The sequence below is a fragment of the Panicum virgatum genome, chromosome 2N (assembly GCF_016808335.1).
Source record: "Panicum virgatum strain AP13 chromosome 2N, P.virgatum_v5, whole genome shotgun sequence".
Lineage (NCBI taxonomy): Eukaryota > Viridiplantae > Streptophyta > Magnoliopsida > Poales > Poaceae > Panicum > Panicum virgatum.
In genome coordinates this window covers 48,908,086-48,976,972 of record NC_053146.1, presented here as the reverse complement: position 1 = coordinate 48,976,972, position 68,887 = coordinate 48,908,086, and the positions used below count along the sequence as shown (strand labels likewise).

Below are 68,887 nucleotides of genomic sequence, written 5' to 3'. Positions count from 1 at the left end.
CCACCTGATCCCTCAGCGGCTCAACGCCAAAGACATGGGATGCAGTAGAATTTTCCACCAGTTCCTTTCCTTCAAACATAAGGATGCAGTCACTGCGCGGAGCTAGGTGTAGGCAAAAGTGGGCTATGGCCCCCTTGCCATGCAAAATTTCCATTAAATGAATAGTAAATTTGACACTAATTATTGATTTAGCACCTTAATTACCAAAAGCTCCCCCCCTAAGTTCTGGCTCTGCCACTGGATGCACTGGAATTGCCCCCTCAGCAAGGGCGCATGAAGGCAAACCATGGTGAGCACCCGCCATGACCGAGGGCTCCTCCTAAAATGGTTTCACAAATCACAAGTGAAGTCAAAACGGTGAAGTAAAACAAGTAGCTTCATCCATATTCTAGTTTATTTTTACCTCAGTTTACAAAACAGCTTCATGCTATAGTGCTTCAATTTGCGCGAAATAGTTGAAGCTGAATCCGATAAAAGCCCTCCTAAGGGCAAGTACAACATTGCAGACGGTTGTCGTCTTCTTGGCACAAACAGACAGCTTGTACAATGGATTGTCTGTTTGTCTGTCTGCAAGGTATTTAATTCACCCTTTGACACAGAAATTATGGTAATCTAGTGCATACTTGATCCTTGTAGCTATTTTTGTTGCATACATGAGAGAATGCATAATATATTGAAATAATTCGCGTGACTCTTAAAACAAGAATGTATAATACTTGAGAACAACAAGAAAATAATACCTGACAGTTCACACTTGACAGCAACAAGAAACACTTGACAGTTCACACTTGACAGCAACAAGAAACAGATCAGCCTCCATGGTCATGTCTCTAAAATGACAGATTTTATAACCTAAAAATGACATGAATTGCAGAAATGGTCATGTTTCAGAAGATGACATATCAGCAGTGCTACTTATTTTTTAGGAAACTAACCTCAATTGTTAGCAAATAATTTCTTTTTCAAACACCTCATAGTATCTGCATGATCTAACTTTTCTTCATTAGACATCAAAGAAACATCCATTAACAACAGGCGATTGTATGTGTCAAATATTCTAGTCTCCAATTCTTTTTTTTTTTTGCGTCCCTTTGTTTCTCTGCTGCCTCTTCTTGTTCTTTTGCTGCAAGATGGGCAAGCTTTGCTTGTTTGATCTTCTCAAATGATAACTTTTGCTGCACTTCCAATACTTTCAACCTGTTTGCATGCTCTTCACACTGTATTTTATCAAATTTATCCAGCTCCTCAAGATCAATATGGTCCACCTCCTTACTTTTGGCATATTTTAGCTTTTTAGCAGTTTTTTGCCCCATTGGTCTTGGTTGTTCGTAAAGTCGATCTTCATCTATACGGCTACTATCATCTCCTTCCTTCTCCCTGCATGAACCCTTTCTTTTTCTTGCTGCTTTGAGCCCATTGTTGTATGTAATTCACTTTGCTTCAGTTTTAATAGTGTCCCATACTTCCATCAACACAAAACGACCTAGATTAAGTTTCTCATTGTCTTTTATATAGAGTACATGGGCCTTCTCAATCCAGATTTGTTCATTATAGCTTGTATAAATCATTATAGCCTTCAACCAAGCATTATGAAAAAGGTCAGTCCTCTTATTTACATTATGGAAACGATCATTGATTTGCTTGGCATTTCTGCGCCTATAACATGGTGTAGTCTCATTGTACGTAGCCTCAACATCAGTCCAATATTGGTCATTCTTCCTATCAGCACCGATGGTACCGATGGTTGGGTCTGTTGAGTTGAGCTGCCCAGAGCTCATCTGTAAATGTAATAAGTAGTATGGTACGTAAAAAACTTCAAACACCATAAATTGCAATGAGACTCACCATCCTGACATCTTCATCTTGTGTCCAAAAGATTCGCTTCTCAGTCTTAGGTGCCTTATCACCGCTGTCAACATTAACATATGTATTGTCCCTTGATGAATTAGGAAAGTCGAGAATTCTTCTTTTGACTGAAAATTTTGGGGTACCCAAAATCTTGCGAACTTTGTGGCGGCTTGAATGGAGGCAAACTGAGAAGATTCTCCAACAAAATTAAATTGTTGAGACAAGTTAGGTTGGATAAAGTTTGTGAAGCTTCCAGGAGGTGTTGCATCCCCCCTGCAATAAGTAGGCAATATTAGGATGGATGGATCAACTCACTCATGTTTCAAAATATACTACCTGCTTACTCTAGAGGCTGGGTACTCATTAGCCATAACCTTGTTTTAACACACTACAACAGTCATGAGTATTCTTGTTTCATTAGACATAGCCATATTCTTGTTTCGTTAGACATGTATGGTTAGATATACATACAACACATGGGTAGATCCGCATGAACTTCATAAAACTTGAAATAATTCATGATAACAACTACCAGCAACATAACTGAGACAGAGTACCATTACTAAATCGATCAAGGGAAAAAAATCATGCTCAACCATTACTGCCAAATCATAGTTCTACACTCGTGTACACTGCTTCACATCAGCAACATAAACATTGAGCAAAACTGAGAGAGTACCATGTTGCAGGATCTGAAGATTGAGAATTCCATGGTTGAGCGACGGGGCTTTGTTTGGCACTGCTGAAGAAGCTGCCGGCGCTAGCGTTGAAGAAGCAGCTGCCGTCGGTGAAGGACTCTGGTGGAGTAGCCGCCTCGCCATATCCTGAACTCCTCTGCTTTGGCACACGCGCCACCCAGCCCGAACTACTCTGCTCCGGCACAAGCGGCACCCGAGCTCTTCCCTGGGCCTTCCGCATCATTCTGCGATTGCGTTGCAACTGCCTTGTGCATCCGAGCCGCATCCTCCTTCAGTAGATCTTGCGCCACCACCACTGCCGCCTCCTTCCGTGCGTACCGCGACATGGTGGCCGGAACATGAGCTAGGGTTGGATGGGGGGACGCAGAGGGAGTATTTCAGGGAGAGCGTGGAAGAGATTTTTGGAGATGTGGTAGGCGCGAACCTTGGATGCGAAACGATCTCACCACAACGCAGCGGATCTTTGCCTCCGTTGGCTCCCCGCAGCCCGTCGTACAATGGGCGGGTTCGTCGCCGATTCGCTTGGGAGCACGAGAACAAACCACAGACGGATGTAGCGACGGGTGGGTGGTAACTGCAGCTCCGGGGGGGTTGCAAAAAATCGTTGCATGTTTACGGTTCTCAATAGCGCGTGCGCATTGTACGTGCCCTAAACGGGGCCTATGCTGTGAACAATGTTGGCATCTCCATCCTCTCCGGCCTAGAAGATCGGGTGGAGTCGCCGTGCTTCGATAGCCACAGACAGCACGTGATCGCTGGAAGATTGTCTGCCGTAGGCACGCAACCTGCTGCTTTTTAACTTTGAGCTACCGATGGACACTGTTTCTTTGGGACTGAATTTAGCCAATAACTCATCTTTTGGTTCACTGCATTCACAACCCAAGACCTCCATCTCACATTTCGATCACTCGAATCATAAAACTAAAAATGGATCCATTTCTGTGGATGTTTCTTTCAAACTCTTGCCACATTTCGCGTACTGAAAATACAGAAAAATTTAAGGGTATGACACTGACATCCGTTCATTCCAACCCTTACTAGAACTTCTGATTACAACAGCTCTTACAAAAATCAGTAGAGTGCTTCGACTTATACACTTATAAGTAAAGGAACAGCTTTTATTACAGCGGCCGTACGATTACGACGTTTAGCTACTCGTACATCGCAACACAAAAGTTGAGTACTGAAATTGCAATACGCACCGGCCGCAATGATTCATTCAGTCTTGGCCAAGGAAGGCGACCAACCTGTCCATCAGTGCCAAGGACTCCTCGCACTCCGGCTTGTGGAGGAAGAACACATGCTCCTCGCCGACGGACTCCAACCACTCCACCGAACCGCACCAACCACTCTCCTTCACCGCCTGGTAGTACGCCGCGGCCCTTGCCCGCGCGTGGTAATCTCCCTCGGCCGAGCAAACAAGCAGCTTCCGGCATACCAGGTTCTGCAAGCTCGGCGCTCGTCGGCCATGGGGTTCAACCTCGGATCGTCCAGACCTTCCGTGCTCCCCGGACTAATAAGCAGCCAGAGCTTCTCCGTCATCTCCCTCGTCTCTCTCGACTCGCCGTCGATCGGCTCCTTTCCGGAAAACATAGGATGCAGCAGAATCGCCCCCGCCAAAGAGACCCCGGAAGGCAAACCACCGCGAGCACCTGCCATGATCGCTATGTTGTGAACGATGTTGGCGCCTCCGCTGTCGCCGGCCAAGAAGACACGGCTGGTGTCGCCGTGGCCGGACAGCCACGGATCGGCGGCCCCGCTGAGCGCTGCCCACGAGTCGTCGTAGGCCGCTGGAAGCGGGTGCTCCGGGGCGAGACGGTAGTTGACCGACACCGCTAGGACACCGGCCTTGGAGGCAACGGAGTTGAGGTACCTGTGGTACGCCGGAGAGACGGCCGAGTCGACCACGAAGCCGCCGCCGTGGAAGTACACGAGGATGGGCACCTTCTTATGCTCGGCGGTGAGGAGGTGGTCGGGGATGTAGAGGCGGGCAAAGACGCCGGTGGCGCCGTTGACGACGACGTCCTTGGAGGAGACCCTGGTGACGGCATCAAAGCCCGGCAGGGTGGTCTCCGTCCCGTAGAAGCGCTCGACACGGCCGTCGTGGTGAACGCGGAGGAGCGGCGAATCGAATACCAATTTTGTGGATGGATCCATGACTAGCTAGCTGGAGCCTGGAGCAGGGGAAAGGACTGTGTTTAGGAATTAAGATGAAGTGTCGGACCCTTGAGCTGATGCATGATTGGATTCGTTCCTTTCGCCGTCGACATTATACTTACCCTGCGTTCCAGGACGGGGTTGACGTTCCCTGGTCGAGAAACGCCGCCTCCGACCCTTTGAAATTGAAAGGGATGTGATTATGGTTGAAAACCAAATGGTACGAGTGGAGAAGAAGAAGAAGAAGACTGACTGCCACGAACTGAGACAAAAGCGATCGGCGATAGCACAACATATATTAGTCTTAGACTCCGAGAGCAATTTTTCAACAGAAAAATCTGATTATTGAATTCAGCAATCAGGTGCATCTTGGCTTGTTGTTCCATTGGTCTCGACCAATGGGGACCAATGTGGCCGTTGTCACGCAAGACGACGCATTCATTTCCCGGCGAAGAAAGCGACGAGCCGGTCCATGAGCACCACGGCCTCATCGCAACCGGGCTTGAAGAGGAAGAAGACATGCTCCTGGCCCAGGGACTCGAACCACTCCACCGCGCCGCTCCACCCGCTCGCCGCGAGGGCCTCGTAGTACGCCCTGTCCCTCGGCCGCAGCGAGTCCCGCTCCGCCGCGCAGACGAGGACCCTCTTGCACGGAAGGTTCCGCAGGCTCGGCGCCGCGGCGACCAAGGGGTTCATCCGCGGATCGTCCGCGCCGTCCGTCGCCTCGGGGCACGCGAACGACCACAGCTTCTCCGAGAACGCCGCCCACTCCGTCGTCTCCCCGTCGATGGGCTCCCTCCCGCCGAACCCCGCGTGGAGCAGGACCGCGCCCTCGATCCGCGCCCCCGCCGCCGAGCCCGCCTCGCCTTCGGCCGCGGCCATCATCGCGACGTTGTAGACGATGTTCCCGCCGTCGCTGTCGCCGGCCAGGAAGAGGACGCCGAGGTCGCCGTGCTGCGACAGCCAGGGGTCCCCGCTGCCAGAGACCGCCCACTTGAGCGCGCGGAGGGAGTCCTCGTAGCCGGCCGGCAGCGGGTGCTCGGGCGCGAGGCGGTAGTTCACGGAGACGAGGAGCAGGCCGGCCCTCGCGGCCAGGGAGTTGAGGAAGCGCTGGTACACCGGCGACGCCGCTGACTGGGTGACGAAACCGCCAACGTGGTAGTAGACGAGCACGGGGAGCTTCTTGCTGCCGACATCGGATCGGGAGGCCGTGTCCGGGAGGTAGAGGCGAATGGAGAGGTCGGTGTCGCCGTCGATGACGACCTCCTTCGACGTGACGCCGGTACTGGCGTCGAAGCTGGGCGGCACAGTGGTGGTGCCGATCAGGCGGTCGATGCGCCGGTCGCTGTAGATGCGGAAGAATGGACAATCCAGTATGACTTCCGAGCTCGGATCCATGGCGAGTGTGGGTGGGAAGGGAAGTGGGGGAGTAGTGACTGGTGACGAGCTGATTGTTTGACGTTTCTTGTCGCGGTCTACAGAGCTAGCTTTCACGCCACACCAGCCTATCTGTTAGTACTTATAGGAGGAGCGGAAATTTCAAAGAAGGTGGTGGCACACGTGGGCAAGGTATCACTCGTCTAATTGAGCTGTTTAGTTGTGAACTTTTGGAAATGGAATGTTTTCATGTTTAAAGTATTAAATATAGTCTAATTATAAAACTAATTACATAACTTATCTGTAAATTTCGAGATGAATTTATTAAGACTAGTTAGTTCATCAATAGCACACGGTTACTGTAGCAGTTAATGTATCAATTTAGTATCTAATTATGGTCTAATTAGACTCATTAGATTCCTCTTGTAATTTACAAGCTAACTATGCAATTAGTTTTTTGTCTAGATTTAATACTCCATGCATGTAAGATTCTCGTTCGATGTGATAGATTTGGAATTTTGAATTTTGTAACTAAACAAGGGGTGGGTTTAGGCTGTTCACACCGGCACCAGGTAAACGGTACTGGAGTATGATTATAGATGGTTACGGTTACAAAATATCCGCGTACCCGCGGATACCAAACCCGATGGGCGCGGATATGGATATGAGTTTGTGCCCGCGGGCACGGATGCGGGTACAACTTTAAACCCATTGGATATCATCTAACAGGTTTGTAAAATTGATACCCGAATCCGCAAACCCGTAAATAATGGTTCTTTTGATGTATTATGTATGAGACTAGTTTATTTATTTGCTCAAACTTATTTATTTTCTTAAATAAATAATGTTGATATGTTGTTTGTTGGGCTATAATTTATTAGTGCTAAGATATAGATGTGCATTCATTGATATATTAATATTTACATGCTATTAAAATATATTTGTGTGCTTGATTTTCTAAAACTTGCGGGTAAACGGGTGTGCCCGCGGGTATACGGGTATCCGCGAATAGCGGGTACGGGAATTGTTTTATACCCGTGGCGGGTAGCGGGCGCGGGTGCGGGCACGGGTTTAGATTTGCGGGTGTGGATTTGCAAAGTCAGTATCCGTGCGGATTTTATTCGTTGCCATCAATAAGTATGAGTATGCATATACAGAAAAATGGCCTGCAGCGGCGTCATAGTATGCATATATAGGAAAGTGGCCTGCAGCGGCGTCCGCTATAACGTTCGGTAAACAAGCAGAAGGGCTTGCCTCCGCTATTCCGAGTGGAGGTAGAGGAGGCCGCTATGTGCGGACGTGGCGCGGGGGTCGTGCGTCCGCATGCCATCCCAACCGCCCCGGCGCGGAGCAGGCGGACTGCAGACCTGCCTGCGGAGGCGGCCGACGAGCACCCGGACGGAGAGAGAGAACTCGAGCTTCCGCCCAAATCCGCTCCAGCACGAGCTCCCATCCAGATCCACCCGAGCTCAGCGCGGCGGAGCTCGAGGCGGCCGGAGCTTGCGGCGGAGGCGGAGGGAGGAAGGAGGAGGGAGGGGCTGCCGCTACGAGGAGCCGCCGCCGCCGCAGCGAGGAGCCTAAGCCGTCGGCGCGAGGAGCCGCCTCCTCCTTCTACTGCTTCGCCGCCGCCGCCGCAAGGAGCCACCGCAGAGCTCGAGGCCGGCCGAGCTTGAGCGCCGAGGAGGGAGGCCGAGCGAAGGAAGGCGCGATTGAGCTCAAGCGCCAAGGAGGCGTGGCGAAGCTTGAGCTCCCGATCCGCTGTCGTCCTCGCCAAATCCGCTCTAGGGATGAGCGGATCCGCGCTGTCGTGACCCATCCGGAGCAGGAGTCGCGGCTGGAGGAGAATGGCACGACCGAAGGAGGAGGCGCGGCCAGAGGGAGGAGGGTCGTGGATCCGCCCGCTGCCGCTGACGGAGCGGCGCAGGAGGAGGGCGGCGCGGTGGGGGAGGGAGTGGCGCTCAAGATCCACCGAGAGAGAGGAGGTAGGGAGGGAGGGCGCCGGGAGAGTAAAAAAAGAGAAAATTTTGCTGTGTGGGCTCTATTTGCTGGTAGTTGATATAGAGGAGAGATATGGAGGATGGATGAGTGCAGGAAAATTTGGTATAGAGGAGATAATCTCGATGACTAAGATGAAATATTTCTTTCGGAGGATAGAAATAGAGAAGGACGAGTATGAACAACCTTAGTACCTTATGTACATGTGGCAGGTAACCTTACGTGTCATTACGCCTGCTAATGGGGTTGAACCCACCCCAAATCTGCCCCTACCCATATTTCAAGAGCCCTAACTACCACCCGCCCCGACCCACCCCGTCGGCCCAATGCCCCAACCCGCCCCAACCCGAAGTCACTATGGAAGATGATATGCGACTTACGTGCCGATCTACTACCATAGCGCCCCAACCCGTCCCAACCCGTCTATGTCGTCAACCCAACCCGCCCCAACCCATTTCATAGTGTCACCCGTTTCCACCCATCTAATAGTACCCGTATTAAAACCCACCCAAAAAACTCATCAAGCCCCGCCCCATTAGCAGGAGTACGTGTCATAGTTCCACAAGCCAGTTTTTATCAGGATTAGCTAATTTTAGTTAGGGTAGATCCAAACATGATCCGCTAATCTGCAGCTAAACCTCCTCTAACAAGCTAAAGAACAATTATCCAATTAGCTGGTTACCTGATTCAACCCAGTTAATTCTAGCTAATCAGCTAATGAATTAGCTAGGTGGGACCAATATAAACAGGATCTAAGTAGTTGGAGCATATTGGTGCTAACTATTCTAGCTAATCAGCTAATGAATTAGCTAGGTGGGACCAATATAAACAGGATCTAAGTAGTTGGAGCATATTGGTGCTAACTATCCCACAATTAGTTTATATTTAGACCACATTTAGGGTTAATTTTTAGTTCCTGATCTACTTGAATAGACTAAAATTAAAAGCTAAACTTTAGCATTTATATCATTGCTCATACACGGCAGTGCGCGCACCTAGCTGCTATTGAAAATAATTCCTCGACATCTTTCAGCGCGGCAGCTATGGCTGCGTCGTGCACTAGATGGTTGCTGAAGGTTTGTTTATAATCAAATCACACCGTTCCTCTAGGACATACAAATCAGCATATGAATAGGTGTGCATGTGAAAGGACATTCAGTCGGTTACAAGAGCCTAAGTAGCAGTTCTGATCCTGAGTTCGACTCCTCGTTGGAACAAATATTTCAGGATTTAATAGCGCTGTACTTTTAGTGGTAGTCGATGTTCCAACTTCATCAATCTCGAGAACACATTAGTTTTCAAAAATGCTCATAGGAGTAGGATGCGTTCATAGAGGTAAGTATGCATGAGTTGTATTGTGTAATCAATAGAAAAATAGGTGTGTGTATTAAGTGGCGGAGAATGAACCAAAATTTAGGTGTGGCGGCGGGGCGGAGGCGGCGCTGGGCGGCGATGCAGAGGCGGGGGGGGGGGGGGATGCAGCGCGGAGGCGGGTGGAGGCCGGGCGGAGGCGGCGCGGGACGGCGGCGCGGGGGGGGGGGAGGCGGGTGAAGGCAGGGCGGAGGCGGCGATGCAGAGGGGGGGGTGTCAGCGCGGAGGCAGGTGGAGGCAGGGCGGAGGCGGTGCGGAGGCGGGTGGAGGTAGGGCGGAGGCGGCGTGGGGCGGCGCCGTGGAGGCGGCGCGAGCGTCGGGCGGAGGTGTCGCAGGGCGCGGCGCAGAGGCGAGCGGAGGTATGGCGCGGGCCATACAGCGCCATAACATGCGCTCGCCCTGTGTGTATTGTGGATTTCTTTTTTTTTTCACCTTGCCTCCTCTTCAGATTTTGTCTCGCCGCGGCCCAGCTCGTCATAATATTCGTGAATACTCCCCCACATCTTCCTCCAAATTTTTGGACACTAGCTTAGACGCGGAGTCCGTGTTAGTAAACCATTGCCCATGAATCAGAGATGTAGCACGCTATCGTCAGCGAGACAGCGACGATGACGCGGTGCGGCAGCGGCACCGTGGCGATGCGAGCATGTGACACAGTTCTTGATCCCAAGGCCCGTACAACGCTGGTGGGCGAATCGATAATCAACTAGAAAGGCACGCGGCAAAGCCGCGTAGGACTTGTATTTTATGTCGTAGTATTGTAGTTGGTAAAGATTTTAGATCATGCGTAGAGTAGCAATTATGGTATATAAGTAAATGTACAACATTTTGAAGTAACGTAGACAAATGCATCATTTCGCTATTTTCGTATAGATGTCATGATGTACAGTCCGTTGTTGCACTTGATATATATTTTGGGCACCCTAATGTGGTGCCAATATTATTTAAGTAATATATTATTTTAGGTATCAAAATGGAATTATGATATTTTTTACTATATTTATTGTGGTCAAAGAAGGAGTAAAGTTATTTATTAGGGAGGGCATGGGGTCTAAAAATGCGTATAATTCGACTTTGAATCATAAGATTTAGATGTGATGGCATTTTCTTTAAGGAAGTAGTGATTATTATATTAAAAAAATGATGTGTTGTTGTGGAGGTACCATAAGAAACCATAGAGAAATGGTGCTACGATATTATTGTTTTAGCGAAGTAGGATCTTTGCAATGTCCCGTTAGAAACTCTATATGTGCTCATATTTTCTCCCTATTAATTTTAAGCTTGCACTATATTTTATAATTTAGGTGTCTGAGTTTTTTAGTGTTATTCAGGCAATAGTTATTTTTTTCATTGTTTGGCTATATAAAAAATATAATTTGTCTCTTATGCGTGATTTATCCTCTTAATTGTATTTGTATTAGGCTGTTGTCGACATTAACTTTGAATTTAGGTAACTGAAGTACAGCGCAACTCAGCGGAACTCACTCCACTTGTTAGAGAAGAACCAAAAACTGAACTGGAAGTATATTTTCCATTTTTTAACAAACGTGAACCTAGGTAAATCAACAACTTAGTTGCGGAATGAAGCTGAAATTTTTAGCACAATCAAGCATCACGTGAATAGCCTATTATAAAACTTTCATAGTAATTGGAGCAAGATAACTGCAGATATGTGAGTAAAGATACGAATTTCACACTAAAAATTTAAAACATAGCCAAGCATCTACAACAAAAACTTTCTACTAAAGACATGTCATATGATGTGATTATTGCATAGATCTACATTTGTGGAGCTCAACAAGACTGAATTTATCATTTTTTTATTTATCTACGAACCCTGAACTTCTAAAAGAAAAAAAAATTATCAATTTTCAGCCCATTTAAGAATCAAAAGAAAAACAACACTAAAGATAGAGACTTTGCAACACTAAATACTATTTATCGAAGTCTAGATCTTTGCATTGGGAACCCTGGAGACTTCCCAAATCATTTTTTTTCTTTCCCTTTCTTCGGGGGCAGGCTTAGCCGAGCTGATACCGGGCGGCCGCCGGCCGCGTTGGCGGCGAGGGGTAGTGCTGGGGTTAGCCACGTTTAGCTTGCTCCCATGGAGGGGCGAATCGAGTGCCTAGGGGACTTGTAGGCCCTCAGCCATGAGCAATGGCAGTCTGGATGGAGAGCACGAGCAGGCTCCAATGGTGTCGATCTTGGCTGCGGAAGGCCACGGCGGCAGCGGCGGCTGGCCGGCCGACTGTCGAGCTGCTTCGGGCTTGCGCTATCCCGAGGCCGGGCATAGCTTGGGAGGCGGCACTGGCGGAGACAAGGGTATGCCTGGGTATTCCTTGGAATACCCAAGATTTCAGCACAAAAAATAAATACATATACCAAAATACATGTATATTCTATTTTTTAATTACCAAGATGCAAAAGCCCACCAAGTTGGAGTGAGCAGCCGAACAGCCCATCATTTGGCTAGGCCCAAGAGCAAAAGTGAAGAGGCCATCTCCCGTCAGCTCCCACTGGCCTTGCCCTTTCCTATTCTGAGCATCGTGCTCGTGGGCGGCTCCCAAGCGGAAGCAGCGGCGGCGCATCTCGCTGTGGCCTATGAGTCTGTGACTGTTCGAGCTGCGGAGGCCACATCTCAGCCGGCAAGCAGGTAGCCAGGTAGGCGATTTCTTTCCCCTTTCGTCCGTCCCCTTGCGTTGCTGGCGTCCAATCCCCAGACCCCAGATCTCGTCATTTCTATCTGCTTCTTCTGCAGTGCGGTGGCGACCGACGACGGGCGGCCGGTGACCAGCAACCAGCAGCCAGCAAGCACCGGCGCGTCATCGATCTCAATTGCAGCAGGCAACTAGGTAAAGATTTTATTTTTCTGTTCTAATTTATTTGTTTTTATACTGCTGTATGTGTGCTACTTTATTCAATAATTTTGTAACATTTATTTCTATGTAAATTGTAATCTAGATGAAGAAGAAGGCTACTAGCAGTATATTTACATTATGGGAGAAAGCAAAGGCAAAAAAGCAGATTTGGCATCTACACCAAATCCTCCTCCTGTTGAGATCGAGAACAATTTGCAGATAGCACTTGTGCAAGCACAGGATGATGATGAAGCACTGGCACAGTCCGCTGTTGAAGCAAATGATGAAGCTCCCCAATCGGACAGAGGCTCCCCAACTCCAATTGTACAAGATGATGCAGCAACTGATGAAGAGGGTGAAGATGGAGCAGATTTGGAAGCACTTGAGCATGATCCTGGGAAGCGAATAGCCATCTCAAGGTATGCTGTAAATGACCAAGATAGAGTTAGAAGGAGATATATTGAGTTGGGTCCATGTCAGCCAAAGAATCATGATTTTCCATATAGAGACATAAGTGGTCATCCACGCCGCTTTTGCCCAGTTTGGTTTAAGCAAAATAAGTGGCTTGAGTACAGTGTAGAAAGAGATGCCGCTTTCTGTTTCGTTTGCTATTTGTTCAAAGATAAAAGAAAATGCCCAGGTGGTGATACATTTGTGAAGGGTGGGTGGCGAAATTGGCACCTAAAATCAAGATTGAAAAAACACATGGGTACTGTCAGTAGTGCTCATGCTGAAGCTCAAGAGAAATATGATAGGTTCACTACACCAAGAACATCAATTCGAGAGTCTATTGCTTCAAACACCACGCAGTACAAAGCTTTATATAAGCTTCGTTTGACATGGACACTCAAGTGCTTAAGGTTTCTATTGCGCCAAGGCTTGGCATTTAGAGGGCATGATGAAAGTGAAGACTCGCTAAACAAAGGAAATTTCCTTGAGCTTTTAAATTGGCTTGCAGGAAATTTTGAAGAGGTTGACAGGGTGGTTCTAAAGAATGCTCCACAGAACTGTAAGATGACATGCCATCAAGTACAACATGAGCTCATCAAATGTTGTGCACAAGAGACTACTAAGCTAGTAATTGAGGAACTTGGTGGTCAAAACTTTGCAATACTTGCTGATGAGTCTGCTGATGTGTACCAGAATGAACAGCTAGCTGTTTGCTTGCGTTACGTTGATAAGAAAGGAAGGGCAGTTGAAAGATTTCTTGGTGTTGCCCATGTTGAAGATACTAGTGCTATGACACTTAAGGCTGCAGTGGAGCATATGCTTATGAAGTATAATTTGACCTTTGCAATGGTTCGTGGGCAAGGATACGATGGAGCTAGCAATATGAAAGGTAATGCTAATGGGCTGAAAAAACTTATTATGGATGAGTCTCCATATGCCTATTATGTTCATTGCTTTGCTCATCAGCTGCAATTAACTCTTGTTGCTGTTGCTAAGGAGAGTGGGGATTGCACATGGTTTTTTGGACAGCTTGTTATCTTGTTAAATGTTCTTGGCAATTCTTGCAAAAAGATGAGAATGCTTCGAATGGCTCAGGCTGAGGAACTAATTGATGCATTAGAGTTGGAGGAAGAAGAAACCGGAAAGGGTTTGAATCAAGAAATGGGTTTGGGAAGGCCGTGTGATACTTGTTGGGGCTCTCACTACAAAACTGTGATGCATGTTATCTCTATGTATCCTGCAATCAGGCGTGTTTTGGTGAAGATTGGAAAAGAGTATACTACAGCGGAGGCTCAATCAGCTATGACTATGTTGACATCATTTCGGTCATTCGAGTTTGTATTCATGGCACACTTGATGCAAGAAATATTTGGTTATACCGAGGACTTGAGTAGGGCCTTGCAAAAGAAAGACCAGGATATTGTGAATGCCATGGAGCTTGTTGATCTTACAAAGTTTCATTTGCAGTGCTTGCGGGAAGAGGAAGGATGGAATAATTTTCTTCAGAGGGTTACTTCTTTTTGTGTGAAGTACAAGATTAAAGTTGTTGACATGGAGGGTTCTTATTATCCTGTTGGGAGGCCTAAAAGAGGGTTCTATAATGGCGCAATGAACTATCATCGCTTCCATGTTGACATGTTTGTGAGCGTCATTGATAGGCAACTTCGAGAACTGAATGACAGATTCGATGAGGTAAACACAGAGCTACTTTCTTGCATGGCAGCATTTAGCCCACTTGATTCATTTGCTGCTTATGATCAAGCCAAGTTGGTTACACTTGCTACAAAGTTTTATCCTAAAGATTTCACAACTAAGGAATTAGGGAAACTTCCATGGCAGCTTAATATGTACATTTCTCATGTTCGTAGAGATGAAAGGTTTAAAAATTTGAAGAACCTGTGTGAGCTTTCAGTTAAGCTTGTGAACACACAAAAGGATGAACAATATTATGTCGTTTACAAGCTTCTTAAGCTGGTGCTAATTCTTCCTGTAGCCACTGCTAGTGTTGAAAGAGTATTTTCCACACTGAATTATGTGAAGAACAAGCAAAGGAACAAAATGGGTGATGAATATTTGAACAATTGCTTGGTTACATTTAATGAGAGGGAATTCTTTAGTCAAGTGAAAGACGAGGATATCATCAATCTCTTCCAACAAGGGGATCGTAGAGTTATATTGTAGTAATTGTTACTATTTTATAATATTTATGTTTCGAACTTGTACTTTGGTTATTATTATGGATTCGATAAATGTAATGGCTGTTATAACTTTTCATTCACTATATTATATACATTTTGCTTCAATTTTTTTTAGCATTTGGCATACCCAGGCACAGATTCCTGGCTCCGCCACTGGGAGGCGGGCCGTAGTCTGTTGGCCATGTGCGCTGGCCCTGCTACAGCAGCGCAGCATGGCCGTGACTGCGGCATGGCTGCGCGACGACCACGAGGATGGCGAGAGGGAGGCGGGACGGGGGAGGGCGCGCCGACGGCATGGCCGCGTGACGACGGCGAGGACCGGGTAGTGCAGGAGTTGTCCGCTATCGGGTTCGCGAGGATTCGCGATGGCTCGGATCGAAGATGAAGCGGGTGGGAGACCCGTGCCAAACCGCATTGGACGGACAAGATTGCCTGATCGCTTCATCCGATGGTTAATGGGTTATCGGGCGACATGGCTTGATGGTTTGCCCGCTTTTGATGCAGGATTCGTATATAGAGATATCTGATGGGCTTACTTGTCTCATTCTGGAGCAGAAGCCCATAACTACACCAGTCCAGTCCATCAGGCTATCGCCAGCCATCTCTTCCTTAAATGGGCCCATGAGGAGCCTGTACCTTGCGTTGGAGAACGTCGAACTATTTTCTAACACCACTACAGGTTCATCTTTCCTGTTTGCAATGAAATTCCGGTCACCACCAAAAACGGTATTCCGGCCGAAATTTCACAGTTTTTCGGATTTCAAATTCAAAAATTCGGAATTCCGGTCGGAATTTTGGTGGATTTCACCGGAAAATGATGGAAATGGTTAGAAAATTTAATTATGTATTTATAAAAATTGGAAATTTTGGTGGAGTTTGCCCTAATAGCTTTTGATGGGCCCTTTCTCCAGCTCTATCTTTGTTCCTATCCAACTGCTCAATAAAGTATGCCTTCACATCCGGTGGAACCGAATGCAGTCTATCACATCGCTTCCTCTATGTGCCAAATGTTGTTTGAACCTAAGAAGCTAAAATTCCCGGAACGGTAGGACCGAGGAACGGGTACGTGGAACGCGAAACGCTACTTTCGAAACCTATGGAACGAAAGGGGTATACCTATTTAGGTTGTTCCTTCGAGAGATGGAACACGTTCCATTTAAAGCTGGAATGATAGTCAGGAACGATGTCACAAGTTAGGAACAAGAACTATACAATATCAGTAGTCAAAAGGAAATAAAATAAAATAAAACAGAGAAGGAGATGGATTGCCCAGCATATTAATAAGCCCATCACTCGTTTTATATCATTTCTACCCTTTTCCATCTTAAATGCTTCTAAGTCCTTAGAAAAACTGCTCGAGGAACGATGGGACAATGAATGTGTTCCACCCTTCGATCGGAACATCGTTCCACACCGTTCCCGTTCCTCGTCCAAACGAGGAACGACGGAACGAGGAACGCCGCACCGTTCCATGAACCTTGTTGCCCCTCCGCGCACCCTTCTCCCTGCCACAATAATTGTATTTTAATCCACTCTTAATTTTTTGGACATGCTGCCACACAATGTCTGCCATTGTCCTACAACGATGCAAAAAGCTATAGTGTAAGTAAATACGCTATACGAGAAACATACTCATGCATATCACAGACTACCTACATAGTTGTTTCATTCAAATCATTCAAACTAATATATCTAAGATCATTCAAACTAACATCTCAAATCATTCATAAATATGGTCTAATAACGTGGATTGACGCAAACAACTTCAAAAACAAGTGATTCGTCAATATCTTTAATCGTTTCTCGCTTGGATCAGGAGGTTTACCATGCGAAACAACCGGAATTCCGGACCTACAGGCGGTTTTCCGACCGGTACACTGCCTGAACGAGCGTGTCAAGGACCGGTAGCGTGGGCGAAACGACGCCTCTTCTAGGCCAGAATACCGCCGCCCAGGGACAGTAAACCGCCTCCCAACGGCAGAAATCCGGCGGCTGCGGCCCGAGCGGAACGCCAGCGATGCCGGGCCGGAATCACCCGGGAGCAGAAAACCGGCGGCGGCGACGCGGCCGGAAATCCGCCGCTTGCCGGCCGGAATTCTAACACTCGGGCGTGGCAAACCGATGCCAAAGGGCGGAAGAGCGGCGGCGGCGCTATTCGCCTGGACACAGAGGGTGACTAGCGCGCGGAGGAGGGGTGAATGATTGGGAGTGGCTGTCGGCCACGACAAATGGATAAGGTCTTAACAGGGAGTGGATATGGTCTTAACGGATTAACGGGTCTGAACTCAAATCATCAATTTGATCTAACAAATCAATTTAGATTTGAATGATTTCAAGTGCTATTAGCTAATAAAAACCCCTAGTTTTTTATCATAATTTTTGCTGATTTTTTACGGTTGTTTATAATTTTTTTTGATTTTTTGAATTTCGGGACCGGAATCGAAAAATCCACCGGAATTTCACCGGTATCCCGCTGAAATTTTAAACCCTGCCGTGAGGTGAATCATCGAGCAACCTGCGCCAAGGACTGGAACTGAAGGCGTCGACCACGGGACGCTTTCAAGGGCGTCCAGGACGTCCTGTCAGATCTGATCTGAGCTAACGTCGTCGTTTCCGGGACGCAACAATCTGGCAAGCATTGCTGCTCGTACCACGTACGGGGCTACCGCCTACTGGCAGGTGAATGTCGAGAGCCCTCTGTCTTCGTAGTGGCCAGTGGCCACCGGCTGGTGAGTAGGTGACTGTCGAGACCCCATGGAAGCAGATGCGAGTAACACAGGGAAGCAGGAAGCTCAGAAGCTGAACCAGGCGCGGCCCGATCAGATTGCAGCGTACAGGCTCGAATCAATTCTCGCACCGTCGTTAACACTCTGTAAAGCGAAGCTGTCCGATCCCAGACTCTCCTACAGCACTTCATTTTCTACAGGAGTCCGGAAGCTGCATTCAGCTCGAGCCGAGTGTCAACCGCACTTTGGCTGCTCGCACCAGACACTGTAAGCAATACCCTAGCCAAGGAAGCCGAGGCTCTGCTCCACCTTGGCTTCCGCAGACGCCGAAGCCGAAGGAAGGAGCTCGCGCCAGCCTTTCTCGCCTCTGCTCGCCCCCGCCTCGCCACCGAGCTTAGAGCACAGGGCAGGGGGCGGCGGAGCTCGGAGCGGGGGTGGCAACATAAAACCATTAATACTAACAAACCAGTGGTAGAAATAATAAAATGATGATAGTTATTCAAAAGCAATATTAGTGTGTTTACATTTTTTTACATGTCAAGAAAGCTTGCAGATCCTAATTAACGTAAATGCGTGGTGTCGGTATGACCACCTACACAATAGTGTATTGTGTTACAGCAGAGCTTTGTATCAACAAACCATATCAACTAATTTCTAAATGAATGAAGTCATCAGGAGTTCTCGGGATATGGACACAAGGGACAGGACTTTCTCATTTTGGCGATCTTGCCCAGCGAATTCGCCTTTCATCCGAAAGTAGCTTTGCAAATCTGCAAATTCTAGAACTGCTAAGTACATTTGAATTGGTTGCTCCGATGACTAATGCAATACATATACTGGTAGGAGGTGCAGAAGTAGAACTTACCTCTTTAGAGCTTCTTCATTGGTCATCTCTGTGCTACGATAAGCAGGCATCATCTGACCAGTCTCCAAGTTTACCCGTGAGACAGGTTTCTTTAGTAGTGCATCTCCAATACTGGCAAGTTTCTCCAAGTTTTCCTTGGTTGCAACATCAACTGAGGACAGTGTCCCTTGTAGAGTATCATCCTGTTATTTCGAAGCAGCACTCTTTGAGACAAAGCTATTTTATTAGCTCTGCAAAATTAAATGTTTCTTCTGTACTCACCTGAATCCTCAGATAGTTTTGTTCAGAATGCAAAGCTTTGAAAACAGCAGAGATATGGATATCCACCATATCTGCACTTGCTTGTGTGAAAATATCTACCAGGGGAGTGGATCCACTACCAAGCAACCAACCTAGGACACCCCATGATTTAGCCGTTTGTGCATTGTAGTTCGCTTCAAACTTAGCTGAGCCTGTGCCTAGTGAAATGACCAAAAACCGGCCATAATCCATAGGTTTTATTGGGAAGAAATCTGGGTTTTCCTTGAATATCTGCTTGGTTACTTCTCCGATGGCAACTAAAGCCTAAACAGCAGAAAGATGCATCAGGTTTCCTTAAAAATTCAAACTTATTATAATTCTGAATCACATAATATGTTGATACTTTGCAAGATTTTAGACATAGAAGAACTGTGAAACAATTTATCAACCTTGCATCATGATTAAAGTGCAAAATTTCTGACATTCACTAATGCATAACTACTGTTAAATATCATACCGGATTATTGGCAGCTACTCCTCCATCAATAAGATGGAACTCCTTGGTGTTCCCATGGTAGTCTTCTGTCTTGAAGTAGTGCGCAGGTAAATACGTTGGAGCAGCTGATGTGCTAATACAAATATCTGACAGTAGAGCATCCATTGTGTTGCACTTGTCATTCTTAACCTAGGATATGGAAAAAGAATTCTCATTGTCATTTAAGCATGGAGGATCAATGGATGCCCCTGTTATTCATTTCTTGATCTCTGCCCTTCACTTTATTATAACAACAGTTGAATTTTATTTTTGAGTTCCAGACATTTCCTGCGCACTTAAATTATTTGGTTCTGACTTCTATGGTGTAGTCATAGCAAATGTACTATATTTACAGGTATGAAACACCGCAGGGGTGGGGGCATACCTCAAAGGACGAGAAAATAACTGGTTGCAGCCGTTTGATGTCGAAAGTTGGTATTACCACATCAGTTAAAGTCTCACGCAACCTGGTAGTTCCTAACTCCTTTCTGACAACTTCATGAAGGTACTTACCATCATAAGAAGGTCCTGACAGTGATCGGAATATACTCATTATCCTACCAAACGGACCCCTGAAGAAAGAGAAAGAAAATGTTGACAAGAAAAGTTTATAACCCAACTTACAAAAAACAATAAGGTATATATTCACCTCTTCTGTGGGAAAATCTTGGGAGCGTGGTTCATATAAAATGATTGAATATCCTTGGCCGCAAAAAGTGGTCTATTTTTCTTGTTTGGTGCAGCCAGCATTGAGGTCACAAGACCCCCTGTGCTGGTCCCAGCAATGACATCGAAGTAATCTGCTAACCGGGCTTCCTCTCCGTCAAGTTTCTTTATCAATTGAACAGAACAGTTTTATATGAGAAGCGATAAAGAGAACATTTCGCGTGTTTGAAAATTAGGACGGACTGTAATGCAAATTGCGATAGGCTCTCGAGATTTACACGATATGAAAGGCATAATCTATTAAGGTTTATGTTAACAGTGATTCTCAAGAAATATCGACTGCAAGGGGGCATAGTTTGTGAATTGGTTCGATTCTAAATGTGTTGAACTTTAAACTAGCACGTGAAAAAAAAATATAGCTAAAAATGTGCAGTAGGGAGTTGTAAACTATCATATCATATCTCTGTTCATGTTAGTGTTGTCTTGGAATCATACAATACATGAAACTACATTGAAAAGTTACAGCTTTACCTGCAGCTCTGATTCAAGAAAGTCGAGAACAACAGCTGGTATGATTCCTCGAATCCCTCCACCATCGATGGAAAGAATTGTTACAAGGTTACCATAAGTTGGTAGTTGGATTGATTTTTCTTCCTCCATGTTCCGAGTCTCTCTAAGTGTAGGCTTAATGCAAATGAACTCCACCAAGGACAATCAGGATGGCGAAGTATATGTGCACAGAACAAGTATTAATAGGCTTCAAGATGAGAAATTTCAAGATGTAGCCAGGCACAGGAACTGGCTAGATATAAAGAGAAAAGAGATGTTTCCAAGAAGGTATATACATTCAGGAGTACTGTGTTGGAGTGCCGCAGTAGCTGTGTGCTCTGGCGCTAGCACTAGTGCTCTTCTTGAGCTTCTCAGCTTGGGTTTGAGTTTGATTCCGACGGCGATCTCTGCGACAATTTATAGGGAGATAAAGTGCCCTGGTTCGTGTCAATCTGGCACCAAAAGAAATGGTAGTCTATACGAGAGGCAGAAAACAACAACAATATTGTCTTTTGTCACAAGTAAATTGGGGTAAGCTAGAGATGAAACTCAAAGGAACGAGGATAAGATAAGCATAAGAAGAAAAAATAAAAGACAAATACAAGACAGAAGGTAGAGATAGTGGTAAACAGAAAAATAAGCAAAAGTCACGGTTCCGGCATATTGTTTGATAGTCTCCAAGCGCTCCTATCCATTGCTAAATCCTTGGAGATCTCTCTTGACCGACTCGCCCCAAGTTAGTTTAGATCGACCTCTACCTCTCTTTACTACCTAAATCTTCGCTGCTCTGACCATGGCATCTGTGTCCCGGCCTGGATCCTGCCCCGTCGAACACAGCAATCTTTTGACCGGCCGCGCACATTAGCCGGCTCCCTCGACCTAGGAGCTCACCTTTTCATCATTCGCCGCCTTCCAGCCTACTGCGTTCCCATGGAAAATGAACATAGATCACAACATGGCCAGCGACGGCGTTGTAAAGTCACAAACCCAGGCCAGGATCCAACCAACGGTTTATGTCACCCAACCGGCGCAGGCCACTAATAACATGCTCCCAAAAAATGTTCAGGCCTGTCCTGTCGAGCGACATTACTATATTGCTGGAAATACCTGTCAAATGCACTTTTTCCAGAACGATGGTCGATCGGATGCAGCCCCGGGGTCACCAAGGGGCAAGGGGTCAAATGCTACCATGGCAAGCTGTCTGGAGTTCTGAGTTTGTACTTAATTGCAGTATATTTTGCTGCCATCCAAACATCTGATTCCAAATGCCGACTGTCTCTGATTCCAAATGCCACTCTGATTCCAAATGCCGACTGTCTCTGCCCACTCATCTGACAAGCTATAATAACAAAGGATTAGAGATGTGTTTATGCCAGATTTTGTATTTCTGGCGGCTTCCAGCACCCTTGCAACTAGCTAGGCTGCCCTCGTTGGTTACTGCAATGGTAACGAAATCCAACTTGGAATAGAGTTGCTATACGCCTATACCATGATCACGGCCACCTGAGTGTTAACAGAAATTATATAATTAGGAAACATAAGAGGTGAAACTTCAATTAGAAGCCAAAGAAAAATACTCACAGATGAACCTCTTACATGAACCATTCGGAAAAGTATGATGAACCCCTTGCGTACACTGGTCTAGTATGTTTACGCTCCAAGTCCAATGGAATTGATGTTTTTCCGCCAAGGCCAACAGCAGAAGCTATGCAAGTACTAAAGGCAGAGCGACCTTTCTGAAAAAGCAGCTCATCATTCTTATACAAAGCAAAGATGGCTGTGTTCAGTTCCCACAAAAACCCCACAAAAACATCATATCTCCATCACATCTCTATCACATCGAAACATTAAATGTAGCAAATGACACATGCATGGAGTACTAAATGTAAATGTAAGTAAATAAAAAAACTAATTGCATAGTTTTGATGTACGTTGCGAGACGAATCTTTTGAGCCTACTTAAGTCATAGTAATACAATATCTACCACAAACAAACAAAACGTGCTACAGTGTGCTGCAGTGTTTTTTCGCACTGCTACAGTGCTTTTCAGGGGAACTAAACACAGCAGATAGGTTAATCTATTTATATAAAGAAAGCGAAGCAAAATTGTACCAGGTACTTGTTCCATGCATCAGTGCTGGGTACATTGGCGGAGGCAGCTGGATTCCTGGGTATTCCCAGGAATACCCAACTATTTTTAAAAGTGAATAAGTATATACATCCATAATACATATATACATACTATATTGACTATACTAAATACTCCTGAGCTCAAATTTAGCCCAAATAAATGATCCAACCCACAAACAACCAGCTTCGGCCCACGAAACACGGCCCACAGCAACGACCCACGCCCACCGGCCTGCTCTGACCCGAGTCCCTCTCTCTCCCGTCCGTTGATTGTTCCCCATTCCCCAAAATCTCGTGATGAAAACCTAGATCGGCAGGTGGCGGAGGCCGGAACCGGGAGCTGCGTCGTGCGTCCGGCGACCGCGAGCGCCGGCACCGTCGCGGCACGCGGCCAGGCGGCTAGGAGGCACGGGGGCGCTGGGCGGCCGGCCGGCGGCGGCGACGCCGCGCCATTGCGGCAGGCCGCAGGCCGCAGGCCGCTCGGGCGCTCGCCGCTGGGCGCTGCCGTGCTGCCCGCCTGTGCAGTGCGCACGGCCGCACGGGGTCAGGGGCCAAGGGCCAAGGCCGGCAGGCCCAGGGAGGTAGGCAGGGGAGCGACAGAGGCACAGAGCCATATACAGGAGGTGAGCAAGCAGACTAGCATAGTAGCATAGATTTACAATTAGAAAATTTTGAATTCCAATTGATATGCCATTTTGTTAATTAGTGTTTATGTCTTTAAGTCTAGATCATAGAGCTTTGCAAATTGCAAAATGAAGAAGAAGAAGCCGATTGATTTGAGAACTTTGTGGGAAAGAAAGGCAAAGGCACAGAAGGTGGGCTCGACATCAACACCACAGCCAGTTACGAATGAGAGTGAAGCTCATAATCCAGATGCTCCTGTTGTTGAGGCAGTCACAATTGAAAGTCATGTTCAGATTCAAAATCGAAGTACTCCTTCTGTTGAGCCTGACATAGCAACCAATGAGATAGAAAGAGAGGTAACAGAACTAGATATTGCTAGCAATGACCCTACAATAGCAAGCACAACAATGACAGAGCACCATGGAGAACCTTTATCTTGGTTCCCAATCAGAGATGGTGATAACTCAGATAATGAACCATGGAGCTACTCTTTCAAGCCATGAAGGAACAGAAACATAAAGTTAGAGTTAATTTGTAATTTTTTTATGTATTTTGTAAGAACTTCCCTAATTCCCTTTGTTTCATGGACATGTTAGAGTTGAACAGCTTTGTACCTTTGTTTGATCGAACACATATTATGCCTTTTACTGTTTATGTGGACTTTTTTATTTGTTTGGAGATGGGAATACCCTACTCTAAAATCCTGGCTCCGCCACTGGCTGGGTATCTATCTGCTCCATATTTAGTTGGCTGCGCGTAGGCAAGGGAACCTCCATATAGCATTGATGGGTAGGCTCGAAACACATGCCACCCACCAAACCTGCATGAGTGAAGATGGTCAACCGAGGCATATCCACCTGGTCATGCAGGCAATCAAACATTTTTCTCTACTAATTTGTACGGATCAACCGGTGTAGCCAGGCGCGAGCAACTAAACACAGGTTACACAGGTCTAGTTTGGTTATTTAAGTAGCTGTTACATTAAATATTCGGATGTTAATTTAAATGTTGGGATGCTAACTTTATATAAAACTAATTGCATAAGTTGTAATTAGGGTTCTAGATGAATCTATTAAATATAATTAATGTATGGTATTGTAGCAATTAGTGGTTAAATTATGGACTAACTAAACTTAATAGATTCATCTCGTGATTAAGTCACGACTTATAAAATTAGTTTTATAATAAATCTATATCTGGTACTTCTAATTATTATTTAAACATACGATGTGATGAAATTTATAATTTAAATTGGAAAAAATAAACGAGGCCTCCTTCCCGAGACGCAAATTCATACTCTTGGTTCATCAGCTCCGTCACATGCTCCTAGCACCGTACCGATGAAGAATCCCTTTGGGCCCTTCCTCTATGTTCCCATTAAAGTATTAATTTCTAGCAGCCAAGAACCAATAAATAATGCAATATTTTTCCAGCAATCATGTTGCAATTCTTACATCCTTAACTCATAAGTTGGTGATTTTGTGTTCAAAATTTTCATCTCTAAGTCGAAAGGTCCGAGCTTTCAAAGTTTCAATGTTCAAAAAATGAGGCTTTGAAGTTGAAATTTTGGATCCGAAATCTCCGAATTTGTGTTTGGAAATGAACATGAAATCCATAGCTATAGGTTTTAGATTGTTTCGTGTCAAAAACTTCCATCTACTCTCTCCGTTTCAAATCTTAGGTCATTTTGATATTTTTAATATATAATTTTTGCCATGCATGGAGATATAAACCATATCTAGACAGACAGATAGTAAAACTATGTATATAGAAATATCAAAATGATCTATAATTTAGAACTCAGAGAGTAGTTGACTGTATATTTGCTTGCCTACAGTGTACTAATTAAGTACGGGGCAGTGGGCACCGGTACGGTAGGCTAGCTACTTATATACCGGTGAATCACGCAGCTCTTCTTCATCCCCTCATCCTATGGCTGTCACGGGCTCCAGGGCTTCGGTTCCAGTTCGCCCCCAATCTCTACCAACCGAAGTCCACAAGTGTCACAGGATTAAGACGGCATATCCTGTGCAATCGTTTTATATGTACAATCATACAATCCGCGAATATAAAGTATCCGATTTCAATTCAACGCTCGCAGCTATTTTGCACTTAATCCCCCACCCGCTCTGATGGGAGAGTGAATTTAAGTGCAAAATAGCCCAGGATTAACCTGTACAGCGATGCCCGATCTGTCGCGACGGGTGGTCTGCTTCTCTCTCCTCGTTGCCGCCCTCGCCGCTCCGCTCCTCCGGCTCCCGATTCGCAGCCGCCTCCTCAAGCCCCGCGCCGCCATGGACCCCGACTCCGAGGTCGAGTTCGAGATGCAAGGCGTGATGCGCATGTACAAGAGCGGCCGCGTCGAGCGCTTCGACGGCACCGAGACCGTCCCGCTGTCCCCCGCCGGCAACCCAGCCAACGGCGTCGCGTCCAAGGACGTCGTCCTCGACCCCGCCGCAGGCGTCTCCGCCCACCTCTACCTCCCGCCCGGGGTGGAGCCAGGCAGGAGGCTCCCCGTCGTCGTGTTCTTCCACGGCGGCGCGTTCATGGTCCACACCGCCGCCTCCCCGCTCTACCACATCTACGCCGCCTCCCTCGCCGCCGCGGCCCCCGCCCTCGTCGTCTCCGTCGACTACCGCCTCGGGCCCGAGCACCGCCTCCCCGCCGCCTACGACGACGCGTTCGCGGCCCTCAAGGCGGTCGTCGCCGCGTGCCGCCGAGGCCGAGCCCTGGCTCGCCGCGCACGGCGACGCCTCCCGCGTCGTCCTCGGTCCTCGCCGGGGACAGCGCCGGCGCCAACATGGCGCACAACGCCGCGATACGGCTGCGGAAGGAACCCATCGATGGCTACGGCGACACGGTCAGCGGCGTTGTGCTCCTGCACCCGTACTTCTGGGGGAAGGAGCCGCTGGGCGCGGAGCCCACGGACCCCGGTTACCGCGCCATTTTCGACCCCACGTGGGACTTCATCTGCGGCGGGAAGTTCGGCCTCGACCACCCGTACATCAACCCGATGGCGGCGCCGGAGGAGTGGAGGCAGCTCGGGTGCCGCCGCGTGCTGGTGACCACGGCGGAGCAGTGCTGGTTCGTGGAGAGGGCGCGGGCGTACGAGGAGGAGATCAAGAAGTGCGGCTGGGACGGGGAGCTCGAGTTCTACGAGACCAAGGGCGAGGGGCACGTCTTCTTCTTGCCCAAGCACGGCAGCGACAACGCCGTCATGGAGCTCGCCGTCGTGGCCGACTTTGTCAGGCGCTGTTGAGATTGATTTGCTTGTTCGTCCGGCACCTGGTGAGTGATTTAGCAACAAAGATACGCACAGGCACACAGTTAATGATTTTCATTTTGTTGGCCCGATTGCAAGATTTGAAAGAAAAATCAACAGTCTTATCTGTCAGGAATACTCCTGGTTCTGAATTTCTGGTGCGCATTCAGAATTTGAGATCCGCATGGCACTGAATTTCTAGAGTAGGCAACCAACCTGCTGTGTTCGATCCATGTTCTTTAAAATTTCCTTGAAATTGAATTCCGCCAAATAAATTTAGCTCCTGCTTCACGACCCAGTAACTTCATCTCACAATTCGACAACTCACCTCATAAAATTAGAAATTGATCCATTTCAGTGGATGCTTCTTTTGAACTACACAGATTAAGTACTTTGGGATATTTAACTTTTTACCATCATTACGAAAAGCATCTCCTTAAATAACATCATACTAAATGACACTATAATTTTATCACGCTACAGTGCCGAATGCATACATGGCCATGTTTGGATAATACCATCAAAACTTTTGCACAAAAAGACGAATACATGCATGAAGTACTAAACGAAGTTTATTTGCAAAACCCTTTTAGGAATGAGTGTAATTTTTCGAGACGAATCTAATGAGCCAAGTTTCATCATTATTGGCTACAGTGATGCTACAGTAACCGCGCTCAATCATCCTCTAATCATGCGGTCAAAGACCTCATTAGCTAGAGCAACTGCTACAGTACCACAGTTGTGGAGGTAATTTTATAATTAGACTTTATTTAATACCACTAATTAGTAGTCAAAGCATCGTTTCTCTCTCATCAAAACTTTTCCACCCTTCATCCAAACACGGCCCATATTTGCCACATTCGCTGACCTCGCACAGACTGTCCAGCGTGGATCGGAGGGAGCGGGAGGTGTGAAATGACCTCTGCTACCCCTGGGATGACCTTCTTCTTCCTCCAGGCACCAATCGCACCCGTCGCGGTCCCACCATCTTCTTCTTCCTCCAGAGTGGCCGTGGCTGCGGCCGCGGCGCTTGGGCCGCCGCCGCTGCCGAGCTCCAGCCCGTCCCCGACGTCTCCCTCGCGCTCGCCGCGCCGCCGCCCGGCTCTACGCGTGTCCGCCGCCGCCACTGCAGCCAAGCTCCAGCCCGTCCGCGACGTCTCCCTCGCGCTCGCCGCGCCGCCGCGCGTCACCCAGCTCACCAACGCCGCGACCCTCTTCGTCGCCGACCCGGACCCGCATGCCCGTATCGCCGACGCCTGCATCCTCGCCGCGGACCCCTCTGGCCTCGCCCGCCAACGGAGGCCCACGTCCCCGCCGTCCATGTCCGAGCGCCCGCCGACGGAGGCGCGAGGACTTCTCGCACGCACGGCAACACACGAAGGCACACTTCCTTCTCTGATTTGCTTTCAAGTGCATCGATCGCATATTCGCATGTGAGTTGGGCCATTGGCATGCATTTCTGTGATGGATCGATTGATGTCACGGGTACGTGCGTGGGCTGACGATGAGCTGCATGTGTGCCAATGTCCGTGCGTATCAGGATGGGAAGCGATTGTAACACCCCTGAATTAGCCCCCTTAACTAGGAGTGTTAAACGAAAATTTGAAGTTTCAAATTGCTCACAAATGGGTCAAATATGTCAAGCCCGCGTGTTCCCTTCTCCCTCTCTCCCGTGCGTGGTCATCGTGGCCAAATTGGCCACGGCGCCGCTCGCGCACGCTCGCGACGCGTGTCCCCGCCCATGCCGTCCTTATCTCGCTTGCAGGCCAGCTCGCTCCTCTCCCGAAGCCTCTCCATGCTGCCTGAGCCGCCCACGCCTCTCCCTCTCCTTCTCGCGCGAGCGCCGAGCCATGGCCGCCGCCTCCGCCTAGCTCGCCGTGTAGCTCCCTCCTCCGGCCTCCCTCGGCCCGAACCGACCCGCCCACAAGCTTCCTCACGCCCCACCGGTGCTCCTCGGCCCGAGCCCGCCCCGAATCTGCCGCCGGGACCTTGCCGTGGTCGCTCACCGCCGCCGCCGGCCGCCTGCTTCCGTCGCCGGCCCTCTTCCGGCCACCCCGGCATCAACCGAGACCACCCAGAGGTAGCTCTCGAGTCCCTCATGCTCCTCCACCCCTCCCTCGCCGCCAGCAAGCCCCCCCATTGGCCGGAATCGCCGTTTCCCTTTCTCCCCTGCTTCAAAATCGCGACCAGGGACCTTGTACGACAATTGAAACAAGTTCAGGGGCCTATCTGCACAACCGTAGACTCATATGAATAGTGCTGCGAAGGGTTATTTTGCAATAAATTGGCTGAAACTTTGAAAAATCATAGTAAATTATAGAAAAAACAGAAAAATGCAAACTAAAATTTGTTGGATTCCTTGTTCTAAGATCTACAACCTTTCTTAAGGTTGATCTTTAGTTTCTAAATATTTTTTGCTCTAGTTTACATATTAGTTTAAGTGGCTGTAAATTTTGAAAATGCATAGTAAATCATGGAAAAATCATAAAATAGAAAATAAAGATGTTTTGGAATCCTTGTGATTAGATCTATGCAATGAACCTATAATATGACATGTGTTGATAGAAAAATATTGTCCTAGAATTTTATTCATGCTTGTTAGGGATAAAATCATATATGTAATTATGTTGCTCCTTTTTGCTGTGAAATTTTTATGGTAGATTAGTCATGTGATGTATGTGATGTGGTAAAAGTTTCAGATTTATTAGTGCACGTGTGCAAGAGTTATTGATTTAACTTGGTTAGTGTTTAATAAATAGTTTATGAGTAATAGAAATATGCATAAATAATTATGCTTGCTGATAAATCATGAAAACTTCATGCTAGGGTTGTTTTCTATTGTTTTATCACTAGTAAATATTTTATGTTCGGAACATATAGGTTGCTAATCAAAAATAATTTTTATTAGTAGTTTGGCCTGTTCTATTAGAAATAATAGTTTCTTTACATATAAGATCATGATAAATTTATGTAAAATACTTTGTTAAGTATAATTATAGGATATAATCAGTAAGAATTAGTTTGTGCTATTAAATTGTACTCGTGCAACTTATTTCGTTCCTAGCATGTGTAATTTATCTTGTTTTGTGCCATGTAAATATAACATTAGGTGTCACACTTAAATACACACAACCTTGGTTCTTTAGGTAGTTACTAATGCTTGGTTCTCTGTAAATGAGTGTCCAATGAGATAATTTCAGAAGAGAGTAATTATCATGTTAAGTATCACTTTTACCACCTAATAAATTTCACCTATGTTACTGTAGTTTAAGTCTTACATGTTTGTAACTAAAGGTACTTAATGTATATAGATGATGCAATTAACATGTGGTAGACTTATTATTCTTGTGACGATATCCATGATACCTTGTTAGCTTTAATCACTAGGGTAAGTAACTTCATAAGACAAATCTCAAGGATGAACTAGTCCTTCGGATGAGGATGAGTGATCAACCTTAGTACGATTTGTACATTACTTCCTTACGACAACGTACCACACATTACTTTCTGGTCATCCTTAGAATATGTGCTTATGCCTCTTTTGTGCATGCATGTGCATCTATGCATATCATTTAGGTACGAGGGTAGATCAATTGAAGGACGATTGGAACATAAAGATGGAGAAAACTTCAAAAGATGGTGTGTTAGTTTCTATCCAGAAGTTGGTGGATTGTCTATCATGAAGCTCCAATCTACTAACTTATAGTGATACTTTACTCCCAGGCAAGCCCCGGTGCACATCCTATTATTTGAAATTATGACACCTATATATGTATTTATTACTTGTGCATTACGTTTCAGGAGTTGATTGGAACCCTAGTTGCATGATCCCTAGGTTTCTCTGAATTATACTAGCATGTATAGGACTATAGAAATGCTATGCTTAATACTTCTCGATAGAAGTCGAGTGACTTTTTGCACTCGCGAGATATAGGATACTTAGAAGTCGAGTAATTTCCGGTTACTCGCGAGATATATGTTATATACTTATATACAGTACCTGAGTTGTTGAAATTGACATGGAAATATGAGACCGGACGGGGAATGATGATGATGTATAGGTATGGCAGCAGGATAGGGTTTCTGGGTGTCTTAGCCCCGTCCGAGTCGATTGAGGACCGTACCGTTGTTGGCCCTGCTGATCATGTTTGAATTGTACTAACCGCATACCGGGAGTAGAAGGTAGTCGAAACCGGTAAGCCGAGTACTGTTTTGCTTCAAAAGTACAGGAACCCGCACCCAACTCCTAGGGCGAGTCGAGTGGCCGCGGAGAAAGGGGTCGCATATGTTTACTTTTGGTGGTCTCACGTAGGGCTCAGCTGACTATATGTCGTTGGGCTGGTTCCTGTAGTTCGAGGCGGGGAGGGGAAAGGTTGGTGCGTGGGGTCCGACGGGGCTAATACGTGCCGTGTTGGTTAGGTCCACCTTGTAAGGTTAAATCGGATCGATTCGCCGTCAGTCGCTCTCGGACATGAGCACCTTGATCTCCGAGTCACATCGTAGTAAGGAAATGAAACAAAACGAGTTGATAAATACTGATGTTATCTAATTAATTGTGTTTCCACCTTGGTTGCTATAGATATGCAAATCATAGATGTTTAACCAATTTATTGTTATAATTTGGAGCTAAATTTTGAAGTTAAGGATCTATTTTAGATGCTTTTTGGCAAAACAAACCCACCAGCCAAAAGCCTTGTATGTCTAGATAATGGGCTAAGTATACCCTTAGTCGGGTAAGTCTTGCTGAGTACTAGTATACTCAGGGTTTGTTGTTTACCCTGTTTCAGGTATAGGAGCTAACCCGGATTCACATCGGTGGGCTCGATGTGACGTCCTCACGTCTCCGTAGTTATTGTTTTATTTCAATTTATTTCAGTTGGTTTCTAATGAAAATCTTCCTCAGGTTAGACTCTCTCTACCGCTGCTGTTATCTATTATATGAACTTTGATTTGTAAAAGTCATTTTGTAAATACCTTAATATTGTTTACTATTTTGTAAAATTGTATCATGCTGGTACCGTCTGCGCTCGCCGTCGCGCGAGACTTCTGGTGTGTTTCGATCGGCCTGTGAGTTGGAAACAAGCTGTCAGGTTACACTTAATTAAGCTAATGCGCCTGATGCATTCAAATGATGGCTATTACGCTTAATTAAGCCGTTTAACTTGGCGGTTCTGTCACAGCGATGACGACCGGCCGCCACCGGGCTTCCGAATTCCGATTCCGGCCGACCGACGTGGAGCTGCTCACACACTACCTCTCCCCGAAGGCGGCCGACGCCGGCCTCACCCCTGCTGCGGTCGCAACGGCGGAGCAGAGGAGCGCGAGCGCGCCCGCCACGAACGCCAATGCCTCGTGGGCGCGCCCCGCCGGGAGCACGAGGAGGCCGTGCGATGGGCGCGGGCTGCACGGCGCCCCCTCGGTGCCACCCTTGGCCGCCGAGCCGCCGCGGGGAGGGCGGCGACGGTCTTGAGGACGCGCGTGAGGGAGCAGCGGTGTGCTCGGGTCGGCGCGCTAGGAGGCGAGGATGTGGTTGCGGACGACGATGTAGTCGTGGGCGCGTCGGCGTGGCCGCCCGTCGGCAGGGGCGGGCGGGACCTGGCCTCCCGGGCAAGCCGGTCGGCCAGCGGACGGTACGCCGTGCCGCGGAGGTCATGTGCCCGCAGTGCCCGGCCCAAGTGCCGCGGCCGCAGCCACGGCCACTCTGGAGGAAGAAGAGGATGGTGGGACCGCGACGGGTGCGATTGGTGCCTGGAGGAAGAAGATGGTCATCCCAGGGGTAGCAGAGGTCATTTCACACCTCCCGCTCCCTCCGATCCACGCTGGCCGCAGCCACGGCCACTCTAGAGGAAGAAGAGGATGGTGGGACCGCGACGGGTGCGATTGGTGCCTGGAGGAAGAAGATGGTCATCCCAGGGGTAGCAGAGGTCATTTCACACCTCCCGCTCCCTCCGATCCACGCTGGACAGCCTCGATGGCGTGCCACGTCAGCAAATATGGCAAATATGTATGTATTCGGCATTGTAGCGTGGTAAAATTATAGTGCTATTTGGTATGATGCTATCTGAGGAGGTGCCTTTCATACAACAACAACATAGCCTTTTTTTCCCAAGCAAGTTGGTGTAGGCTAGAGATGAAACCAGAAAGAAATAAGTTCAAAGTTCAGGCACATTGATAGCTAGTCTCCAACCGCTCCTATCCAAAGCTATCTCTTTAGAGATATTCCAATCATTAAGGTCTCTCTTAACCGACTCATCCCACGTCAGTTTAGGTCTACCTCTACCCCTCTTTACATTATCGCTTAAGAACCCCATTACGCACCGGCGCCTCAGGAGGCCTTCGTTGGACATGTCCAAACCATCTCAGCCGATGCTGGATAAGTTTCTCCTCAATAGGTGCCACCCCGACCCTATCCCGAATAACTTCGTTCCGGACTCTATCCCTCCTTGTGTGCCCGCAAAACCACCGCAACATCCGTATCTCTGCTACACTCAGTTGCTGGACATGTCGCCTTTTGTAGGCCAATATTCAGCACCGTATAACATCGCCGGACGAATTGTTGTCCTATAAAATTTGCCTTTTAGCTTTTGTGGCACCCTCTTGTCACAAAGGATGTCAAAAGCTTGCCGCCATTTCAACCAGCCAGCTGAAATTCTATGCCTAACATCTTCATCAATGTCGCCATCCTTTTGTAGCACCGATCCTAAATACCGAAAAGTATCCTTCTGGACCACCACTTGCCCATCTAGACTAACATCTCCCCCCTCATGCCTAGTCGCGCTGAAATCGCACATCATGTACTCGGTCTTGGTCCTACTAAGTCTAAACCCTTTCGACTCTAACGTGCGTCACCACAGCTCTAACTTCCTATTAACCCCTGTCCTACTCTCGTCAACTAGCACCACATCATCAGCAAAGAGCATACACCAAGGGATCTCATCTTGTATATCCCTTGTGACCTCATCCATCACTAAAGCAAATAAATAAGGGCTCAATGCTGACCCCTGGTGTAGGTCTATGTTAATAGGAAAGTCAGTGGTGTTGCCATCACATGCCCGGACAAACATCGTCGCATCCTTATACATATCCTTAATGAGGGTAATGTACTTAGTTGGGACGTTTTGCTTCTCCAAAGCCCACCACATGACATTTCTCGGTACTTTGTCATATGCCTTCTCAAGGTCAATGAAGACTATGTGCAAGTCCTTCTTCTGCTCCCTGTATCTCTCCATCAATTGTCGTATTAAGAAAATCGCCTCCATGGTTGACCTTCCAGGCATGAACCCAAATTGTTTTTGGGTCACACTTGTCACTCTTTTTAGGCGATGCTCGATAACCCTCTCCCAAAGCTTCATCGTATGGTTCATCAGCTTAATCCCACGGTAGTTAGTACAACTTTGAACATCGCCCTTGTTTTTGAAGATAGGTACTAATATACTTCTCCTCCATTCTTCCGGCATCTTGTTTGACCGAAAAATGAGATTAAAAAACTTAGTTAACCATACTATTGCTCTATCTCCTAGGCATCTCCACACCTCAATGGGAATACCATCAGAGCCCATCGCTTTACCTCCCTTCATCCTCTTCAAAGCCTCCCCGATCTCTACCTCCTGAATTCTCCTCACAAAACGTCTGTTGGTATCGTCAAAAGAGTCATCTAACTCATGGATAGGGCTCTCACTCTCCCCATTAAACAACTTGTCGAAGTACTCTATCCATCTAACCATGATCTCCTCATCTTTCACTAGCAGTCGATCTATCCTATTCTTAATGCATTTGATTTGGTTGATGTCCCTTGTCTTCCGCTCACGGATCCTAGCCATCCTATAAATGTCCTTCTCCCCTTCTTTCGTGCCTAGCCGCTGATACAAGTCATCATACACCTTACCCTTTGCTACACTCACAGCTCGCTTTGCAACCCTCTTCGCTAATTTATAGCCCTCGATGTTGGCTGCACTCTTGTCAAGGTGGAGGCGCTTGAAACACTCCTTCTTCTCCTTAATAGCCCTTTGCACCTCGTCGTTCCACCACCAGGTGTCTTTTCCCTCCTGTTTGCCTCCCCTACTCACGCCAAACACCTCTGAGGCCACCTTCCGAACACATGTTGCCATCTTTAGCCACAGTCATCTGCGTCTTCTCCTTCTTCCCAAGGCCCCTCACCTAGCATCCTTTCCTTAAACGCTTGTGCCGCTTCTCCTCTAAGCTTCCACCACTTTGTTCTCGCAATCTTGGCACATTTGTCCCGGTGAACACGCACCCGAAGATGAAAATCCGCCACCACAAGCTTGTGTTGAAGGACAACACACTCCCCAGGTATCACCTTACAATCTAAGCAATCACGTCTATCCTCCCTCCTAACAAGGATAAAGTCGATCTGGCTCGAGTGTTGTACAGGGAGGTGCCTTTCATAATGATGCATTTCATAATGATCCTAGCAAGGAGGTGCCTTTCATAATGATGGTAAAAAGTTAAATATCCCAAGTACTTTCGAACTAGCCTTCCATTCCACTCTTTATTCAGAAAAGAACTTTTTATTGCACCAACAGTACAAAAGGCAGTACTTATGCTTAGACTTGTAAATAAAGGAGCATTATTTTACTTCTGATAACATTTGTGACAAAAAGGAACAATAGTTTTATTACATGCATTACGAGCACTCGAGTAGTAACTAGTAAGTAGTTTTGATTACACTTTTAATCCAAAGGAGCTGTTCTTATTTCATCTGAACTTAAAAAGATATTGCACCTACAAATTTCAATTCTGGCCGGCCTCTCTGATTCAGTGGCTGCCAAAGAAAGCAACCACTTGATCCCTCAGCCAAAGACATGGGATGCAGTAGAATTTTCCACCGGTTCATTTCCTTCAAACATACGGATGCACTAGAATTGCCCCCTCGGCAAGGGCGCATGAAGGAAAACCATGGTGAGTGCCCGCCATGACCGAGGGGTCCTCCAAAAATGGTTTCACTGTGAAGTCAAAACGGTGAAGTAAAAAAAGTAGCTTCATCCATATTCTAGTTTACAATTCAGCTTAACGCTATAGTGCTTTGATTTGCGCGAAATAGTTGAGGCTGAAACCGATAAAAGCCCTTCTAAGGGCAAGTACAACATTGCAGACAGCTGCTGTCCCTTTGGCACAAACAGACAGATTGTACAATGAGTTGTCTGTTTGGATTTCTACAAGGTGTATAATTCATCCTTTGACATAGAAATCATGGTGATCTAGTGCATACTTGATCCTCGTAGCTATTTTTGTTGCATACATGAGAGAATACACAATACATTGAAATAATTCGCATGACTCTTAAAACAAGCATGTGTAATACTTGAGAACAACAAGAAGATAATACCTGGTTCACATGACAGCAATAAGAAATAGTTGACAGTTCACACTTAACAGCAACAAGAAATAATACTTGACAGTTCACACTTGACAGCAACAAGAAACAGATCAGCCTCCATGGTCATGTCTCTACAAGGACAGATTTTATAACCTGAAAATGACATGAATTGCAGAACTGATCATGTTTCAGAAGATGACATATCAGCAGTGCTACTTATTTTTATGAAACTAACCTTAATTGTTAGCAAATAATTTCTTTTTCAAACACCTCATAGTATTTGCATGATCTAACTTTTCTTCAATGGACATCAAAGAAACATCCATTAACAGAAGGCGGTTGTATATGTCAAATATTCTAGTCTCTAATTCATATTTTTTGCCTCCCTTTATTTCTCTGCCACCTCTTTTTGTTCCTTTGCTGCAAGATGGGCAAGCTTTGCTTGTTCGATCTTCTCAAATGATAAATTTTGCTGCACTTCCAATACTTTCAGCCTGTTTGCATGCTCTTCACACTGTATTTTACCAAAGTTATCCAACTCCTCAAGATTAATATGGTCCACCTCCTTACTTTTGGCATATTTTAGCTTTTTAGCAGCTTTTTGCTCCATTGGCCTTGGTTGTTTGTCAAGTTGATCTTCATCTATATGGCTACTATCATCTCCTTCCTTCTCCCTGCCTTGTTGCACTTCCAATACTTTCAACCTATTTGCATGCTCTTCACACTGTATTTTACCAAAGTTATCCAACTCCTCAAGATCAATATGGTCCACCTCCTTACTTTTGGCATATTTTAACTTTTTAGCAGATTTTTGCTCCATTGGCCTTGGTTGTTTGTCACGTTGATCTTCATCTATATGGCTACTATCATCTCCTTCCTTCTCCCTGCCTTGCTGCACTTCCAATACTTTCAGCCTGTTTGCATGCTCTTCACACTGTATTTTACCAAAGTTATCCAACTCCTCAAGATCAATATGGTCCACCTCCTTACTTTTGGCATATTTTAGCTTTTTAGCAGCTTTTTGCTCCATTGGCCTTGGTTGTTTGTCAAGTTGATCTTCATCTATATGGCTACTATCATCTCCTTCCTACTCCCTGCCTGAACTCTTTCTTTTTCTTGCTGCTTTGAGCCTATTGTTGTATGTAATCCACTTTGCTTCAATTTTAACAGTGTTCCATACTTCCATCAACACAAAACAATCTAGATTGAGTTTCTCATTGTCTTTTATATAAGTACATGGGCCTTCTCAATCCACATTTGATCGCCTTCAACCAAGCATTATGGAAAAGGTCAGTCCACTTATTTACATTATGGAAACGATCCTTGATTTGCTTGGCATTTCTGCGCCTATAACTTTGGTGTAGTCTCATTGTACATAGCCTCAACATCAGTCCAATATTGGTCATTCTTCCTATCAGCACCAATGGTACCGATGGTTGAGTCTGCTGAATTGAGCAGCCAAGAGCTCATCTGTAAATGTAATCAGTATATATTATCTTCCTGCTAGTATGGTAAGTAAAAAACTTCAAACACCATAAATTCCAATGTGACTCACCATCCTGACATCTTCATCTTGAGTCCAGAAGATTCGCTTCTCAGTCCTAGGTGCCTTATCACCACTGTCAACATTAACATATGTATTGTCCCTTGATGAATTAGGAAAGTCAAGAATTCTTCTTCTGACTGAAAATCTTGCAAACTCTGTGGCGGCTTGAATGGGGCAAACGGAGAAGGTTCTCCAACAAAATTAAACTGTTGAAACAAGTTAGGCTGAATAAAGTTTGTGAAGCCTCCAGGAGGTGTTGCATTTTTTCCCTGCAATTAGTAAGCAATATTAGGATGGATGGATCAACTGACTCGTGTTTTAAAATACACTACCTGCTTACTCTAGAGGCTCCAGAGGGTACTCATTAGCCATATCCTTTGTTTTGACACACTACAGCAAGAGGGTACTCATTAGCCATAACCTTGTTTTAACACACTACAACAGTCATGAATATTCTTGTTTCATTAGACATAGCCATATCTTGTTTCGTTAGACATGTATGGTTAGATATAGGGAAAATTGGCTGCCGGACACCATTCAATTGTGGCTTTTGCCACAGGACATTAAGAAAGAAGGGTTTTGCCAAAACACACTGCTCAAACATGTCAATTTGCTGTTGGACATTATAGCTGTTATAATAACATATTTCACTCAAACAGGTAAGAAAACAACATTTCTGGACAAGAATACCCTTGCCCCTTCAAATAAACATTTGAACACCATAACAGGAGAATATTTGAACAACATAACAGGGCAATATGATAGAGCAATTCAACAGCATTTTATCTTAGAATAATATGACAAGTTAATGGAAGTAGCAGGTCCAACAAAATATCATGCTCCAGTCATATTAGGCTATCTAGTACAGTACCAGATCCAAACATTACAAGGCCACATATTACAAGGTCATGCTTTGAACAGCAACACTACATGAACATATCACTACATAGCTTATGTTTTCTTGAATCTGACAACCTTCAGCTTTTTGGCTTTTCCTTGTCGTTGATAGGAACTGGAGATAAAGCAAGACATTGAACAGGCTCTATAGTGTCTTCAAGTCCAAGTATCCTCTTACGGCTGTAAATGTAAATAGAGTTGTGTGAAATAAATATAGATAAAAAGCATAAAGGTATAGAGAATGAAGCTGCAGTACCTTCTTGTGACAGGGCTTGGTGTAGAAACTAGTGTCATGGCTCTAGTTGGTGTAGATAAGTCATATTCCAGCATTTTTCTTGACATACTACATATAGGTAGAAATCATGTAAAACTGTAGCTATGATAGTAATACCAACGATCAGGAAAATGCAATACCTCCTTGTCACTGGACTTGGTGTAGAAACAGTGGAGATTGCTCTAGATGGTGTAGCACTGTGAAATGTGTGTGTGTGTGTGTGTGTGTGTGTGTGTGTGTGTGTGTGTGTGTGTGTGTGTGTGTGTGTGTGTGTGTGTGTGTGTGTGTGTGTGTGTGTGTGTGTGTGTGTGTGTGTGTGTGTGTGTGTGTGTGTGTGTGTGTATATATATGAGATATGTGCAAGCTAAGTCAAACACCATAAAGTTTGAGTGAAAAAATCTTACAATGGGTCAGAAAATGATGGTTGTTGTTGTGTTGGTTCAGCAGTACTAGATGGCACTACTGTGACATTTTTTTTGCCTCTCTTTCTCTTTGGTTTTGGAGGGGCAGGCGGTGGTGCATCAGATTCATAAACATACTCGTTACATGTTTTTTCCATGTGTCCAAGCTGCTTGCACCTTTTGCATCTTGTGGGCATCTGAGATCTCGGTGCTTCCCTGCAACACACAAGGCATGTTTTGCTTCCGCCCAATTTCATGCACAGAATCTGAATCATCCTTTTTCATAACACAGACTTGCAATGAAAGCCTTCTTATCTCCCAATACATGTCAATTGCATCAATTAATTTCTGGTCAGAACTAATCTCCTCATAGCTACGATTTATTTTGTCCCAATATTTCTGTAGCAATATCAACTACCAAATCTTTCCAATTGGTGCGATCCCTATCTAAAACCTTTGGAATATTACAGGCATCACAATAAACACGGTTGCCATCATTAGTCAATTTCACATAAGCACCGACACGCACAGCAAGCCTGTAGGACGAATTGGGATCCATCCTATACACAAATATTGACACAAATTGAAGCAGAATCAACACATGTTATGGTCTACTGCGCAAAATCGAGGTCAAAGTTAAAACTAACCCTAGGGGAAATTGGAAGAAGACTTACCCATCGGGAACCCATGAAAGATCGGTCTGATCCTGCGGGAAAATCTCGCTGAGAAATCGTGGGACCTCCATCTTCTACCGACTGCCGCTGGAGGGGCCGCGCTGTGGCTCTGGTTGTCCAAGGTCGCGCCCTAGGAGGCGCTTCCCCCGGGTGCCGTCGCCCATCGGGCACGACCCCGCGCCGCGAGTGGGGTGGGTAGGGGGAGGAGAGCCGCCGGAGGGGCTGCGCACCGGCATCGAGGGCGGCGTAGCCTGGGATGCAGCGGCGTGCTACCACCGCCGCTTGTATCGCCGGTGCAGCCAGCCACCGAGAAAGCAAGAAGCGATTGAGTTGGGAGGGGAACGATGCGTGCGTCTCGATCTGAAAAGGCAACAGGGGTAAAACTATCATTTCATGTGCCTTTACAATTTAATTGAGTAAAATATAGAGTCCGGTGTCTAGCAGCAAAAGGCGCGTTTGAGGAGTGTGTCCAGGCCAAACTGTTTTTTCTTAGTGGGCTGCAGCAAAAGCTCCCATCGAACGGTGTCCACGGGCTAATTTTGCCTTAGATATACATAAAACACATGGGTAGATCCACATGAACTTCATAAAACTTGAAATAATTCATGATAACAATTACCAACAATATTAATTGAGACAGAGTAATATTACTGAATCCATCGAGGAAAAAAATCGTGCTCAACCATTACTGCCAAATCATGGTTCTACACTCGTGTACACAGCTTCATATCAACAACATAAACATTGAGCAAAACTGAGAGAGAGTACCATGTTGCAGGATCTGAAGATTGAGAATTCCATGGTTGAGCGACGGGGCTTTGTCCGGTGCTGCCGTTGAAGAAGCAGTCGGTGAAGGACCCTGGTGGAGTAGCCTCGCCATATCCCGAACTCCTCTGCTCTGCCACACGTGCCACCCAGCCCAAACTACTCTGCTCCGGCACAAGCGGCACCCGAGCTCTTCCCTGGACCTTCCGCATCGGCACCGCCGCATCCTTCTACGATTGCGCCGCAGCTGTCTTGTGCATCCGAACCTCATCCACCTACAGTAACTCTTGCGTTGCCGCCGCCTCCTCCTCTCGTTCCTACCGCGACATGGTGGCCGGAACAGGAGCTAGGGTTGGATGGGGGACGGAGGGAGTATTTCAGGGAGAGCGCGGAAGAGATTTCCAGGGATGAGGAAGGTGCGAACCTTGGGCGTGAAATGGATCCCCCCCCCCCCCTCCCCCCAGCGTAACGGATTTTTGCCTTCTGTCGGCTCCCCGCATCGCGCTGCACAACGGGCGGGTTCGTCGTCGATTCGTCTAGGAGCACGAGAACAAGTCATAGACGGATGTAGCGATGGGTGGGCGGTAACTGCTGCTCCTTGGGGGGGGGGGGGGTTGCCAAAAATCGTTGCATGTTTACCTTTCTCAACAGCGTGTTGTACGTGCCCTAAACGGGGCCTATGCTGTGAACAATGTTGGCACCTCCATCCTCTCCGGCCTAGAAGATATGGGTGGAGTCGCCGTGCTCCGACAGCCACGGACAGCACGTGACAGCCGGAAGATTGTCTGCCGTAGGCACCCAACCTGCTGCTTTTTAACTTTGAGCTACCGATGGACACTGTTTCTTTGGGACTGAATTTAGCCAATAACTCATCTTTTGGTTCACTGCATTCACAACCCAAGACCTCCATCTCACATTTCGATCACTCGAATCATAAAACTAAAAATGGATCCATTTCAGTGGATGTTTCTTTCAAACTCTTGCCACATTTCGCGTACTGAAAATACAGAAAAATTTAAGGGTATGGCACTGACATCCGTTCATTCCAACCCTTACTAGAGCTTCTGATTGCAACAGCTCTTACAAAAATCAGTAGAGTGCTTCGACTTATACACTTTAAGTAAAGGAACAGCTTTTATTACAGCGGCCGTACGATTACGACGTTTAGCTACATCGCAACACAAAAGTTGAGTATTGAGAAATTGCAATACGCACCGGCCGCAAGCCCGCAATGATTCATTCAGTCTTGGCCAAGGAAGGCGACCAACCTGTCCATCAGTGCCAAGGACTCCTCGCACTCCGGCTTGTGGAGGAAGAACACATGCTCCTCGCCGACGGATTCCAACCACTCCACCGAACCGCACCAACCGCTCTCCTTCACCGCCTGGTAGTACGCCGCGGCCCTTGCCCGCGCGTGGCAATCTCCCTCGGCCGAGCAAACAAGAAGCTTCCGGCATGCCAGGTTCTGCAAGCTCGGCGCTCCGTCGGCCATGGGGTTCAACCTCGGATCGTCCAGACCTTCCGTGCTCCGCGGACTAATAAGCAGCCAGAGCTTCTCCGCCATCTCCCTCGTCTCTCTCGACTCGCCGTCGATCGGCGGCGCCTGACGCGGCCCCGCTGAGCGCTGCCCACGAGTCGTCGTAGGCCGCTGGAAGCGGGTGCTCCGGGGCGAGACGGTAGTTGACCGACGCCGCTAGGACACCGGCCTTGGAGGCAACGGAGTTGTCAGTTGAGGTACCTGTGGTACGCCGGAGAGACGGCCGAGTCGACCACGAAGCCGCCGCCGTGGAAGTACACGAGGATGGGCACCTTCTTATGCTCGGCGGTGAGGAGGTGGTCGGGGATGTAGAGGCGGGCAAAGACGCCGGTGGCGCCGTCGACGACGACGTCCTTGGAGGAGACCCTGGTGACGGCATCAAAGCCCGGCAGGGTGGTCTCCGTCCCGTAGAAGCGCTCGACACGGCCGTCGTGATGAACGCGGAGGAGCGGTGAATCGAATACCAATTTTGTCGATGGATCCATGGCTAGCTAGCTGGAGCCTGGAGCAGGGGAAAGGACTGTGTTTAGGAATTAGAATGAAGTGTCGAACCCTTGAGCTGATGCATGAGTGATGATTGGATTCGTTCCTTTCGCCATCGAGTCATCGACATTATACTTACCCTGCGTTCCAGAACGCCGCCTCCGACCCTTTGAAAACCAAATGGTACTTGTGGAGAAGAAGAAGAAGAAGAAGAAGAAGAAGAAGATGATGATGATTGGATTCGTTCCTTTCGCCATCGAGTCATCGACATTATACTTACCCTGCGTTCCAGAACGCCGCCTCCGACCCTTTGAAAAACTGACTGCCACGAACTAAGGCAAAAGCGATAGGAGATAGCACAACATATACATCTTGGCTTGTTGTTCCATTATTGGTCTCGACCACGAACACAGTATTAGTCTGAGACTTCCAGCGCAATTATTCAAAAGAAAAATCTGATTATTGAATTCAGCAATCAGGTGCGCATCTTGGCTTCTTGTTCCATTGGTCTCGACCAATGTGGACCAATGTGGCCGTTGTCACGCATGACGACGCACTCATTTCCCGGCGAAGAAAGCGACGAGCCGGTCCATGAGCACCACGGTGTCATCGCAGCCGGGCTTGAAGAGGAAGAAGACATGCTCCTGGCCCTTGGACTCGAACCACTCCACCGAGCCGCTCCACCCGCTCGCCGCGAGGGCCTCGTAGTACGCCCAGTCCCTCGGCCGCACCAAGTCCTGCTCCGCCGCGCAGACGAGGACCCTCTTGCACGGAAGGTTCCGCAGGCTCGGCGCCGCGGCGACCAAGGGGTTCATCCGCGGATCGTCCGCGCCGTCCGTCGCCTCGGGGAACGCGAACGCCCACAGCTTCTCCGAGAACGCCGCCCACTCCGGCGTCTCCCCGTCGATGGGCTCCCTCCCGCCGAACCCCGCGTGGAGCAGGACCGCGCCCTCGATCCGCGCCCCCGCCGCCGAGCCCGCCTCGCCTTCGGCCGCGGCCATCATCGCGACGTTGTGGACGATGTTCCCGCCGGCGCTGTCGCCGGCCAGGAAGAGGCGGCCGAGGTCGCCGTGCTGCGACAGCCAGGGATCCCCGCCGTCAGAGACCGCCCACTTGAACGCGCGGAGCGAGTCCTCGTAGCCGGCCGGCAGAGGGTGCTCGGGCGCGAGGCGGTAGTTGACGGAGACGACGAGCAGGCCGGCCCTCGCGGCCAGGGAATTGAGGAAGCGCTGGTACACCGGAGACGCCGCCGACTGGGTGACGAAGCCGCCGCCGTGGAAGTAGACCAGCACGGGGAGCTTCTTGCTGTCGGCGTCGGACCGGGAGGCCGTGTCCGGGAGGTAGAGGCGAACGTAGAGGCCAGTGTCGCCGTCGATGACGACATCCTTCGACGTGACGCCGGTGCTGCCGTCGAAGCTGGGCGGCACGGTGGTGGTGCCGATCAGGCGGTCGATGCGCCGGTCGCTGTAGATGCGGAAGAACGGACAGTCCAGTATGACTTCCGAGCTCGGATCCATGGCGAGTGTGGATGGGAACTGGGGAGTAGTTGTGAGTGGTGATTGGTGAACGAGCTGATTGTTTGACGTTTCTTGTCGCGGTAGACAAAGCTTTTCACGACACTAGGACACACCAGGCCGTCTATTAGTTACTTGTAAACTTATATAGGAGGGGAAGCGAAAACTTCAAAGAAGCTGGTGGCACTGGCACACGCAGTCCTGGGCATTCGGTTAGATCGGTTCGGTTTTTCGGTTTTCACAGAAATTCGGTTTCTAAAAAATTAGAACCAATCGGTTCTTCTCAGGAATGGAAACTGAGAAAATTCGGTTTCGGTTAGTTCGGTTCGGTTCCAGTTCTAACCGAACTAACCGAGATTTACTAAAAAACGAAAAAAGAATGAAAAAAGAAAAAAATTTGCCGGCAAGATGGGCTGCTGCATGCTCCCACGGCCGCACCATGGATCCGCCTCCGCCACACCCTCCCATGGCTGTCGCTGCCGCCGCCGCGCCCTCCCCTGGCCGCCGCATCGTCGATCCGCCGCCGCCGCGCCAACCCACGGCTGCACACCGTCGTTCCGCCGTCGCCAAGCCGTCGATCCAGGGCCGCAGCGGCCGCTGCGCCGTCGATCCGCCACCGCCTCGGCAGCGCGCCGTCGTTCTGTCGCCGCCGCGCCGAGAGTAGAGGAAGGGAGACGGCGGTCGGGTGCTGGCGGCGGGGGAAGCAGGCACCGCCGCGCAGGGGAGGGGTAGCTGGGCGCGGACCGGGGCCTTGGGGCTTGGGGTCGGGGGCCTCGAAGCCTCGCCGGTCGCCGCCTCTGGGTCAGGGCAGGCGGGGCAGCGGGCACTCGAGGGGGGCGGCGGGCACTCGGGTCGGGGTCACGGGTGGGGGTATGGGACGGGTGGGAGGGGGGCACTTCATGTTAGGGTTTCCTTTTGGGCCTTGGGCCAGGTTCATTGCTCATGGGCTAAATGTATGATGTTGTCGGTTCTTCGGTTAACCGACAGAAAAAACCAAACCAAACCGACTACTTCGGTTCCTGAGAACCAGGAACCGAAATGGAACCGAACTTCTCAGTTTCGGTTCGGTTCGGCTCCGGTTCTCGGTTTTTTCGGTTCGGTTCTCGGTTCTCGTTTTTTTGCACAGGGGTATCACTCATCTAGTTGAGTTAGTAGTTTAGTATCCCTTCAAAAAAAAAAGAGTTAGTAGTTTAGTACCGTATGTGGCAGGTAATCTTACGTGTCATATATAGTCCCCACAAGCCCGTTTGGATCAGGATTAATTTTCAATCCTCGAACGTGGATGCCAAATACTCCTAGAATTACATATGGATGAAGTTAGATTAATTTTAACAGGTAATGGCTAAATAAGTATCTGTTTGGATCTATCAGCTAATTGACAGGTAGATGCGGGTGGATTCAAAAGGGAGTAGCTAATTCGCAGCTAAACCTCCCATAACAAGCTACTAAATAACAATTATCCAATTAGTTGGTTCAATCCAGTTAATTCTAGCTAATCAGCTAATAAATTAACTGGGTGGATCCAAATAGGATCTAAGTAGTTGGAGCATATTAGTTCTAATTATCCCATAATTAGTTTATGTTTAGACCAATCTTCATATTTAGGGTTATTTTTAAATTTATTTTAGAGTCTGTTTGGATGAGCTAAAATTAAGAGCTAAATTTATTATTTATAAGCACTCATATCATTACTAATACGCGCACCAGCGTTATTGAAAATAATTCCTAACATCGTTCGGGTGGTGGTTATGCATGGTTGCATCATGTCGTGAGTATGACTAAATGGTCGCCGAAGGGCGAAGGTTCATTTGTAATCAAACCAGACCTTTTCTCTTTTATCTGTACTACCAAAAAATCTGTAAGTGGGATGATTATTATTTCTGCTGTGTGGCACCGAGTGCGATCCCCGCGCTAAGGAGTTCTCTCTCTCTCTCTCTCTCTCTCTCTCTCTCTCTCTCTCTCTCTCTCTCTCTCTCTCTCTCTCTCTCTCTCCCTCCCTCCCTCCCTCCCTCTCTGAATTTCAGAAGCAAGTGCAGGGATAAAACTCAAACTCTTAGAAAATAGCAGCATGTTTACATTAGGTAGTTCCTCGGTCCTCACATGCTTTCGGTCTTATCGCCATTTCTTCTTTGATGAAACTAAGAATTCTGGTTGGAGTCTGCGATAGCCCTAGGAAGATCCTCCTGTTCCGTTCATTCCATATATTCCAAATCGTGTACAAAAGAATGGCTGCAACCTTGTTTTTATTTTGTGCACTTGTGTTCTGCAATGAAGAATTCCACCAGTCCTCAACTTGAGTTTCTGGCAGTGGAGCATTGATGAGTCCCTCCGTCCATGTTTGGACCAAGAACCAAACCTCCTGAGCAAATGGGCAATGCAAGCAAAGATGTGTGGCCGTTTCAAGGTCTTGCTCACAGAAACAACACATTGAATCACACTCTATTCCTTTCACCATCAGGTTATCAGTTGTTTGTAGTTTTTGTTGGAGAAACAGCCAGCCAAAACAATAGTGTTTGCCTTCAGCCTTTGCTTTCCAGATTGCAGAGGAGATGAAATTGCAGTAGGATCTGATGAATTGGATCGCATAAGCAGATTTTGAAGAATAAATTCCATTTGCAGTCCATTTCCAAGTGGTGTTGTCAGGTTGTTCCAAAAAGGTCACCCCTTGCACCCGCTCCCACAGAAGAACAAATTCAGCCATTCCATCTGCAGTTGACATCCTCCACAGCCCCCCGAGTCCAAGTCTGATTTTCCACTTCTTCTCTTACTGTAAGCCCCTTACGCCAAGCCAACTTGTAGAGGTGCGGTGCGAAATCCCTAGGAGAAGCACCATTTGACCATGTGGACTCTCAAAACAAAGCAGTTCGGCCATAGCCTAGGTTGACCACAGTAGAACATTTGAATAGCTGCTTATCAGTTTCAGAACAGGGAATGTCTGAACCCACCCATAGCTGATCAGGGTTTGTCCATTTGAACCACAGCCAACGAAGGCGCAAGGCTCTACTGATTTTTTCCAAGTCAAGTACTCCCAGTCCTCCTTTAATCTTGGGCCTTTTGGTTTTGTCCCAAGCAACTAAACATTATGCACCCTTTGCTTCAGCCGAACCATTCCACAAGAAAGTCCGTCTGATCTTATCAATCTTTTTCACAGCCCACTTCTTTGGCTCAAAAACAGTAAGGAAGTAAACCGGGATAGAGGAGAGAACTGTATTCATTAGTTTCAAACGTGCAGACTTGTATGCATAGATGATGTAAAGAAGCATGCTCGGCCAAATTTTGGAAATAAAGAAAACATACAAGGAGGAAAAAAAATCCAGGGCCGGCTCTATGGTTCGGAGGGCCCTAGAGCGAACCAGGTCTTATGGGCCCTCTATGCTAATTTTTTTTTATATTTATAAGTGATAAATTATATTGTAGTAATAATATGCACTCAGTTCTTGTAATAACTTTAATAATACAGAGTAATAGAGGACTAAAATGAGACTATATGTTTTGAAAAGATAAAATCAGACTAGTACGGCTATCTCAAGTAAGAAAAGCAAACTCTGACGACTCAATCAAGAGTAACACATACTTTTATTTCAGATAAAAAAAATATCTTGATTATCATCAGATGAATAGTCTTGAGAATTTTTTTTCACTCGTAGTTGGTAGTAAGCAGTGGAGAATGGATTAATGATCTCACAAAAAATGGAATTAATTATCACTATCACTTATGGACTGATTGAAAAAAAAAAGTGAAAAGACTCCGTGAGCCCCCTAAATCCTGATCATCCGCAAGGCCGCAGCCCGCAAGGCTAGGCTAGAGCGTTCATGGCCTCGTGGTCGTCGTGGGCACCAGGCACGGCCGCACGCGCACCGGAGCACGACGTAGTCTCCTTGCCGAATGCCGGTGACTGGTCTGTTTGACCAGAGCCCTGACGGCTACAACGCAGCACGGTAGCATGCAGCGGCAACAATAGCCAATTGATTCGCTGTTTTGTTTGATCGACTATCATTTTATCGCGACTCTCTCTGCTATTCTTTGCTGGTTGGCGATGCCTGCAGTGCATACATATATGCGGCTGGGCCCTCCTCGGGTCTGGGCCCTAGGCGGTCGCCCCTCCCGCCTAGCCCCAGAGCCGGGCCTGAAAAAATCAGCATGTGAATAGGTGTGTGTTGTGGACCAACACCCGACCCAATAAAAGTGCTTATTTCTTTTTTTTTGTTTCGCCTCGCACAAAATTGTGTTCATCTTCAAATGATTCTGTTTGACTTTTTAGTTGTATTTTGATTGGCTTTTTGGAATAGGGACTATGGGAGGAGCACAGGAGACGTTCCGTTGTTAGGGTTCAAACTTGACGCGGGGTGTGGGGGGAGCCGCTCCTGGGATAGGGAGACAACGTCAGAAAATGTTCACCATGATGACGGCCCCCACCCCACCCCCTCCCCCGCCGTCACTACTTGTCGGCCTGTCCTAGCCCACCAGATGTCTCACCCTACGCTTCCGGCTGGCGGCGTCCTCACCATCAGGCCGCACCGCTCAGCAACCCGCCGTGACTACTTGTCGGCCTTCCCCTTCTAAGGTCGGAGCTTTGGAGATCCCACCGGCTCCTCCTTCCCTAACTCCAGCGAGATATGTTGCAGATAGCGGTGCAAATATGTGCCTCTTAGGGCCAGTCTCAATGAGAATTTCATAGAGGGTTTTATAGCATTAAATATTATTACTTTTGCTGATATGGCAAGAAGAGAGAAGGATAGAGTTTTATGGGATGTGAGGAGAGTTTTATCACCATAAAACTCATATGTCACAGTTACTTAGTTCCCAGACTAGGTAATTGTGTCCACGAAACTCCCACTGAGACTGGCCTTAGAATATCCATTGTCTCTCTTTAGTTCAAAAAATTGACTTGTTTTTCAAAATAAATTTGAACTAAAGAGGGATGATGGATACCTATTTGCACCCCTAGTTGGTGAAGAAAAATAGATGTCGCAGACTTATTGACCCTGGTTCGGGCGTTGATTCTGCGATGCTAAACAGTACTCCATCCGTCCTAAAATGTAGAGCATTCTAGAGTTTTTAGGACAGATTATGATTGTGTAGAAAAAACTCTCCTGTGAAAATAGATGGAAGCGTTGAACCTCCCGTAGGAGGCTGCACCTTTGTTATATAGGCAGGGAATAACCCCTGCGTGATGTACACGGTAGTATCCTTGAGTTTGTTGTATGAGATCTCTTCCTACAACTAACCAACGCATGACTCATGCATTGTTACAACAATCGGCCTACAACAGAACAACAGAAGTTAAGATACTCCTAACAAACTCAAGGATACCCCACATAGAAGATTACACGCTTATCTAACATCTCCTACCCCTAATTGTTATGTATTGGGACTCTATTTGGGTCATTAAATATTTGCTAATTAAGACCGTGTTTGGTTACGGTAGAAAATTTTTCGGCACGTTTTTCGAGAAGAGAATCTGGTATGCATGGAGTACTAAATGAAGTCTATTTGCAAAACTTTTTCAGAGACGGGTGTAACTTTTCGCGATGAATCTAATGACGGTAATTAATTAATGATTTGCTACAGTAATGCTACAGTAACCAACCTCTAATCGCGCGGTCAAAGGCCTCATTAGATTCGTCTCGCGATTTACACGGGGGGTTGTGGAGGTGGTTTTGTAATTAGACTTCATTTGATACTCTAAATTAGTGGTCAAAGTTGCTACAGTAATTTCATGGAATTTAACCAAACACGGCCTAAAGTAGCATGTCTTTTCCCCCATGCACCTCCCTCACGTGCACATCCTCCTACATGGTTGTATGCACGTCTTTCTATTGAGAAAAAATAGAAAACAATGCACAATTAAGATGGCTGTGTTCACTTTCAACCTAGCATGTCTTATATTTGAGGATAAATTTTGAATTTTTGAATACCCTACTCCTTCCGTCCTGAAATATAAGACATTCCGACATTTTTGGAGAGTTAAAGTTTTTCAAGGTTGACCAAATTTATATAATAAAATAATAACATTTATGATATCAAATATGTACCATTAGATTATCTATTAAATATATTTGTTTAGTGTCATAAATATTAATGATTCTTTCTAAAAATTTGATCAAATTTAAAAAAAAAAATTAACTCTATAAAATTATTGGAATGTTTTATATTTCAGGATACAGGGTAGTTTCAGGACGGAGGGAGTAAGCATCAACCTCGCGCGCGCAAACCCCGAACAAATTTTAAAAAAATTAACTCTATAAAATTATTGGAATGTTTTGTATTTCAGGATACAGGGTAGTTTCAGGACGGAGGGAGTAAGCATCAACCTCGCGCGCGCAAACCCCGAACATTACCGCTACTGGTGCGGCAGTGGCACCGTGGCAATGCGAGTTTGCGACACAGTTCTCGATCCGAAGGCCTGTACAGCGCTGGTGGGCGAATCGATAATCTACTATTTGGTGGGCTGACTTCTCGTTCTGAGTGGCCTGTATTTTGGTTCTTACAGTGAAGCGTGAAGCGGTGCCATCCGATCCAAAGGGCGCTGCCTTCCTCTGCAATCGGTCTGTTTGTTGTTTGTGTGATGCATTCCACGTACTGTTCTGTTGTCTGTTCTAAAGCTTCGGCAAGGAGCTCCAAGCCTGCACCAACCAAACCAACCTGGCAGGAATGTCGCCGCGCTGTGCGAGATGGACACATCGAGGCAGACCGAGACACCAACGGCACAGCGCCATCATGTCTCTGACCCGTGATCGCCTCTACTGTACGAACGGTAAGCGCGCACGGGGATCGGAGAGAGACGATGTGACGAGGCTCCACCGCTCCTGCTCGTAACTGTTACGGACGCGCCCCACTCCGGCCCGGCCGCCGGAACGCGAGCCCGAGAGGCGAGACCCCGCCCGGAGACGAAAGCCGGATCCGCGGTAGCCGGTAATCATCGCCAAGAACTGTGGCTCCGCTCCACCAAACGCTGGCAATGATAACCCGCCGCACCCAAAGCGTCACGCACGCAATGCCACCGACGCGCCTCATGATGCGCTCGGCGTGTGCCGGGGTGGCGGAGTGCGTGCAGGACCGACGGCGACGACTGCTCGCCGCTCCACCCTCCGAAACGAGCACCCGAGCACCGCCAGCCATGATCCCGGCCGCGCCCACCGCGCCCGGATCAGATGCCGAGGCCGGTGACCGCTGCAGGGCCGTTGGCGCCCGAGACCGTACGTCCGCGCGCGCCCACTGGGATGCTCGCTGCCGGCGCGGAGAATTGCTGGCCGATCTGATGCCGTCGTGGCGGGGAGCTGAACTGCTGATTGCTGAACGCCTGAAGCTGGGGGATCAGCGCGCGTTCCCGTGGACGACGGGGCTCCTTTGGTTTGGGGGCAAATGATTGGATCGGCTTTCGTGGCGGTCGCGTCGCACGGCCAGAACACGCCGCCAGCGCAGCCCAATACTGGTTGGCGAGGACCGTGAGGTGAATGATCGAGCAGCCTGCGCCAAGGACTGAAACTGAAGGCGTCCATGACGTTCTGACAGATCTGATCTGAGCTACCGTCGTCGTCTCCGGGACGCAACAATCTGGCAAGCTGCTGATACCACGTACTCGTACTGGGCAACTGCCTACCGGCAGGTGAATGTCGAGAGCCCTCTGTCTTCGTAGGGCTCTGTTGCCTGGTGCTGGAGACTGCTGCTGGAGTGGTGTGAGATAAAAACACTATTAGTTGATTGGTGGCTAGAACCTGTTGCTGGAGTGGTGTGAGAAGAAAACACTGCTGGCTGGCTGGAGGCTGCTGGAGCATAACAGAGCGTGGTTGGTGGCCACCGGCAGCTGAGTAGGTGACTGTCGAGTGTCGAGACCCCATGGAAGCAGATGCGAGTAACACAGGGAAGCAGGAAGCTCAGAAGCTGAACCAGGCGCGGCCCGATCAGATTGCAGCATACAGGCTCGAATCAATTCCCGCACCGTCGTTAACACTCTGTAAAGCGAAGCTGTCCACGGATCCCAGACTCTCCTACAGTACTTCATTTTCTACAGGAGTCCGGAAGCTGCGTCCAGCTCGAGCCGAGTGTCAACCGCACTTTAATTCGCGGCCTCATGCGGTGCACTGAAGCTGAGTACGGATACAGCTAAGCATGGCCTTCGTAAGACTTACAGGCGAATTCGATGCAGCAGGGTATGGAAGCAAGCAAAGCAACCGGGCAGGAGCATCGAGCAGCGCAGGTACAGGCGCATCCAGTTTGTTACCGCCGAGGACGGAGCAGTCTTTTACGTGTTCGTCGGAACGCGAGGACCGGCCGGCCGGGCCGCCGGGTCATGTGCACGGTGCCCGGCGACCCTCGGCGCGGCGGTCGTTTTCAGCAGCGAGGGTCGCTGTCGTCGCCTCTAAGAGCAAGGCTCAGTTCCGGCGCAAAAAAAATTTCGTTGGAATAGACGAATCTAATGATGCTAACTAATCCATGATTAATCAATAATTAACGGATGGTTACTGTAGTATTACTGTTGCAAATCATGGATTAAGCAGGTTCATTAGATTCGTCTCGCGATTTACACCCCATCTATATAAAAAGTTTTGTAAATAAACTTCATTTATTACTTTATGCATGTGTCGAAACATTCAATATAATGATTTTTTTTGTGTTTACGGAATTTACGAGGCGGGAACAACGCCCAAGTTTAATAAGCCTCCGTGAGAGAGAAACGAAGTGAGAGAAAGAATGGACTACTCGCGAGCCGCTAGCGAAACCGGGCGCATGCATTGATTGAGCGGATTGCTGCACTCTCATTCGCTCACCACGCGACGATAGCATTAAAGCTCTCATGGGCCCCGTCACCCCCAGCTCGGCTGCTCGACGCCGGCGAGCGGGCGTGTTTATTAGACCTGCCCTAAGGACCGGCGCGTGCTCACTGACGGACCGGTGGTGCCGAGCCCGGGCACGCACGCCTCGCGTTTTCGTACGCTCGAGGCATGGGCACGGCATGTGCGCTGCACGGAGGTGCATTCATGGCGCAGTCCCCGAACACCCGGAACCGGCGAGGGCGGCAGGGCGATCTCATCTGACCGGCCGGCCGGCCGCGGCCGGGGGACCAAGCGCGAGGTTGGTGAAAGGCTCCGGATCGCAGAACCGTCTCAACAGGGGCATGGCATGCTTCGTGAGGTCACAAACGTGTTCGAGCGAGTGGGCAACCTCGTGGTGGATGGAAGAGGCGAGGGCCTGATCCGCCTCCGGGACACCGGCTCCGCGGCAACCTGCGGGACGGACAGCCGTCAGCGAGGGCTCGTGGCCGCACGGCGACAGGGGGCTGGCTCTGGCTGGCTGGCTTTATGCGTGGAAAGGGCAAGGCAACGGCATTTCCGGCTGCCGCCTCCGCAGCGCAGCTCCTAGCTCCCCAGGCTCCCGTGCTCGTCACTGTCGCCGTCTTCAAGAACGGGGGCGCAACTCGGCAGTTCGGGGGGTCTCTCTTAATTAGCACGGCGCGGCGATCCGCTTGATGGTAGCCCGGAATGCTACACGGAAAAGGCAGCGGAGTTGGCAATTGGCAGCAATGTACTAGCAAGAGTAAAGCTCACACCTTCACCTCGGGCGGTTGGGCCACAGGATCATCGAGTTCGATCAGGCGTAGTACGAGATGGAGCCGCCCGGGCTCGGCATCATGCCGGCAGCTGCCGAATCCGCAGCTCCGGGCATCAGCGTGCTTGTCTGATTCTGAAGAATGTTCACGGCTGCGCAGCGTGATCTTTCGGAACAACAGCGGAGTAACATGCGTACGATATCCTCCGTGACCTTTTATTTTACGAAAATACAGACGCCTGCATGATGCTGTTGCTACTCTACTCATGTCGTATCAGGGCCGGTTTCAGTTCGGGAATAATGCTGTTAAAGTCAGTTAGGTGAGCGTGGGAGCACTGCCGGATTCGAACACCGGATTCAGGGAGGAGACCGATCTCATTCTCATGAAAGCCATTGATGGCACTGAAAGCGCTGGCACGGCACTGACTCCGGCCGCCCGGCACCACGCGGCGGCCCAACGAGCGCTAGACGTGTCAGGATGCTGATTTTCAGCTAGCCACTGTTCACACCGAACAACAATTGGCAACCCAGGACCTCACATTCTATCGAGCAGAAACTGCGTAGTCCAGCGACACGTTTACAGGAACGGGTCGGGTAGCAAAATTCGGCACTGACACTGGCACGGCTCACAAGCAAGCGTCCTGCGTCGGACCGACAAGAGTACAAAGACCACAGCAGCGGCGCCTCCCGTGATCCCGTGGCGGAATATTTTTTCTAATGGCGCGGCGGGCTGGCTCCACGAAAGCTGTAACTTTTCAGGAGCACGGGGTGTGCCGTGTGCGGGCTCCCGGCATCACCGCGCGCGCCCTGCATGACAAGCTGGAGCCGGCGCCCCTTGCCGTGCCTTTGCGACAAAGCTAGCGGCCGGCACACTCCGCCTGGTGGCGCCGCCGTGCTGGATCGCCTCATCAGGCCACTAATTGATGGATCGATCGGCGGGTGCCGGCCCACTCACCGGGAGACAGATCGGTGTGGGAGCCAGGTTAGGCTTTCTCCAACCATTTCCCCCATCCAACTCCCCCTAAACGTACTATTTACTATATTTTACTACATCCCTTCAAAAAATTCCTCCCCCTATAACTCCTTCTCTCCAACCATTCCCCCCATATCTATTCTCCCTATATACTATCACTCATTAACTAACTATTTATTTAATGTTTTTGAATTTAAAAAAATCATATAGTATTTGTACTGCCATAATACATATTATCATCGTGTTACGGGGCTCAAACGAGATTAATATCGCGAAGAAACGGTGTGATTAGAGATATAGGGGGAGTTGAAACTCCCCCATACATGGGGGGAGATTCATCTCTCCCCCTAGGTAGGGGGAGCTGTGGGGGGAGCCGTTGGAGCGCCCGCTCCCCCAAAGCCCCCCCTACATAGGGTGGGGGCGGCTTACGGTGAGCCGTTGGAGCTCGCCTTAGGGGCGCTAGACCGGCGAGTGGAGGCAGCGTTGTGTGGACGAGGAACGGGACAGCCGAGCGTGCTGAGAATGCGCGCGCCATTGAATGCTGGATGATCGGTGTGGGAGCCAGGTTAGATTTTAGAAGCAGCAGCTCGTGATGAGGATGCCGATCAGCGAGGTGAAAACTGAAAAAGGCTGAGGGGTAGAAATTGTGCCGAGAATGTTACGCGAGAATCCAGCAAGTACCACGGCTGTGGCGGAATGCAGAGGTGATGCTTTGATTAGCTTAAACCCCATGCTGCTGAGCCTGTAATTCAGACAAGCATGGAAGGATTCAAGAAGCGTTTGCACTTTGCAGCTTCGCAGAGCTAAACGACTAAATTAAAGCTGTGTGAACCGTCAGTTTTTTTAAGCGCCTGAAACTTTCCGCCCAAAAAGCAGTGGGTCTGGAAAACCCTTTCCAGTTCGTCAAAAAGCGGAGCGCGAGTTCCCCTCGCCCAAATCAAGAGCAGAAATCGCGCCATTGACAGCATTCTTAAAACCTTTTTTTGGCGGGGATTGATGTGCACTGTAAATCGCGCGGGCACATGCCCTGCATGGTACGGTCCAGACTCGAGCCAGCGGCAGCAGAGAGAGAGAGGAATTAAAGGCCGGTCAGGCGGGCCGGTGCTAAAGCGGTCGTCCAAAGCCCACCACCACGATCCGCGCCACGGAAATAGTGCGGTGCGCGCCCAGCCCTGTCGGCTGCCTCCGCCCATATAACCGGACCCATCATCCCCGTGGCAGCCTCAGTCCCCGAGACGCAGCACGGCAGCAGCAGCAGCAGCGGTGCGGACAGGCAGAGCCTGCTCACAGTCTCACACTCCACTCTGCCACCCTCTGTCTGAGCTGCCTCCGTTGCCATGGCCGCGCGGATCTTGCTCCCGCTGCTCCTCTTCCTCCTCGGCTCGCATTGCTGGACCGGGGCGGCGGCGGCGGCGAGGCGGCAGCTGCTGCAGGCGCGGCGCGCCGGGGATCCCAACTCGCAGGTCAAGTTCGACTTCTCGCCGTTCCTCATCGAGTACAAGAGCGGGCGCGTGAAGCGGCTGATGGGCACCGACGTGGTGGCGGCGTCCTCGGACGCGCTCACGGGCGTCACCTCCCGCGACGTCGTCATCGACCCGTCCACGGGCGTCGCGGCGCGGCTCTACCTCCCGAGCTTCCGCGCCAGCGCCCGGGTGCCCGTGCTGGTCTACTTCCACGGCGGCGCGTTCGTGGTGGAGTCCGCGTTCACGCCCATCTACCACGCCTACCTCAACACGCTGGCGGCGAGGGCGGGCGTGGTGGCCGTGTCCGTGAACTACCGCCTGGCGCCGGAGCACCCGCTCCCGGCGGCGTACGACGACTCGTGGGCGGCGGTCCGGTGGGTGCTCGCGAACGCGGCCGGGTCGGACCCGTGGCTGTCCCAGTACGGCGACCTGTCGCGGCTGTTCCTCGCCGGCGACAGCGCGGGCGGCAACATCGCGCACAACCTGGCATTGCGCGCCGGGGAGGAGGGCCTGGACGGCGGCGCGCGGATCAAGGGCGTGGCGCTGCTGGACCCCTACTTCCAGGGCCGGAGCCCCGTGGGCGCGGACGCCACGGACCCGGCGTACCTCCAGTCGGCGGCGCGCACCTGGAGCTTCATCTGCGCGGGGCGGTACCCGATCACCCACCCCTACGCGGACCCGCTGGTGCTGCCGGCGGCGTCGTGGCAGCACTTGGGCGCGTCCCGCGTGCTGGTGACCGTGTCGGAGCGGGACCGGCTGAGCCCCTGGCAGCGCGCCTACTACGCCGCGCTCCGGGGCAGCGGCTGGCCCGGGGAGGCGGAGCTGTACGAGACCCCCGGCGAGGGCCACGTCTACTTCCTCACCAAGCTCGGCTCGCCGCAGGCGCTCTCCGAGATGGCCAACCTCGTCGCCTTCATTAACCGCGACTAGCAGCCGGGGTGCGGAGTCGCCGGCTCGCCGCTGCGGCGGCTCAGTAACCGCGACGGCATCAGTATACTACAGTAGTGGCTGTAACTAGCGAGGAGTGAGGGGTTGCTAGTACTAGTAATTACTAGTTTTTTTTGTCCTTGATGGTGATTACCGGTCGATTATATACGTCGTCGGAAGAAAGGTTCCTCCCCAGCAACCGTCCGGATGGAGAGGGGGACCGGTGCTCGTTCGCCGGCCTGCCCGCGTCGCGTCTCATTGACTGCAGTCCACAGGCTAGCGTGCTATACGGCTAGTAGTAGTGTGCAGCTGTGCTAGTGTTGCTTGGCCGCCGCTGCCTGCGTGCAGCGGTTACTTCAGTTACAGTGCTGCCGTATAATATTCGTATAGAAGCGTCACTCTACTACTAGTACCAGCTACCCACTGCAGCGTGTATTTTTTTCTTTTTCTGCCAGTGCTATATGGTTGGTGATTCTCTGGAGCGGTCAATTTCCTTCTGTGCTCTGTGGCAGTCGACGTTCACATGAGGCGGCGGCCGGCGCGGCGCGGGCCTAGCCACCGCGGTCCGCGGCGGAGAATGTGTGCCTCGTGACCCTTCTTTTTTGCTCGGGGAGTGCGAGCGTGTCAGTGTGATTCCATTCCAGCATTCGGGGGGCTCGGGCTCGGGCTCAGCGTCGCCGCGGCGCCGGTGGTGGACCTTGGTCCGTGGATGGGTGGTGGTGGTGGGCTTTGGAATCGTGTCCCCGGCCGGCGCGCGCGGGCGTAAATGAAGGTGGCGTCGTCGCGCACAGCGCACGCTACTCCAGTACTGCCGCCGCGGCGTATAGTCTCGGGGACCACCGGCCGCGCGCGGTCGGCACCGGCACCGCTGCCGCATCCGGAAGAGCTGGCTCGCGCTCGTGCCGCGACGGCATGTCACCGCTGCCGCATCCGGAAGAGCTGGCTCGCGCTCGTGCCGCGACGGCATGTCTCTGCGGACGGCACTCGGTGCCGGCCACCACGCCCTTGCTGTTCCGGTGCAAGGCTGCTCTGGATCGGAGCGCACGGCGCGGGCACGCCGGCGGGCAAAGCTCGCCGAACGTTCACACTCCTCACGTGGGGTGTCTGTACGTTCGCGGCGCGCGCCCGCTCTCCGGCCCTTTTGAGCTCGCACGGGCACCGGCGCTACAGTCGCGCTGTTACTTTCCTGCGTGCTAGTGCTAGTACGGTGAAAACGGGTTCTGTCCGGGCGGCCGAGGTGCCCGACACGGATTCCCGCGGGTGATCAGCGCCATTTCCCCACTGGCAGGTGTCTCGAAATGGACGCCGCCGGTGACTGCGGCGGGGAACGGGCCCCCAGTTCCGGCGGCGGGGCACGGGCCTTCGTTGCCCGGTCGCACCGTGGAGTGTGGAGTGGCGGGTACGTCCTCCAGGCGACGGGTACGGCGCGGTGCGCGCCTGTGGGTGGATCTCGCTCGGCCGCCGTCTCGTCTCGGTGCGATCGCAACGAGACGGGGCATCGCTTGGCTGCTACTGTCTCCGTTCTAAATTATAATTCATTTCAAAAATTTTGGAGAATTAAATTATCTCAATGTTTAATTAAAATTATAGAAAAAAACACAAAAAATTATGATATCAAATAGATATACTATAAAAATATTACTAATAAAAAATATAATGATATTTAATTGGTATCATAAATGTTATGATCTTTTTATATATATTTAGTCAAATTTTAAAAATTTTGACTCTTTAAATTTTTTAAATTAACTTATAATTTCAAACGGAGGCAGTACATGCTAGTACTGCCTGGTAGTAGAGCGCTAGAGGTCGAGGGGAAGCCGACCAGACCACTACCAGCGAGACAGCGAGTGATCCGCAACGCGACGGGCAGGAGCGGATGCGGCGCGGCTTTTTGCTCGGGCCCGGCGGGGGTTACCATGCGGTCACGTGGCGTGTCCAGTTAGGGGCCGGGCCCATATCGGCGTGCCCCCTCGCGTGAGCACGCGCATGAGGGTGGGAGCGTCTTTTTCCTCGCGTTCCTTCTTCCTCCCTTTTCATGGGCGGCGATGGCCTTGGGGTCCGACATTTTGGAGTTGTTTATACTGCTGCCATCGTATTGCTGCGGGGGTCGCGAGAAAAGTCGTAAAAAGAAACACGACCGGGCATCGGGCAGCATGGGTGTGCAGGAGTGGGTGACACGCGTCCTCGCTTGGCGTGTTTGAGGCGGCAGATTACTGATTCTTCGCCTGTTACTCCGAGCGAGTTACGGAGTTAGGCAGCTGATGCAGCAGCAGCACGGTGTCTCTTCACCTGCAGCAGTAGCATCAACCACGATCCATCATGGAAGGAGATAGCACGCAGGTTGAGTGCTGAAAAATTCAACTCGGGGGTGCGAGTGCGTGAGGTCGAATGAAGCTTAGGGCCGAGATGGGCTTTTCCTTTTTCGTTGCTACTGGGCCCTGACTGTGCTTTGAGCCTTTGAAGGCCGTATGGCCTGCGTGAGTTTTCTGGCGTCCTGAGGATCAGGCATCCGGTGATGCCAAAAGAAAAATCAGCTATTCCATCAGTACAAAATATACAACAGGCGGTGCAAGCTTACAGCTCACTTGTTAAGATTTCTTAAAATGAAATTTACCCACATGTGTTTAAGCTCTCAACTCAAAATGAGTGCTCGTATTTTTCTAATTTTTTACAAATAATTTATTTCAAATTTTAACCTACCCGGCATTATTAAATTCATTTGGAGGTGAAATGAACCAAATATAAACCTACTGGGTCTGCAAGAAAAGTCAAACCAAATATAAACAGTACCACATCGATCCAAATTCTTTTTCTTGCATAAATTTTGTACTTTTCTGCAGTCATTAACTGCTATTCTAGTTTTGATTCCACAAGTTCGATACAAGTAAATATCATGAGTTTGGGAACGAGCGGTAGCTTGGTTGGTGGAGCGGCTGGCTGCAACGCCCACCGCCCCGCGTTCGAGCGCTGGCTCGGACGGGGTTTTCCCACCGGGAACAGTTGTTCCCTAAATAATTTCAGATATCTGTCTCTTGCACGTGGAGCCACAAAGGGAATGCGACGCGCCCGTCGCCTACGGAGTTGGAGGATTTTGGTGATCTCAAGAAGGACGCGGTGTTAAATCTGTGTATAGTTATAGGGTTGTTTGTACACAAGTGGTGTGTGTGGAGTGGGCGTGCGTGTGTGTACCAAATGAGAGGCACTCAAAAAAAAAGTAAATATCATGAGTTTAACCATGGACAAACGATTAAACAAGATGTATTTGTCATCACAGTTTCCTCGGCACGTTCAACAAAGGTTCACGAGCACTCATGCCCTGAAAAAAAGGAACTGCAAATATCAGCAGTTCCAAAGCAATGTTCAAAGGATGTGTGTAACTTCCAGGGCTACCTAATTTAGCGGCTGGAATTTTGCTACGCTAGGTGTAAGTGTGTAACATCGGCAGTTTTGTGCAGTTCTCGTTCTTTTGATTGGGAACTAAGCATCAAGAAGCAGCTTGCATGTTTTTTGCAGTGTGCCTTTTTTTTTACTTGTTCCTACACAGCTCATCCTCTGCAATATGACAAGGTCATTGATCACAGAGTTTAATTGTTGTAACTTGTAAGTTAAAACTAGGGTTAACTACAACATCAAATCGATAAGGGTAGCAAAATGGTTCAAATGATTGCTTAGGAATCAAGGAGAATAGGAAGTATTAGCAAAAAAAAAAGCACTATAGCAAAAGGTCTCTAACATAAATACCAGTAAGAAGCAGCCTACAAATACAAATCAAATCGTTCCCTCAATGCTGAAACGGAAACATACAAACACAGATCGAATCGCCATTGCGCGTAGCACTCTAGCTGGGTGCTCAGGATCCGTTGACGAACGTGACGATGCGGTGCATGAGCTCCCTAGCATTGGTGCCCTCCGGCTTCTCGAGGAAGAAGACGTGCTCCTCCCCTTCCGACTCGAGCCACGCGGTGCTCCCGGGCCACGCGCTCGCGGTCAAGGCTGCGTAGTACGCACGGACCCTCGCCGTCGCCCAGTCCTTCTCCCCGGCGCACACGAGAACACGCGGACACAGGAGGCTCTCCAGCGCCGGCGCGCCCGGCGCCGTCGGGTTCATCCTCGGGTCGTCCGCGCCGCCCGCCGCTCCGGGGCACGCGAACTCCCAGACCGTGGCCATCCCCTTGGCCTTTGTCGCATCCTCGCCTTCGACGAGCGTGTTCCCTCCGAACCAAGGGTGCAGGAGTATCGCGCCCTCGATTCTAGGCGCAGCCGGGTGGGAAGCAGAGGCCAGCCGGACCAGAACGTGGTGCACCATGTTGCCGCCGGCGAGGAAGAGGCGGGCGACGTCCCCGTGGTCGGCGAGCCACTCGTCCCGCGCCGCCGCGGCCCACTGGAGCGCAGCCCAGGCGTCGTCGTAGGCGGCGGGGACCGGGTGCTCGGGCGCGAGGCGGTACTCGACGGAGACGGCCAGGACGCCGGCCGCGGCGGCGAGGGACGCGACGTAGCCGTGGTACTGCGGCGAGACGGCGGACTCGATCAGGAACGCGCCGCCGTGGAGGAAGACGAGGACGGGGAGCTTCCCGGAGGAAGAGCCGCGTGCGCCGAGCCGGGGGAGGAAGAGGCGCGCGGAGAGGCCGGTGCTGGCGTCGAGGACGACGTCCTTGGACGTGACGCCGGTGGCCGGGTCGAGGCCAGCGGGCACGCGCTCCGGGCGGTGGAGGCGGTCCATCTTGCCGCTCCGGTAGATGCGGAAGGCGTCGCAGGCAACCACTACCTCGTCGTCGCGGGACTCCATGGCCGTGGCAGATCAGAGCGGCTTGCTGACTTGCTGTGGTCTGTGGATCGAAGAAAGAAGGCTTCGAAGTGAGTCGAGCGAGAGCCCTGGCGAGCCAAAAGCCGCACTGGCCGCACCTCCCACGGTCGCCTATCTGAATAGCCGATAGCGACGAACAAACTTGTCATGTCTCACGCAGTCAAGCCGTGAACAGCGGGATTAGTTCAGTAAACAAGTACGCTTCAGATCCAAATCAGAAAGAAGCATGAGACATTAATCCTAAAAAAAGAGACATGAGAATCTGTCACGACTCACGAGGTCTGCTAACTTGTCGTATACGGATTCTCAAAAAAAAAACTTGTCGTATACGGAGTACCATGGTGATGGCCAGACCCTTGACGAGGGCTGTGTTTGGTTTCTCTCGTTCTATAAAAAATAGTAATATTTTGACAATTAATTATAGTGTCAAACGAAGTAAATTTACAAAACCAATTTCAGAATCCCGCGCTAAGAATTCTGAAGATTCTAATGGGGACTTTGACCGCGTGGTTTGAGGATGATTACTGTAGCATTACTATAGCCAATCATCAATTAATTACCGTCATTAGATTCGTCGCGAAAAGTTACACCCATCTCTGAAGAGGTTTTACAAATAGTCTTCATTTAATACTCAATGCATGCGAAATTCTCTTTTCGAAAAACGTGCGCGATAGGAATGCTAGTCTAACCAAACAAGACCGTGGAAGGTCCTGCATTTTTTTTATGGAAGGAAGGTCGGATTTATATCCAGAAAACGTGACAACAAGAATGGGCCATTTTTAACGTGGGCTGAACTTTAAAGCACATGAATGCTCTGCGTAAATGGCCCATTTAGACATGTAAACTAAATGGGCCGTAGAAATGTATGGATCGAATAGTAGTAGCATTGGCCCACCATGACTACGTTTCTGTTTGCTTTTGAGGGCCCCCCGCCACAGTCAGAGGCCTTCATCCTTTCATCCACTGACAAAACCCTAGCTCGTTCCCCACGCTCGCCTCGCCTTAAACCTCACCCTGCCGCCGGCCGCCATTTCGAATTCGCAATCGTAGAAGGCGAAGCAAGGCGAAGCGCCGAAGCGGCGGCGCGGCGCGGCGCGGCGAGCGGCCACCATGGCGGAGCTGAAGCGGCTGTCGGAGAGCCGCGACCTGACGCGGATCGAGCGCATCGGCGCGCACTCCCACATCCGGGGCCTGGGGCTGGACTCCTCCCTCGAGGCCCGCGACGCCTCGGAGGGCATGGTCGGGCAGCTCCCGGCGCGCCGCGCTGCGGGGCTCATCCTCCAGCTCATCCGGCAGGGGAAGATTGCCGGCCGTGCCGTCCTCCTCGCGGGCCAGCCCGGCACCGGCAAAACCGCGCTCGCCATGGGCATCGCCAAGTCGCTCGGCGCCGAGACGCCCTTCGCCTCCGTCGCCGCCTCCGAGCTCTTCTCCCTCGACCTCTCCAAGACCGAGGCGCTCACGCAGGCCTTCCGCCGCGCCATTGGCGTCCGCATCAAGGAGGAGGCCGAGATCATCGAGGGCGAGGTCGTCGAGATCTCCATCGACCGCCCCTTATCAGCCGCCGCCGGCTCGGCCGCACCGTCCGGTGCCACTGCGCCCGGCAAGACCGGGCGGCTCACACTCAAGACCACGGACATGGAGACGGTGTATGAACTTGGGGGGAAGATGATTGAGGCTCTTGGGAAAGAGAAGGTGCAGAGCGGTGATGTGGTTGCGCTTGACAAGGCCTCCGGTAAGGTTACAAAGCTTGGCCGATCGATTGGTAGGTCGCGGGATTACGATGCTGTTGGCCCGCACACCAAGTTTGTCAAGTGTCCAGAGGGTGAACTCCAGAAGCGCAAGGAGGTCGTGCATTGTGTCACCTTACACGAGATTGATGTCATCAATAGCAGGTATCTTCACACGACCCTTCACATGAATTCTTTCAAATTTTAGACTGGGGCCGATGTTCATAAAAGTACTCAACTAGTACTTCTCCAAACTTCAACAGTTCTGACAAGGGAATTTGCAATATACCTTTACAATGATGTACTATATATTGATGTTAAATGGCAATTGGTGTTGCCAATTACTACAAAAGCAACTTATATACTTGCAAAAAAAAAATCTGTATCAATTAGGATAATCTACACTGAATTTTATCTGCCTTATGCCAAGTGCTAGTGGTGGTTAATCTCTGCTGCTGGAGTTTTATTTCAGTCTTGGCAAATCAAGCAGCACTTTGATTATGCAAGCAATCACTCACACCTAAATAGCAACATTTCAGTCTTGATAAATAGCAACATGAAATTACATTTAGAATTGTAATCTGTTTTCCCCCCAATGTATCATTAAGAATGTACTGAATAATAGTGAGATATCATTTCATTGTGATCACCATATCCCTTGATTGAATTTAGGAATTACTGGCTTACAAGTTACAACCTGTTGAGGTTGTGATGATATCAGGAATCACAACTATCCTCTATAATGTTAAATTGCTACTGTTCCCTATGACATTCATGTCAGCTATTTGGTGCTGCAGTTATTTTCTGGGTTCTAATTCCATGAAGTTTATATCTATTAAATCCATCAAAATCATTACTTGAATATCATTGTACTCCCATAGGAATCCTAATAGAAATAGAGTGTTACACATTGACGTAAGCATCCTCTAAGATTTTACTTTTCAATAGAGAAGACATTGTTGAGATCTGCTTATTGGTTGCCCAAAACGGGATCTGATTTGTCTTTTGGCTTGTTGAGAAATGGAAAATGTATGTTAAGAATTCACTAGAATCTTATAACTTGATTCAAAGAAAGGACCTGCTTGATTTTCTGTAAGCTTTCACTTTGGATTAGGGTGCAAGACTGCAAGTCCAGGAATCCAGGATTAGATAATGTTAGAACAAGTTAACCCTATTTGTAAAAATTAGGGCCTGTTTGGTAGAGCTCCATCTGATTCTGATTCTCTATGGGAGCTAATTCTCTGAGAGAAGTGATTCTATGGCTGAAAATGATTATCTTTGATTCTCTAGCATAAACACATAAAATCAGGATGGAGAATCACTTCACCGAATCAGGAGAAGCTACTTTTGTCAACTCCCAGCCTCTTAGTTCATTTCACAGAATCACTTCATGGAATCAGCCGAGAATCACTTCATGGAATCAGCCGAGAATCACTTCTCTCTGAAAAGTATTTGGCAGAGCTCCTGCTGGATTCAGCAGAGAATCAGCTCTGGGAGCTCTGCCAAACGCACCCTTATTAAGTTAGTTGATTCCACAGTGTCGTAGCTCCAGAAGGAGGGCTACAGCCGGGTGGCGTAGTGCACCCGCCTAATCCCAGAGGGTGGTTACTCGGGGAAGTGCAAGCAATTCGTCAGATCTACTCATGAAGCAAGAACACAAGAACACTCGGGGCTTCAGAGTGGTTCGGGCCGCCGAAGCGTAATACCCTACGTCCACGGAGAGCTGTATTGCTCTTGTGTCTGTGGATGAGTCTATCCTCTGCCTCCAAGTCCCTTTTCGACTTGACCCCTTCTCTAACGGGCGTCTCCCTTTTATAGCGCAAGGGAGACGCGTACACAGGCGTTGGACCCCGACAGGTGGGCCCAACGAGGATGTATAGAATACCATGAAAAAGGTATTAATAGTGCTACAGTGGTTGAGAATTTCTCCCCGGATACGCTTCATCGCACTGCAGACTCTCTAACCGAGGGGGGGGGGGCTTCACTTGTCCCATCGTCGAGGCGCCCGTTGAGGCAGTGTAGGTTGCGGTGTAGACTGTTGGGTCTACCGTGTAGGCGTCATGATGGGCAAAGGCGAGCTGTCGTGTCTAACTGTCATAGCAGACTGACGCGCGAGGCGTGGGCGACGCCAGCGGCGGCACTGTGCGCCTTGGTAATGCGCGATCTACAGTACAGCCTGGCAAAAGTCACCTCGGGCTCTGCTGTGGCAGAGCGCACTTACGTCTCCCGCATTGAATGCGGTAGGTGGGCGAGTCTTCCCGAGGAAGCTTCGCGGCCGCGCGCGTGCCTGCGCCTGCGGACACGTGGTGGCTCCGGACCCCCCCAGGTGGGGTGTCTGTTCCCTCCCCGCTGAGGGGTCCAGATAGTATATGGGGGTCCGGGACCCGTGGGAGGTCCGGGACCCGTGGGAGGTCCGGCCCCCCGGCTGTTTTGGCTGAGCGCTCCCTTCTCCGGGACACGTGGCGTCACCGGACCCTTCCCTAGCAAGGAATGGGTCTGGGGCCGCTGACCGGGTGAGAGGGGCTTCGGACCGTGGGGGTCCGGCTGCTCAGGCCGTCAGCGCGTAGTCATGGATAACTACGAGGCTCTCGCCTAGACACAGCAACACCTCTGGAACACGTGGTGACTCCGGACCCGTCCCCGAGCGGGAAGCGGGTCCGGGACCGTTGGTCCGGTGAGATGTAGCCGGACCCCTGGGGTCCGGCTGCTCAGCTCCTTGGGCGTAGTTACGGATAACTACGCGAGTCTTGACACAGCAAGAGGGGGTACCCTAGTCCAGAGGTACCGACACACAGTTAAAGCGATTTTTTGTGCATGCATAAGGAAATGGACCCTTGCTCGAAGAAAAGTTACAGAGATATTCTACACAAACATATAATTTGCAGATATGTACAATCAATTTATCTGTAACGGATCTTGACCTTAAATGCTTTCTAAATACTGTCCCCATGAAACTGCTGGCGTAATCCTAGGAGCCCTATTAGAGGACCCTGTTTTATTGGAGTTGCATTGACTTTTTCCCATCAGATCTTTCTCGTGCTTTCATGATACATTGTTTATTTTTTGTTCACATGGGACACATGATTCAAAAAGATTACTGATTTTCAGATGTAATTTATTGATGTGCCAGGACTAAAGTAACCAGCCAGCTTATTTCTTTTATCATGCTATTTTCTGTGCAGGACACAGGGTTTTCTTGCATTGTTTACTGGTGATACTGGTGAAATTCGTGCAGAGGTCCGAGAGCAGATCGACACAAAAGTTGCAGAGTGGAGAGAGGAAGGGAAGGCTGAGATTATTCCTGGCGTTCTGTTTATTGATGAAGTGCACATGCTGGATATCGAATGCTTCTCCTTCCTAAACCGTGCATTGGAAAACGATATGGCTCCAATCCTAGTCATTGCAACGAACCGCGGGATCACATCCATTCGGGGGACAAACTACCGGTCACCACATGGGATACCGCCAGACTTCCTCGATCGCCTCTTGATCATCACGACGCAGCCCTACTCAGAGGATGATATCCGCAAGATCCTGGACATCAGGTGCGATGAGGAGGATGTGGAGATGTCTGCAGACGCCAAGGTCCTGCTCACGAAGATTGGCGTGGAGACCTCCCTTAGGTATGCTATCCACCTGATCACCTCTGCTGCGCTAGCCTGCCAAAAGCGCAAGGGCAAGGTGGTGGAGATGGACGATATTAGCCGGGTGTACCAGCTCTTTCTGGACGTGAAGAGGTCGACGCAGTACCTGATGGAGTACCAGAGCCAGTACCTGTTCAATGAAGTAACAGGGGAAGCGGATGGAAATGATGCCATGCAGTCTTAAAGTGGGTTGGTATGTACTGGCTGGTGTATTTTTGATGCTTAGTTCCTCGTTTAGATTGATGTTACCCTGACGTGTGGTGGATGCAGAGTAGCTGCTGTAGGTGACTTTACAGTTCAATATATTTTTTATCAAATTTGATCCCAGCTGGGATTAATGATTAGTTTGGATTATGCAACCTATCTATACGTGTATATTTGCTGTAGGTGACTAAAGTGCTTTTAAAAACCTTCGCTTTGCAGCATATATCAATTATTCGTTCGTTTTGGAGCATAAAGTCCGACAGTCAAGTGTCTGCCTTGTCGTGTTTGCTTCTTTGAAACGTCGAGCCTATGCCTGTCGAAGAATAGGCCGGTGAGGTTGCTGCTGACTACAAAGGATTCTCTAGGAACTTATATTATTCATGGAGGCAGTATAACAGAGTTTAGAAGTGTATAAAATAACTATAAAATAGCAATTCAAAGTCCTCAAAATTTAACACAACACAAATGCGCACATATGGCACTAGCTAGAACAAATTCAAACCTAGAAGTACATTCTCTCACAAGACATGAGGGGAAGGGGTGCAACTTAAACTCACTGAAGAACAACCCCAATTGGGGAAATGCACTAGTCCAGTCATTGATGCTCACAACCAAGCGAACTCTACAAACGAAAATACAACAAAAGAAGCAGAGGAAATGAGAGAACACAACATAAATCTGCCAAGCCGGCCATATATTTCACATTCACCACAAATTGAAGACATGCTTAGATCTAAGAATGGAAATCGACTAGATCGCTCGGTATGTCGTCAAGTTAAAAAAAATTCCAACGTCGTAGCACACATCACAAAGCATATCTAAAGGCCACAACAAATCTTTAAGATTTTTTTACCTCCCTAATATTTGGGATGAATCCGAGTTTCCTCCCTAAAATCTATAACTCAGCCATGTATGATCCAAAAATTATAATTTTTACTACAGATTAAGCAAATAATGGTTGGCCCACCACAAAAATTTCACCATAATTGGACAACAGAAACTGTAGCTATAAATTAATTATAGAAAACTATATATATAAAGCTACAACAAATATTTTATACTAAAGTATACCATATCATATGTTGACTATATAGATCTACTCATGTTGAGTCCAATAATATTGGATTTTCTATTTTATAATTTGTTTGTGATTTACTACGATTTTCAAAGATTCAGCTAAAATAAACATAAAAGAAAAAGGAGAAAAATTGCTGCCACCTCAGCCTCAAACCGCTTAGGGAGGTCATGTGACCAGTATCGCGAGTTTGAGGAGCCCAAACAAACTTATTTTAGACATCCGTAAGCAGTAAGACGAGGTATGGCGAGTCACCACGGCCTAGCCGCCTAGGCGGGCTAAGGCGACCATTGGCGGAGCCAGAATTAAAATCTATCTATGGGGAACCTACTACTACTCATTTGTACATGCTCTTCAATTTAAGCATTGGTCTGTTCATGCCCAGAAACAGTCCTCTAAAACCTCTTTATGCTTACAACTGAAAACATTGAATGAAACATATATCAAAATTTGCAAATGTGGTATAGCAACATGTGCAAGTAGGGCTAAATTAATAGGTTGTCTGATTCCATAATCCAACTCTCCCCTCTTAAATTTTTT

At 48.9% G+C, this 68,887-nt stretch overlaps 8 protein-coding genes, 3 long non-coding RNA genes and 3 pseudogenes across 11 annotated transcripts in view; 6 read left to right on the top strand and 8 right to left on the bottom strand.

The window, feature by feature from the left end:
* The window catches only part of LOC120662700 (probable carboxylesterase 2), a 2,642-nt gene extending 2,619 nt beyond the window's left edge, over positions 1–23 (top strand). Inside the window, exon 3 of the mRNA XM_039941795.1 lies at positions 1–23. This exon is cut by the window's left edge and continues 81 nt beyond it. The gene's annotated coding sequence lies outside the window, so the exon portion shown is untranslated.
* Positions 24–3,462: 3,439 nt separating this feature from the next.
* LOC120660913 lies at positions 3,463–4,966 on the bottom strand (annotated as a pseudogene).
* A 21-nt stretch (positions 4,967–4,987) lies between these two features.
* On the bottom strand, positions 4,988–6,262 carry LOC120660912 (tuliposide A-converting enzyme 1, chloroplastic-like). The gene has a single exon (XM_039939572.1). The coding sequence runs from the start codon at positions 6,099–6,101 to the stop codon at positions 5,142–5,144; it is 960 nt and encodes a 319-aa protein (XP_039795506.1). The 5' UTR covers positions 6,102–6,262; the 3' UTR covers positions 4,988–5,141.
* Positions 6,263–11,756: 5,494 nt separating this feature from the next.
* LOC120660911 (zinc finger MYM-type protein 1-like) lies at positions 11,757–15,057 on the top strand. Its single transcript, XM_039939571.1, has 4 exons — positions 11,757–12,107; positions 12,205–12,298; positions 12,408–14,446; positions 14,748–15,057. The coding sequence occupies exons 3-4, from the start codon at positions 12,443–12,445 to the stop codon at positions 14,781–14,783; spliced, it is 2,040 nt and encodes a 679-aa protein (XP_039795505.1). The 5' UTR covers positions 11,757–12,107; positions 12,205–12,298; positions 12,408–12,442; the 3' UTR covers positions 14,784–15,057.
* A 3,099-nt stretch (positions 15,058–18,156) lies between these two features.
* Positions 18,157–20,659, bottom strand: LOC120660910 (patatin-like protein 2). The gene is made up of 7 exons (XM_039939570.1): positions 20,516–20,659; positions 19,968–20,149; positions 19,704–19,890; positions 19,301–19,468; positions 18,805–19,107; positions 18,544–18,725; positions 18,157–18,448 (listed from the first exon to the last, which is right to left on the bottom strand). The coding sequence occupies exons 1-7, from the start codon at positions 20,642–20,644 to the stop codon at positions 18,391–18,393; spliced, it is 1,209 nt and encodes a 402-aa protein (XP_039795504.1). The 5' UTR covers positions 20,645–20,659; the 3' UTR covers positions 18,157–18,390.
* A 2,026-nt stretch (positions 20,660–22,685) lies between these two features.
* Positions 22,686–23,955, top strand: LOC120660909. Its single transcript, XR_005669763.1, has 2 exons — positions 22,686–23,286; positions 23,391–23,955. It is a non-coding gene; the product is annotated as an uncharacterized LOC120660909 (long non-coding RNA).
* A 1,413-nt stretch (positions 23,956–25,368) lies between these two features.
* On the top strand, positions 25,369–26,810 carry LOC120660908 (annotated as a pseudogene).
* A 9,839-nt stretch (positions 26,811–36,649) lies between these two features.
* LOC120660906 lies at positions 36,650–40,525 on the bottom strand. Its single transcript, XR_005669761.1, has 3 exons — positions 40,447–40,525; positions 37,442–37,701; positions 36,650–37,356 (listed from the first exon to the last, which is right to left on the bottom strand). It is a non-coding gene; the product is annotated as an uncharacterized LOC120660906 (long non-coding RNA).
* LOC120660907 lies at positions 38,456–39,033 on the bottom strand. The gene is made up of 4 exons (XR_005669762.1): positions 39,008–39,033; positions 38,744–38,800; positions 38,586–38,672; positions 38,456–38,509 (listed from the first exon to the last, which is right to left on the bottom strand). It is a non-coding gene; the product is annotated as an uncharacterized LOC120660907 (long non-coding RNA).
* Positions 40,526–41,377: 852 nt separating the features above from the next.
* Positions 41,378–42,678, bottom strand: LOC120660905 (annotated as a pseudogene).
* A 118-nt stretch (positions 42,679–42,796) lies between these two features.
* LOC120660904 (tuliposide A-converting enzyme 1, chloroplastic-like) lies at positions 42,797–44,187 on the bottom strand. The gene has a single exon (XM_039939569.1). It carries the CDS (start codon positions 43,978–43,980, stop codon positions 43,021–43,023), a length of 960 nt encoding a protein of 319 aa, XP_039795503.1. The 5' UTR covers positions 43,981–44,187; the 3' UTR covers positions 42,797–43,020.
* An 11,522-nt stretch (positions 44,188–55,709) lies between these two features.
* LOC120660903 (probable carboxylesterase 2) lies at positions 55,710–57,379 on the top strand. The gene has a single exon (XM_039939568.1). The coding sequence runs from the start codon at positions 55,838–55,840 to the stop codon at positions 56,891–56,893; it is 1,056 nt and encodes a 351-aa protein (XP_039795502.1). The 5' UTR covers positions 55,710–55,837; the 3' UTR covers positions 56,894–57,379.
* Positions 57,380–60,585: 3,206 nt separating this feature from the next.
* LOC120658874 (probable carboxylesterase 12) lies at positions 60,586–61,879 on the bottom strand. The gene has a single exon (XM_039937015.1). It carries the CDS (start codon positions 61,677–61,679, stop codon positions 60,744–60,746), a length of 936 nt encoding a protein of 311 aa, XP_039792949.1. The 5' UTR covers positions 61,680–61,879; the 3' UTR covers positions 60,586–60,743.
* A 772-nt stretch (positions 61,880–62,651) lies between these two features.
* On the top strand, positions 62,652–67,495 carry LOC120660901 (ruvB-like 2). The gene is made up of 2 exons (XM_039939567.1): positions 62,652–63,589; positions 66,607–67,495. Exons 1-2 carry the CDS (start codon positions 62,808–62,810, stop codon positions 67,250–67,252), a joined length of 1,428 nt encoding a protein of 475 aa, XP_039795501.1. The 5' UTR covers positions 62,652–62,807; the 3' UTR covers positions 67,253–67,495.
* The last annotated feature ends 1,392 nt before the right edge of the window (positions 67,496–68,887 follow it).

Coding starts and splice junctions, on each gene's coding strand:
- LOC120660912 (XM_039939572.1), bottom strand. CDS start 6,101: ATGGATCCGAGCTCGGAAGTCATACTGGATTGTCCATTCTTCCGCATC.
- LOC120660911 (XM_039939571.1), top strand. CDS start 12,443: ATGGGAGAAAGCAAAGGCAAAAAAGCAGATTTGGCATCTACACCAAAT. Junction 14,447..14,747: donor TGAATGACAGATTCGATGAG/GTAAACACAGAG, acceptor TTCTTCCTGTAG/CCACTGCTAGTGTTGAAAGA.
- LOC120658874 (XM_039937015.1), bottom strand. CDS start 61,679: ATGGAGTCCCGCGACGACGAGGTAGTGGTTGCCTGCGACGCCTTCCGC.
- LOC120660904 (XM_039939569.1), bottom strand. CDS start 43,980: ATGGATCCGAGCTCGGAAGTCATACTGGACTGTCCGTTCTTCCGCATC.
- LOC120660901 (XM_039939567.1), top strand. CDS start 62,808: ATGGCGGAGCTGAAGCGGCTGTCGGAGAGCCGCGACCTGACGCGGATC. Junction 63,590..66,606: donor ATTGATGTCATCAATAGCAG/GTATCTTCACAC, acceptor TTTTCTGTGCAG/GACACAGGGTTTTCTTGCAT.
- LOC120660910 (XM_039939570.1), bottom strand. CDS start 20,644: ATGGAGGAAGAAAAATCAATCCAACTACCAACTTATGGTAACCTTGTA. Junction 19,469..19,703: donor TTATTTTCTCGTCCTTTGAG/GTATGCCCCCAC, acceptor TCCATATCCTAG/GTTAAGAATGACAAGTGCAA. Junction 18,449..18,543: donor AATGAAGAAGCTCTAAAGAG/GTAAGTTCTACT, acceptor TAGAATTTGCAG/ATTTGCAAAGCTACTTTCGG.
- LOC120660903 (XM_039939568.1), top strand. CDS start 55,838: ATGGCCGCGCGGATCTTGCTCCCGCTGCTCCTCTTCCTCCTCGGCTCG.